The 64,864-nt window shown below is 44.2% G+C and overlaps 1 protein-coding gene across 2 annotated transcripts; it reads left to right on the forward strand.

Annotated features, from left to right (window-relative positions):
* The first annotated feature begins 9,148 nt into the window (after positions 1 to 9,148).
* TRIB2 (tribbles pseudokinase 2) lies at positions 9,149 to 35,113 on the forward strand. 2 transcript variants are annotated; one of them, XM_017854108.1, is made up of 4 exons: positions 9,166 to 10,378; positions 10,572 to 10,827; positions 15,508 to 15,800; positions 32,696 to 35,113. In XM_017854108.1, the coding sequence occupies exons 3-4, from the start codon at positions 15,646 to 15,648 to the stop codon at positions 33,162 to 33,164; spliced, it is 624 nt and encodes a 207-aa protein (XP_017709597.1). In that variant the 5' UTR covers positions 9,166 to 10,378; positions 10,572 to 10,827; positions 15,508 to 15,645; the 3' UTR covers positions 33,165 to 35,113. The 2 variants fall into 2 exon arrangements, with proteins under 2 accessions (XP_017709590.1, XP_017709597.1); XM_017854101.1 differs by having other exon boundaries at positions 9,149 to 10,827.
* The last annotated feature ends 29,751 nt before the right edge of the window (positions 35,114 to 64,864 follow it).

Here is a 64,864-nt window from a genome sequence, read left to right on the forward strand (position 1 = left end):
ATATATTTTTATATATTAATATAAAATATTTATTTGTAAAAATATGGTGTGAAAATATTTGTCTTGATTACTGATGTTTTTTAGCTCTCCCTTTCAATTTTTGTACCTGAAACAAGTGCCTGGCTCTCCATACCCTAGTTGGGATCCTGGATATCTAACTAATCAAGAAAGCCTCCTTTGGTCTGAGTGCAAAGCTAACCAGGATTCTTTTGTAATATCCTTAACTCCAAGAGTCCCTGTATCCCAGATGGTGGCAGACTCTGGATGGAACACTTTGGTCTGTAATGCAGAACCATTTTCTCATCATTTGGGGACTTAGGGCTTTTCTTATAGCATCAGGGTAAAACTTTTTTCTTTTTCTTTTTCTTGTTCTTTCTTTTTTTTTTTTTGTCTGAGATGACCTAGCAAGGGAAGCTGGCAGGAGGGGAGATGAGCTTCCTACAATGGGATGCTTTCCTAGTCTCATGTGTGCTTTGCCTGTGTTTCCCTGAGGAATTTTAGTGAACTTGGAGAAAAGGAACATGTTAGCAGCACGTGGGGCTGGCCTGGGAGAGGCTCTGCCAGCTCCTGATGAATCTCCATTTTCTGGCTGAGAATCCTTGTCATGCCTTCTGTCTGCCATATCTGTATGTTGAGGTTTCTGCCTCTCCCACCAGGCTGACAGCAGCCAGAAGACACGAGATCATAGCAGATCTTTAACTTTCTTGCCTTACACAGGATCCGTGAGGAGAAAGAGGCAAGAGGAGAAAGAGAGAAAAGAGGAGAGGGGAGGTGTTAATTAGGATTCTCCAGAACGACAGAATTATTAATAACAGGATATATGTATATATGAAAGGGAGTTTATTAAGGAGAATTGACTCACACTATCACAAGGTAAAGGAAGTCCCATGACAGGTCATCTGCAAGCTGAGGAGGTAGGAAACCTGTGGTGGCTCAATCTGAGTCCAAAAGCCTCAGAAGTAGGGAAGCCTTCAGTCTGTGGTCAAAGTCCCGAGAGACCCTGGCAAACCACTGGTGAAAGTCCAAGAGTCCAAAGGTTGAAGAACCTGCAGTCTGATGTCCAAGGACAGGAAGCATCTAGCATGAGAGAATGATGAAGGATGGAAGACTCAGAAAGCCAGCTTATTCCACCTTCTTTTGTCTGCTTTGTTCTAGCCATGTGGGGCTGGCAGCCAATTGGACGCTGCCCAACTACATTGAGTGTGGGTCTTCCTCTCCCAGTCCACCGACTCAAATGTTAATCTCCTCTGGCAATACCCTCACAGATACACTCAAAGACAATACTTTACCAGTTATCTAGGCATTCTTCAATCTAATCAAGTTGGCATCTAGTATTAACCATCACAGGAGGAGAAAGAGAAGTTTAACTAATGTGTCTATACTAATATTGGCCGTGGTGGTGGTGAGAGCCGACACTCACTGCCAACCAGACAGAAAGTGAGCACTTTACCTGTGTGCCACCTAAACCTCACAATCAACTCTATGAGGTCTGTAGTATTGTTGTGTCATTTTAAAGAAGACAAAAATAAGATCTAAGGGTATTATATAGTTTACCTAAGGCCATTCAACTACTGAACTTCAGAGGAAGTGCTTAGGCAAATGCTTGGCCTATTTAATGATAGTTGGTTGACTTTTGCATTCAGCTTTTTTCTAGATGTGGTTTCTGCAGGGTCTGTCAGAGATTACACCTTGGAGTCACTGAGCAGCTGCGCTATTTAGAAAGCTGTTTACTTCCTGGAGTCAAAATCCTGTCTAACTCACATTTGTTAGTAAGCTCTTTTATTGAATCATGAGAAATTTGAATGATATCAAATTTCATATTGTCCAGAATGTAGCAATTAGATACAGTTTTTAATTGCCTAAATGAAAAAAAAATGAAATCTGTTATTTGTCTACATTTTTGTATTTTATTAACCACAAAAGCAGGTGTAAATATTTGTAATGAGAATGTGGAGATATGGGTGAGCTATATTATTTATTCCATCCATAGTCTACTGAGTAGATTACATGGAGCTGAGACTCCATGCTACACTTGCTGTACTACAGTCCACGTGAGGATCCAGGACTCATAATCAGAAACCACTATTCTGTAGATGTCACCTTTTTGTTCAGACATGCTTTCCTGTTTTGCAATGGTTAATGTTGTATTCACATGAAATTTCAGGCACAGGGCCCTGGTGCATGATCCAAAAATTGTCTTAGATTTAGAATGCTATTTGGACACAGAAGGTAATAAAAGTGGAGGAAAGGGGCAAAAGGAGAAAGTGCAGGGGAAGAGAACAGGGAGTGCCGGGAAGGAGAACCGTATGATACAAAGATCGCAGGATTTTCCACTAGAATGACCAGGTTCGTGTTCATGGGCCAGTAAATTTCTTGAGGCTCAGGTTTCTTCTACTGAGGCTAATAATAAAACCTCTTTTAAGGAATTGTTGTTTGGATTAAAGAAGACAAAATGCATAAGGGTTCTTGTTAAATTGGCAAGCCTGGTACACATATTAATTCTTAACCTTAATCTGAGTTCTCAGGGTCATCCAAAGCCAAGCTGATGATTGATTTGGTGCCCAAATGGGATGGAATCTCAATGTGTTGGTGTTCAGATATTGGTCTACTTGTTACATGCCTGATTTTCCCACACTAAAGGTTATATTGTAAAAGCTGAAGGGAATTTTAAGTGATAATTTGATTTTGCCTGTTTTCTTCATAAGGAAGGTATTATTATCTTCATTCCACCCAAGAGCAATGATGGTCAGGGAAGTTAAATACCATTCAAGACCTCTGAAGTTTGTGAAACCAGGGGTGATCTGGACCCAGGTCTGTCTGCGCCTTTGAGGTCTGTGTGCTAGGTGTGGGAACATGCACCAGACTTACCAGAACACCCTTCAAATGGAATCATTTACAGTAACCTAGCACTCTATATAATATGTAAATTTGTAGCACTTCCTGGACTAGCTGCTTCATTTTACCTGTTTTTACTTTTCTTGATTAGCTGCTCAGCAATACTTAACAGGATGGTAGGCAATTTGCGACACTCAGAAAATTCCCATATGTTGGATTTCCCACCCTACTCTAATTTAAGAACAACAACAAAATTTTCTTGTATCTCATTTCACTTGTGAGCACGCAACAGCTATTTTCCTATATAAGAGGAAGAGTTACGAAACCAGGGCCTAGAAGGAAGTGGTGCTAATATTGCTATTTCTTCTGTATTTATACACTGGTCACTTCCCAGTGGACAATTTATCCAGAGACAAAAACACATCCCCAGCCTACCCATGGTAAAGTAAGCAAGCAAGCAAACAAGCAAAAAGGCATAGGTCACTCAAGTGGAAAATCCTGTGATCTTTGTATGATACAGTTCTCCTTCCTGCCACTCCCTATTGTCTCCCCTGCACTTTCTCCTTGTGTCTCTTTTCCTCCTCTATTGCCTACTGTGTCCAAATAGCATTCTAAATCGAAGACAATTTTTGGATCATGCATTGTGGCCCTGTGCACAGAATTTCATGTAAATACAACATCAACCACTGCCAAACAGGAAAGTATATCTGCACAAAAAGGTGGCATCTAAAAGGTGACCTTTTAACAGGTACTACTAAAAAGCACCTTGTAAATAAGCAGCTGCTTCTCCAACATGAGCTGTTAAAAAAATTGAGAATGGAAATCACCATTATGGAAGGATTTTACGTGGGCCATTCAATCCAAAGGTTCAGACAACTCTAGAAAGCCTAGTGACAAGCAACGTGATATAGTAAAAAATAATCACATAGTTTCAGAATAAACCTATTCTCCTGCCCCCTTTCTTCTCAATACACATATACACAAACACACACATGCACATACACATGACCCCCAGGGCCACTGAGTAATGGGCTACCATGGAATAAATTAATTAGTCTCTCTGGGTCCTGTTTCCTCAATCCGTAAAGTGGAGTAATAATTCGAAGAGTTGTATAAGAACTAGAGAGAAACAAAGTGGCTGGTCTAGCATTCAAAAGGGATAATTAAAGTACAACTATTATTAAAGTTAGTAACAGAGAATATTCTCAAAGTAATGGGGCAATTTATGACAAGGAGTTAATATAGTCAACACGAGTCAAAGCATAGAAGCAAGCCACTGACCTCATTATCACCGAATGCAGCTAGGCAGCATGACTATCTGCAAAGGATCATGTGGATCATGTGGACCAGTGGCTGCATCTATGAAGGTGTGCACCCTCTTCCCTGAACCTCTTCCTTCTTCTCTACCTACACAAATGGATGACAGAACCTCTTCATAAGTTAGCAGAACATTCAAGGAAGGCAGCAAGGGAGTATAAAGTTAATGCAAAGTAATGTATCACTAACAGTAGAACTCAGGCAATGGTGAAGGACTCAGCTTAAGATATGGTACCTCCTAAAACATTATAGAGCAGGATGTATCCTGATTGGGTTTCCCATACATGGATTGGTTAAACCTTGCATGAAGCAGTAAGTGGGAGCACTTATCTTCTTGGCTACCTTTACTGACTCTGACACTAGGCAATCTGCAGATTCCACCATCAGGAGTATCTAGATGGGAGCTCAGGCATTAACACCACAAACCTCCTCATTATTGGCCAAGCATAACCATGTCACCTGGATTTTGAACATGTCATTTAAAACCTGAGACATCCACATAGCCAAATAAGAGAACGGGGGAATGTAACCTTGAGCTGAGGGAGTGCAGCAAGGTGAAGGGAATGTCCTGGAAACGATTCCAGGGAAACATGGAGGCACCAAAGACGGAGGAGGAAATGATCCAAGTCATAAGCACAAAAGTAGGAGCCTGGAGTCCATGGGGTGATGAGCAGCTGTTCAGTATGTAACCAGGAGTGAGAGATGAAGTTGTTGGGAAGTTCTTGAATTTCAGGCCAATGGGTTTACGACTAAGGCTCTAACAGCTGCTTGGTCAGAATGTTTGTGTCCCCCCAAATTCACGATGAAACAATCACCAATGTGATCGTGTAAGCACATGAGGTCTTTGTGAGGTGACAAGGTTATGAGGGCAGAGACCACAAGAATAAGATTAGTGTCCTTATAAAAGATACCCCAGAGAGTTGTCCTGCCCCTTCCACCACATGAGGACAGTATGAAGGTGCCATCTGTGAACCAGGACTCTGGCCCTTACCAGACACAAAACGGGCCGATGCCTTGACTTGGACTTTCCAGCCTCTAGAACTTTGAGAAATACATCTCTGTTGTTTATGTGACACCAACATATATTTTATTATAGTAGCCCAAACAGACCAGGACAACTGCATTTTGCACAACCTCAGGGTTTCGTTCACAGAGCTGTCAATGAGAATGGAATGTTCTGGAGTTCAGCAGGCCACAGTCTGCATGCACATCAGCATTAGATGGAACTCTCTACAACTTAACCTAGAAGTTTGTCACAGAGTTTTGAGTCTACACATGACTTGCTGCCAGAGTTAAAACAGGGGAAATGTCGTCACATATGGTAAAGGTCTTAAAGTGATATAATAGTCTTATGGTTTCTTCTCAAAAACCATTTATTATTATTTGATCAACACACACAGCACTTGGTTTAGGGCTTCACATTTAGCAGAGGCCCACTGTGTGTTTGTAAATGAAGGAACTAATGAGCAGTGAAGTAAATAAGTGAGTGAAGGAGCAGCTAAATATATTTCAGAATAAAGAATGTTCTAGAAAACATGCACAACATGCCACTGACCCAAGACAACTGGATTTGTCCTACTGCAGAGTAGACTGGTTTAAATATATCACCTTGTAATTATATGATTCTTTTTTAATTGCCACATATTTTATTATTGCTGCATACTGTATAGAACCATTCCCGTAACTGTGTTTAACAACTCCCACACACCTTGCCGATACTGTAAACATGTTATCTGTTACTATTATTCCATGCTGAATTGCTTTCTGTGAATGCATTCCAACAACAACAATAATAATAACGGCTGCCTTTTTTTTTTTTTTTTTTTTGGGGGGATGGAGTCTTACTTTGTCGCCAGGCTGGAGTGCAGTGGCACGATCTTGGCTCACTGCAACCTTCGCCTCCCAAGTTCAAGAGATTCTCCTGCCTCAGCCTCCCGAGTAAGTGGCACGATAGGCACGCGCCTCCATGCTCAGCTAATTTTTGTACTTTTAGTAGTGACGGGGTTTCACAGTGTTGGCCAGGATGGTCTCGATCTCTTGACCTCGTGATCAGCTCGCCTTGGCCTCCCAAAGTGCTGGGATTACAGGCGTGGGCCACTGCACTCAGCCTTTAGTTTTTATTATAGGCAAGACATTGTGCCAGCTGCTTTATACACATCTTCCATAACTGCTATGCATTAAGGCAAAATTTCTACTTGTAATTTCACTTTATAGATTAAGATATTCTAAATTTGACCAAAGTCATATGGCTAAAAAGTGAATGAATAAAGATCCCCACCCAGATCTTCCTACTACATTTTTTTTAAAATTTTATTTTCCAATTTGCTAAGAATTACTGAGTTAACAGACATAAAAAATATTTAAGGCACTTGGTATAAATTATCTAATTTATCCTGCACTGTAATAGCTCCATGAATTTAATCAACAAACATAGCACTGAGCCATGAATTTGGCCTTCAAGGACAGGCAGGAGAATGGCCACTGTGTAATTTCATCAGAAGTCATAAATTCACTATTAATCATGTACAGCATCACTAGAGGTTTACACTATTTCTGCTCTCTCTTTCCTTGGAAGCCCACTAGTATCTGCTCCCTGTGATCTGCAGCAGGATCTAAATCCCACAACCAACCATGTCACTTTCCAATGTCAGCCTTGCTTCACCATCTCCTCTACTGGGAAGACCACTGTTGCTAGCTGTGTCTATCAACCCCTTCCCGACCTAATCCCAATCAGTCTACTTTACCAGCCACATACCTGGACACTGCTCCCAGCTGCCACTGCTGGAACATGGTGCATTACTAGAAATTTCAGAACATCCCACTCCTTTGCTTTTCCACATTCCTTCCTTCTGCCTGAAATGCCAACAACAATCTCTTATTCATTTTATTCTATGACTCATAGGGCTATTTCAAGGTTCATGAAGACAGGAAATATATTTTTTAAATCACTGTATCTTCATATCCAATGTCTGGCACATAGTAGGTTTCAATAAATATTTGCTCTGGATTAGTTCAAGGTAATAAAAATCACATTTTCTGGGAAAACTCCCTGAGGTTCAGGAAAAGTCATTCCTTCCTCCATACTCCCTTGAGGCCTTGATATTCTAATTGCCACATTGTTACACAATGAAATTATTTGTTTCCCAGTCTTTCTGTGGGGCTAGACCCTGCGCTCTGGGGTGGCAGAGACCAGATCTTACTCATATTGGATCCCTAACACTCAGCACAGAGCCCGGCTTATAGTAAGCCTTCACAGATTTCCTGGAATTGAAAATATAATTCTAAAGCAACCACATGAGGTGAGCAGGGCGGGTACTGTGCTTCTCATCTTACAGATGAAGAAACAGGGACCTAGGGAGAAAAAACAATGTCTTCACCCAATTTCCATTTGAAATCAGAGGCCCAGCCAGGGCTAGCATAAAGGTCTCCCAACCCCTAATTATTACAAAGCTCTCTTGGCCACTGCATAGAGGCTAGGCACCTCTCTTTCTGACTCAACAGCAGAGGTTGCTTCCTAACACAGGCACAGAGTCTGTTCCTAACACAGGCCACGTGACTTCCTGGGGTAAGACTGGATTGGGGACCCTGCTCGGCCAGTGGTCCTGGTGATCGCCTAGGGAAATAGATCTATTCTCCTGGGATCTGGGATTGACTCCTAGGCAGGTTTGTGGAGAGTAGGATACTGAGATGGGCTGGAAGGCGCGGGGCCACTTCTTAACCTTCCTTTTAACTCTGTGCTTGATAGTCAGTGGCCTTTCCATCTCTGGCCACATTCCCAGGACTCCTGATCGTTAGAGTGACTGTTGTCCCAAGTGGACATAATTATAAATAGCTCCCTTCTTTTACTGAAACTGTCCTACAGTGGGCAATAAATAATTTAGTTCCCTCCTCCAGTGGAAAATATACTACACGCATGCAAAAGCTCAGAGGGCTCTAGGAGTCGTTCCAACTCCCCTTTCTCAGTTCCTTGAGATTTTTTTTTTTTTTTAAGTTTGTCCTCTACTAGATTGCTTCTCATTCACCAGGATATCTTAGATCAAGGCTGGCGTTTGAAGCCTCTGCCTGAGTTCAAGCCCCTTTCCTCCTGTGTTCCTGTCCAAGCCCGCGGACTGGAATCTCCCAAGGAAGTTAAGAATAATTCGGGGGGTGGCGAAGGAGGGGTGGCGAAGGGCGGTGGTGGTGGCGGGGGGTGGCGTGGGGAGGAACTGCAGCCTTCACCTGGCTAACACAAGAGGACTCAGGATGCCCAGCACCCTGGATGGGACCCAACAGCGCTCCCTGGAGGTGTGGGTGCAAGGTTTTGTCTAGCTTGGCCTCCAAGGTCCTCCGGGCAATGCCTTGGGAAGGGAAAAATTCGTGATTAAATTTGACCTGAGTCAAAAGATGCCTTCAGTTCCTCTTCTGCTGAAAATATTAGAAATACAAGCCCAAGGTGTGGGGATCGGGGGCAAGCGGTGACACCAACTAAAAGGAAGCAATGGATTTCCTTTTAAATGGAGAGGAGGATGTCGGAGAGATACCATGAAACGAATTCTCGAAACTCCAGGCAGCAATACCGATGCAAGCACATTCCTCCAAAACAAAGCTCCTCGTTCAGGGCCACATCTGAGCCTGGGGGCCCAATGCTCAGAGCGTGCCTGGCTTTCTGGGGAAAAGCGCCAGGAGTATGAACGAGCTACGGAGTCGGCGCTGCGGGAGCAGCTTGTGGGGGGACAGCTTCGGAGTCGCTGCCGTTGCGGGGCGCGCAGCCGAGACCCAGCGTGCTGCGCCCGGGGCCCCGGACCGCGGAAGGATATTTCACTTTGTTTACCTCCCCGGCCGGGTGAGGGAGCTGCGAGGACGGTGCTGGCGCCCCCGGCACGGAGCTGCAATGGCAGCGGCGCGGGGAGCCGCCCGAGGACTGGCAGCGGCCGGGCTGATTGATGGGCGCCCGGCGCAATGAGGGGGGCCCGGGCGGGGGCGGGGCGGGGCCGGCTCTGGGCTGAGCCAGTCGCGGGGGCGGCGGAGGCTCCGTGGAAATGTGTCGGTGACATTGAATGGGGAGACCGAGCGCGAGCGAGGCGCGCGCGCGCACACGCGCACACACGGCCCCGCTCGCTCCGAGATCCCCGGCCACGTAAGTAACTATTAATACCGCCTCGCCAGGGGATGCGGGCGTGCTGAGCGCGGGGATTGGCCTCGGGCACCGTCGGCCGTCCCCTTTAATTTTTAAATACACGGTCCCCTTTTTTCTCTGGGGGGGCAAGCAAGAAATCAAAGAAGGAGGAGACAAGCCGTCAATTTTCTCCAAAACAAACCCCACCGGGCAATTTGGGCTCGGGGTAGTGGGAGACGGAGTGGTTGCAAATTATTCCAAGACAAGATCCAGTTCTCCAGCGGGAGAGGGGCAAAGGAACGCTGCGCGTTGGAAGGGCCGGGGACGCAGCTCCCATTGCAGCGCCCGCAGGACCCCCGCAAGCTCGTGCCGGCGAAATCGGAGACCGCCTATCTGTCCTCATTCTCTCTTGCACGTCTGGCTGCATTCGGAGGAAGACCCAGGGCGCGAGCGAGCGGCGACAGCATGAGCCTGTGCTGACCTCCGCGCGGCGGGCCGAGCCCAGGGCTTTGTCGCGGTACCTGCGCCCAGCCCGCGCCGCAACTCTGTGCCCGGCTTTTGCAATCTTTTGTTGGCAGCGCTGACCGCTCCAAGTTAAATGCTCCCTTGCTATTTTTTTTGTTTGTTTGTTTAATTTTTGGAGAGCTCGCGATCTTGGAAAAGCCTCAGACGCCATCTACAGTTAAAACGTAGGTAACTGCCCTCTCTCGCACCCCCCCTTCCACGCCCCCCACCCTTTCCACCAAAAAAAGGGGGTGCAGCGCGGATTCTGGCTGCCGTGCGTCGCCAGCCGGTAGACCAGGGCTTGTTTCCTTTCTCTTTTTGTTTGACTTCTAACGCGTTGGGACTGAGCCGCCGCCGTGAGCGCCCCGAAGACTGCACAAACTACCGCGGGCTCCTCAGCCCCGTCTGCGATTCGGAAGCCGGCCTGGGGGTCGCGTCGGGAGCCCTGGCGCTGCAGCTCCGCACCCTAGCAGCCGGGGTACTCATCCAGATCCACGCTGGGGACACACACACAGAGTAACTAAAAGTGCGGCGATTCTGCACATCGCCGACTGCTTTGGGGTAACAAAAGGACCCGAGTTGCCTGCCGACCGAGGACCCCCGGGAGCCGGGCTCGGAGCAGACAAGGTATCCGGCGGCGCCCATTTGGGGGCTTCTAACTCTTTCTCCACGCAGTCCCTCTCCTGTCCCCTCCCCTCTCGCTCCCTTTTAAAATCAGTGGCACCGAGGCGCCTGCAGCCGCACTCGCCAGCGACTCATCTCTCCGGCGGGTTTTTTTTTGTTTGTCGTGTGCGATCCTCACACTCATGAACATACACAGGTCTACCCCCATCACAATAGCGAGATATGGGAGATCGCGGAACAAAACCCAGGATTTTGAAGAGTTGTCGTCTATAAGGTCCGCGGAGCCCAGCCAGAGTTTCAGCCCGAACCTCGGCTCCCCGAGCCCGCCCGAGACTCCGAACTTGTCGCATTGCGTTTCTTGCATCGGGAAATACTTATTGTTGGAACCTCTGGAGGGAGACCACGTTTTTCGTGCCGTGCATCTGCATAGCGGAGAGGAGCTGGTGTGCAAGGTAAAGGGCCAGGGGCTTGCTTTTTGTCTTTGGAAGGGGCCCGAGGGAGCGGGAGGGCGCCAGGCCCTCGAGTCTGGGAGAGGGAGATTCACGGGATAATTACCGTGGCCTTATTAAATGGGTTTATTTATTTATTTGCTCAGGTTCGATAAGTTGCGAAGTTTTTAGACCGTTTCAGACAATGGGGCGGGCTGCAGTGGGGGCGTTTTGGGGAGAGCCCGGGGAGGGGAGGGCGGCGGGACTGCGCGGGGGCCACGGACACGCGTGCACCGAAGGCTCCGGGAGCTCTCTGCGCGAGGCCGGGTCCCGCTGCCCGGGGGGATTTCTTCCTGTGTCTAGCACCCTCCCCTTCCAAAGAGGATTAGGGAATCCCCGGGTAGTTTTAAGACTGATGACTCCGTTCCTTTCGCAGCCATTGTTCCTAGCGGCGGGCAGGTGTTAAACCTTTGTTCCGAAGGTGCCCTTTAAAACAGACACACAAAGGTGCCCCCTCTGGCCAAGCCCAGGGGCCCAGCGCAGGGAAGGAGTTTACAAAGACCTTTCTTCTGCCTGGAGCCTTGAGAGGAGGGTTGGGGTGGAAATCAAAGCCGGAGCACTTTCTGGTGAATAGTGAATGCTTTGGGTCTTTTTCTCTGGTCTTGGTCTCTCTCCCCATCTCTAGACTTCCCTGCCTGCTCATCCCCCCTTTTCCGTTCCCCTCTGAACACACACCTTTGCCTGTAAGGTTAAGGAGCTCCCATTTGCAGCCCCAGGGATCCGCAGTGGTAATACCACTGCGATGGACACTTAGGTTTCCTTTTTTGTCTTTAACCCTGAACAGTGACTGGTTTATGTATATGTGCGTCTGTGTATCTTTGTGTGCACCCACCCGGCCCCAGACAAGTGGATGAGGGGCGAAATAGTTTCCAAAAAAGAAAATAACTACAATAGAGCATACTGCTACCCAGAATTGGACATAGATCAAGGATTCGTTGTCACCTGATTTTAGATTTGCGGACTTTTTTTTTTTTTTTTTGGAGGGGGTAAGGGGAGAGTGAGGTACCCATTCTGCCTTTGAAATGGTCACTGGGCACGGTTGTGCTGCAAATAACACATCGCACTTTCGCCATTCACCGCAGACTGCTTTCCTTATTTCATAGTGGACTGGAGTATTTCATTGCAAAATTTGGGTTTAGTGGAGATCTCCAGTCAGTTTTGCGATTGTTTAGTTCAGACCTTACGGGGAAATCGGAGACTCTTAAATGTTGCCCTTTGCTTGCACTGAGCATTTGGTATTTTGCATCTTCTCTAAGTTATTGAGACCCAGAGCAACTGTGCCTGGTTAACCAAAATTCAGTAGCTGGATTGAATTCTCAGAAGTCTGCAAGGTTGCACAATAGGATAGTCATCCTTTGAAATGAATGAATTCCACAGAACTGCCACTCTTGTATGAAATATGCACAATCACCCAGCAGTGAATATTTTCATTCCTTTTGCTCAACTTCAGTACAGCATTTTAATATTTTTCAAAGGCTGGAGATGCTTTTAAGTATAGGGACTCTGCAGCCAAATTCTGCAGGGGCATCTGGCTGTTACTTCTTTGTTTAAAATCAGAGGTGACTCTGGCCTCTGCTCTTTCTTTCTCCAGATTTTTCAAGACATATTTCACTTTGGGCTGACCTTACAGTGTCATTTGCAGACTTGCGCTCTGGCCTCAAATTGGACTTAATCTGCTGGTTTAGTTATTGCAAAGATTGAATCAGTCCCTCACCAATTATAGTGTGGCTGCAAGTGGATTTAAGTGCAGTATCATTGTTCTGCTTGACAGAGGTCATCCCTTTAAGACACAGCAGCTTCTGTTTTCCTGACTTTTTACCAAAGATGATGTGGGTGACTTCTTATGCAAGCATAGTTGTGTATCTCCTAAGAAGCTCCAAGAGAGTTTTCTAAGGCTGCTTCTCTGAACTGCCCTGAGAGATATATATGCTGTGGTCTCTTAGCTTACTTTAAGGCTCAGTGAAATCTACACATTGAATCCAGTTCCTTTTGATGTCTTAGAATAGAAGGTTCTTGTTTCCTAGCTGTGTGTTGACCAATGAAAAAATTCTTTGCAAATACAGATCAAATGTAAAGATGCTATTTATTATAGAGGACTGCATAGAGAATTCCCTAGGACACTATTTGGAGGAATAAAGATTCCAGAGTCATTTAAACAAAATAATCAAGGCTGCTTATTGTCTCCATGTGCCTACTTTTGCTAGATAAATGAATGAAGGCATTTTAAGGAATCTTTAACTGTATGTTTTCATGGAAATACTGGTAGCTACTGTGCAGATTGACATAATTACTATCTTGGCAGAATGGGTACTTTTTTTTTTTGCAAATGTTATTAATGATGGTCTAATCTTACTGCCTTATCTGAACTGTCACATTACATAACCAAGGCTTCAAATTAAACATGTAAAGAGGCTGGCACCAGGCTTGTGGCTTGATTTTGCACGTGAAGATGATGGTTTAAATACCATTCCAAGCCCCTAAATGCCCCTGATAGCTACTAATAAAAGTTTGACTCCTTCCCATGTGCGAAAACATACATACTTATTTTATTTTTCATACTCTGTCCACCATCTTGGAATTTGGTCTCTTCTACAAAAGGTATGGCTACATTTGAAGCTGCCACAAATATGTTAGTTTTTTAAAAAAATTCTGTCTCCATTCAGGTTTTCAGCAGTGGAGCAGGATAACAGGCTAAAAGTGCTGAGCAAAAGTCACCTTTTATGTTTTTGTAAATGCACCTGGAAACAGGAAGTAGATTATAAATAATCATAACTCTGAGCAGTGGCGACAGAAGCTGCAACCCGGTATTTCAGAACACATCATCTTCATTATATAATGCAGTGTTTACGTTAGCCACTGCAAAGCTTATTACTCCTTGAAATTTTTGAGCCTTTCCTGGGTTTCTGTTGCCTGCAGTCAGGGTGTTAAAGTTGATTCAAGCATTTCAGATTCCTAATTGAACAGGCCTCTTAGGTCACTGCTCTTAGGTCATCATTTGACGGTATCAGTGTGTGATTTGTGGTCTCTGGAGATGTTGAAGTATTCTTTCTTAAATTCTAGGTTATAGTGGCAGCAGCTGTGCCGCTTTTCTGAGATGCCTCATTATGGTTCATTCACAACATTACTGTTAACTTTGCTTCCTTGGCCGGGTTAGCACCAACTCTCTTGAGGTTTTACATCCCTGTTTGACTTACAGATTTTGTTTCAATTTTTTGAAGCTTAGAGCAACTTAACTCATGGATTCTTAAATAGCAGTCAGTGGCCTTGGGTGGGCTTCAGAAAGCCCGTGAATCCCCTTAAAATGAATCCGATATTGTGCATGCATTTGAGAATGGGCATTGCCAGCTAAGAGGGAACAGAGCTTTTATCAGATTTTATGTGACATCAGGACCCAAAAAAGATTCACACTGTTCTAAATCAACATCTTCATTTTATGAAGCGGAGGGAGGTCCAGCAACCCTAAGCTCTTTATCCATCTCATCCAGATTACTGGTGGCAGGGCCCGGATTAGTGCCTCAAGGTTGCCGATTTCCAGTCCAGCATTTTTCCCACCGCACTGCAATATGATGATCAAAGAAAGTATGCTCTAACTAGTGAAAAAGCGATTTAGGCAGCTAAATGATTGTGAACTGATAGCATGCAGTGTATTGTTAGGGCGTTCCTGTCTTAGATGCTTTCCAGCGAAGCTCACCCACGCATGCCCCTGGCTCACGCACACACTGAATAGATTCATCTTACCCACATCCCAGGCAGATAGAAAAACCACATTCCAGACCCAGGGACTTGTATTCCTGATTTAGTGGAGGTCTTGAAATGAATGAAAGCGCTTTTTTTTATAACCTCAAAATTCTCTGTGGTGTTCATTTCTGTTAGGTCTGTTTCAAAAGGTATTGATGGTGCCTTTTCTTTTTAAGCAACCCCACAATGAGTTGGCATTTCACAGGCTAATTTTGATTCATAGAAAATCATTGCATAACTGGTTCATTGAGTTAGATATCTGTGGAGGGAAGAGAGGAAGAAGAAAGGCTGCTTCCCTATTAAGAAGGATTGTATTGTATTCCTACCTCTGCCACTGGGGGCTTGAGTTTTGGCTCATTCTCTGAGCCTCAGTTTCCATATCTGTAAAATGAAAGTGTTGAATTAGAGACCATTAGGCAACAGCTAGCGATTTAATCTCTTAACTGCACATGTGTCGTATAACACGTGTTTATGTGCATTTCTTTTCCTTTTTTTTTGTTTTTGAAGGTAAATAAAGTGTTGTTGATGTCATTTGAGGTGGATCACTTTCTGTTTTTGCCTTAGTTCTATAAACACGCAATTGGGCTAGAGACAAAAATAATGAAAATTATTATTTGTGTACTGTATTACATTTTGCAAAGCACTATCACCTTCATTTTCTCATATAATCTTCCTAACACTGTAAGTCAAGTATCAGTTTCCCGTGTTATACATAAAGATTTGGAGGTTAAGTGACTTGTTCAGTGCCACACAGCTGGTAGGAGGCAGGGCCAATATGGTCTGGGTCCAAGTTCAGCATATTTTCTGTCATCTCAAAAGCCCATGCCTGCGGGAGGTGCAGTGTTCTGTGTTTTGGTTGTACAAGAGGCACCTCTGACTTTGGTCCTACTGTTAATCCTGTCATAGGTGTTTGATATCAGCTGCTACCAGGAATCCTTGGCACCGTGCTTTTGCCTGTCTGCTCATAGTAACATCAACCAAATCACTGAAATTATCCTGGGTGAGACCAAAGCCTATGTGTTCTTTGAGCGAAGCTATGGGGACATGCATTCCTTCGTCCGCACCTGCAAGAAGCTGAGAGAGGAGGAGGCAGCCAGACTGTTCTACCAGATTGCCTCGGCAGTGGCCCACTGCCATGACGGGGGGCTGGTGCTGCGAGACCTCAAGCTGCGGAAGTTCATCTTTAAGGACGAAGAGAGGTAGGTCTCATTCCTATCCAGACCTGGGTTCTGTGATGGACTGCTTCTAACAACAGCTTCCTAGAAAAGTCTTGAATGGACTTTTTTTTTTTTTTTACTGTCTGTGGTCCAGATGAGGGGAAGGAATCTTAGGAGGGCAAAAGAAAGTGAATATTGCAATGTTCAAGTGTTTCGGGAAAGCAAATAGCTACTATTTTAAAGGTGTCATCTGGTGCTTAAAGGACAGGTAGCAGGATATTCTGCAACCCAATGAATACGTATGATTGGTGTCTTGAATTCTGAAGGTGGCTGCAAACCTCTGTGACATTTTCAATGCTAGTAAAGGCAGGGCCTTGAAAATTCTACCTGCAGAACACTCAGCACCCAGAATCAGTCATTTATAATTCATTCATCCATGCACTCATTCAGTAGCTCTTACCTAAGCTTACATTAGCTATTAGTCACAATTCTCAGTACTATTAATATCTAGATGAATTAGATAGTCAACTGACCAATGAAGGAAATGCTACCAGCTCAGAATAGAGGTCCATGCTGGGTGGGATGAGAACTGGGTTGGTGGGGACATGTCAGTTCTCCCTAGGACATGGAGAGTCAAGGAAGGTTTTATAGGAGGGGTGATTTTGGAGCCAAGACTCGAAAGATGACTGTATTTCAGGAAATGTGGGAAAGACCACATTCCAGGTGAGGAAACTGCTGATGCAAATGCATGGCACTGCAGAGGTCTTGGTTATTTGAGGAGACAGCTGGACAGGATGCAGGCAACTGGGTTATGCCATTAACTCATTACCTTCTATTTAGCAGATGCTGCTTTCTCTCCCAGCTGATTTTGACTATAAGAACTCCTTCAAGCACTTTTTTTTTCTTTTTAAGAATATGAGTTTGGAGGGACAGAGGCAACAAATCTATATTCGTTGCTCACCGTAGTTCCTGAATGAGGCGCCACATAACGTGGAGACCAGCTCGTATCTTGATCTTTGCTTGTGAATGCCTTTACCTTTATTAACAAACTGAGAAGGGGCAGCTGTTGGAAGATCTAGAGTGTGGAACCACACTTACCTTTTCTCTTCCGCTCAGATGCCTCTGCCCGTGGAGCCTGGAGATGTTTCCCCTGGTTTTGCCTTTGATACCGTCTGTGATCTTGGACTGGTCCTTCGTCTGTTTCCACCCTCCCTCTACCAGCATCATATTTCTCCTTCTGTTACCTTCTGTACGCTAGATTGCCTCTAAGGTCTTTTCAATTAATAATAAATTGGCATATGTGCTTCTTTGAATATTCTCATTTGGAAGATGAATATATATGGACTCTCAACAGAATACTGACAAAGGTATTCTCTTTACCCTTCTATGTTCCACCTTTCTTGGAGATTTAATAACTGCATCTACAAAAATAAGAGGTCATATTTGTTTACCTCTTACCATAAGGTTACAGTTTAACTTAATTACCTCTCCCTGTTGGAGAAGTGAGTATTATCATGTCCATTGCATAGATGAGAGCTCCAAAGTGCAACGTGGTGAAGTCTCAAAGTTACGGACAGGAAAGAGTCAAAGTAAGACCACATTCACTAGTAAGTCAGCTGTCAAGAAATTCATTTGTCTGCCAGAGGGCATGAGGACAGCAAATGCCCTCTCTCGCAGGGATCTGTGTTTTTAAGTGTCGTCTTTGATTGTGTTTCCATAGGAAGGAACGCTCGGGCACCAATGGGTAGAAGGAATGGCCTGTTCAGGGATAGGACCCCCATAGTGAATACATATTTGTGCAGATGAGTAGAGCAGGGTGGAGGTCCCCAAGTCATAGAACATGGGAACAAAAGTGGACCCGGACGTTGCAGAGTCTGTGTGGTACTCTCTTGTTTTGCTGCCAGGAGGCAGAACTCCAGAGGTGAAAGCATGCCCCAGTGCACACAGCTAGCTAGGAGCCAATGAAGCCAGGCCTCACCGGGGCTGTGGAGGGCTTTTACTACCAGCCTCTGCTTTTCCTTTATGAGTGTGTCATGGCACAGCCAAAATCCTTGATGTCCCAGGACCCAGGGAAGAAGCTTCCCACCTCAGGAGTGTGTACCTCTGACATTCCATCTGAAGTTATGTTTGACTTTTGTGAAAGAACGTGACCCTGTCCAGAGATAACCAGCAAGGAGTATCCAATATGAATGGGAAACCAAAACAATTCCCTGGAGTAAACATGTCACAGCAAAATCCTTTTTCATTTTAAAGAGCATTTTCCAAGGTAAAAAGAAAATGTAAGGGACTGTAGGGAGCTGGCCTATATAGTCCCTACAGTATGGTGGCATGTGTGATAGCTCCTTTGGCCATGCAGCCCTGTTGCCCCATGGGCCAGCCTCGAGGCTTATGCCCTGTGGGACCTTGGAGAAAATGATAACTCCTCCATCTGATCAGTGAGGTTCCTTGGCCTCATGGCAGGGTCACCTTGCTTGCTGAGTTTCGCACAGCCAGTCTGAGGGTGCAACTAGCCTAGAAATCCTGTCATTTCATCCAGAGTTCTTCCTCCAGCCCAAGTCACGTGGAGGTCCCAGTGGGCTGGCCTTTCAGGAGCATGACAAGTGTCTGTCTGGGCAGCTGTGAGAAGGTCGCTTCTGTTTTCAAGGACATTTTGAACGTTCTCAACGGTAGCTGATTGATTGATAAGAGCTTTTTTGTCTTTCTAAAATCCAACTATCAACTTTCTGTGAAAGGGGAATCATGCCTAGTCACCTTTTTCTTCTTGCTGTTTTGTATTTTAACCTCTTGATTCCAGAATGTGAAACTTCTGCTTTTTGTCCCACAATGTATTTCTCTTTCTCTGCCTCCTGGCAGCACTGAGTTTCATGGCAGATTCTCTTATTTGGCCTGCATGGTAGCCTACATGGAGCCCATCGCCAGCACTTCCTGAGGGAAGAGTGTGAGGCCAAGTGTCAAGGGCCCAGGACCTCATTGGCTCCATGCTTGCTGCTGGGAACTCTCATCTTCCATCCTAATTGCATCACTTTTAGTGGAGCTAAAGCTTCCTTCTCCCTCAAGAACATCGAAAGTGTAAGGAAGCAATGGGTTAAATTTTAAAGGCTTTTGGAAAGCTAAACCGTGGAGTCAGTGTCTGTTTCCAACCTTTTGAGCATTGGTCCCATGGTGAAAAAGCACAGAAGCAAATTTGGGAAGTGCCGCTTTATTCATCTTCTGACCATTACACACCTCTTTTGTGCATCAGTCTTCTCCCTCCCAGTGATGTGCTTCTTGAACTCTGGTGATCTGGAAAGTGATTGAAAGTGCACGCTTTACGTATGAAACTGGCTGAGGCCCACCTGGTGCAGAACAAGACCTGCCTATGGGCTGACTCCTTGTGCCTAAAGTTTCAATTGTGTGCCATCTGGGACTCTGCATCCATGGCCATCCATGGAAACGTTCTTAGTGGAACTGCCAGCGCCTTCACTTCGGTCCCCCACTGGTAGCTTTGCAGGCAGACACAGATGACTCCTAGTGTTGTGTTTGGACCTGATGCCAGCGTGCCTTGTGCTGCTAGGTAGAAAGGCAGCAGCTCAGAGTCTTCTGTTTCCATTTTACTTTGATTTGAGTTTTAGGTGTAACTTCTGGCTCTTCTTAGCTACCTGATCTTGGATAAGTCATTGAATGTTTCTAAGCTGCGGTTTCCTCAAAGCAGAAATAATAATGGCATTCCTGTCGGGCAGTTGTGAGGGTTAAATGAGATGATTCTGTGACTCACTGGGCAGGGCAGGCACTCATGATGGGACATCTGTTCCTAGAGTCATTGATGAAATAGTACCATTATAGGAGAGCAGTTCCCAGGACTCAGTGGGTTCTTGAAGAATTAAGTCGGTCTCTTGGGCAGCGTATTCTGAGAAGAGTGGCATAGGGGTTCAGATTTAGGCCACATCCTCCTCTCTGTTTCGTTTAATTGTAATCATTAAATTAGTGCCAAGGTCAAGTGCATCTGGCCTGGAACCTGAGGCTCAGAAAGGCCAGATTGACCATATGTGCGCTGGAGTACGCGGCCACAGGCACATGTAGGGGTTGAAGGATCGCACCCCACCATGCCTGCATCAGCTTCTGTGTTACTGGCATTGGACTTCTGCTTCTCCTTTGTTCCCAGAGATGTTTGTGCAGGGCAGAGCTTGGTTCTTTTTGTTTATGCTGCTGAAAAGGAAAACCTCAGGGCCCACAGGCATTGAGCAGCATTTTAAGGAAGTTAATCTCCAACTCCAGTTGAACTCACCTGGCCACACCCTGTGCATCCACAGTTCCTGTAGTAAAATCTCAGATGGTCTGTGTGTAGTAGTGACCACCCTGCCGGCTGGGGCTCAGAATCTGATAGAAGGCAGTACCCACATCCCCAAAGTGCATGCCCTGTGCACTCTGCCTCCCCCTCTCTGCTGTGGCATTGGGGTGACCTGCTTGATCGGTCTGTTCTTAGAAGCCCCATGTTTCAAGCCCCTCTAATTCCATTTTAATTCACGGGAAGGCCTAAGCTTGGGAGAAGTCCTGTTACTTCTATGTAGAGTCAGAGCTGCTGTCTGGATTCCAGTCCCTGCTCTTGCGCTTGTTAGGAAAGGACCTTGAGAAGTTACCTAAGCTTTGTGCCCAGACTGCCTCATCTGCAAAGTGGAAATAACAACAAGACTTCCCTCATGGAATTAAATGTATTAACACAAGAGAACCCAATGGCTAGCGCACAGCCAGCCATCAGCGGACGGGAGCTCCTGCCTAGCGCACAGTCAGCCATCAGCGGACGGGAGCTCCTGCCTAGCGCACAGTCAGCCATCAGCGGACGGGAGCTCCTGCCTAGTGCACAGTCAGCCATCAGTGGATGGGAGCTCCTGCTGACGGAAGCCTCGTCTGCACTCAGTGTCGCTCTGTGCTCATAGGGCCAGTTCCCTGACTCCCTCAGGATGCGAAGAGCCCTTTGAGCAGGTGCACCCTTATGCTGCTCAAGGAAGGTGGCTAGGGCCTTGTTCCCACAGCACTTCCTGTTTGCTTTTGCCCATTGGATTTCTCTCTGGGTTCAAGGCTTCCTGCCATCCGCCTGCCACTCTCTGGCTCCAGTCTCAGTTCAGTGTTGACATTTCCTTGCACAGAAGGACCCCATGTGAACTGAGAAACATGCTTCTTTACATGTTTCTTCTTTGGGTAGAAGATCTTTATCTCTTGATGTGACAGGTTTCATTTCCTCTTCTTTGTGGAAGCCAATCAGTACCTGCTTCTGCAGGGTGGAAGCTGCGACTCTTTGCAGGAACTCAGTGGCCTGAGGGCTTTTGGTATAATAAACGCCACCTGCCCAGATTCACAGACCTGTGCCTCCCCGTGGGGTGGAGGCCTTTCTCCTTCCCCCACCAACAGAGGTCAAGGCACTCTTTCTCAGCTCATAGTATCTTTATTGGCTCTTCCTTTAGATCTTCAAGTTGCGCCCGCCTCCATTGAGGTCGCAATATCTAACAAAGTACAGAGGGCAGGCATCAGAGCCCTGGAGACCAGACTCAGCTTTTCTTTCATTAAAAGCTGTATACATTTTTTCAAGTTGTAGGCGCTTTGTGTTTTGGGAAAATACCTTTCGTTTTTGCTTTGAAGGAAACAGAGCTCCTGGAATTCCCTTATTTATAAGGAACCCCTTTATGTACTTTAGGTATTGCCAACCTTTGGGGAGGGCTGGCGAGCCTCCTGTTCCCCAGGGTGGATCAGTGATCTCTCTCCCATAGCACTCCCTTTCCTCATCAGAGCTCCTCTCCTCCTGTATTGTGATGGCCTGTATGTGCATCTGTAGACGGTCCTTGTGCCTTGCTGGGAGCTTCCTGGGGACAAAGGCTGTCTCATGTTCACTGCTCCTAGAACAGGTTGGGCCTTGCTATTTGTTGACGGAATGTCTCCTTTTTTGAGTGGGAGCAGCTCAGGTTGGATTCTAATGACAGAGAGAGAGAGGCAGGGGTAAGTAGAGCCTTGGTGTCCAGGTCATTGCCTGGAATCAATGGGAGCCCAGGAAACTTAAACATCCCCTATGGAGATACCTTTTCATAGAGAGCTATTTTCAAAGTTTCCCATCAAGTGAGAAATTTACCCATCATTTCCCTTTTAATTTAATGATTTATGCAAAAGTGACATTTATTGAAGACATTGTTTTCAGTGTCTATGGCAGGCTGTAATTTTATTCATGAAGGGCTTTTCTAATCACAGTTAGAGAGGGGAGAGCTTCCTCCAGGTTCCACGCTTCTAAGTAGACTAAATAGTAGATATTTTTCAGCAGGATTTCTTGCTGGGATGCTTACTACTTGTACTTTGTAACTAGTTGATGGGCTAGTGTGTGTCCCCAAGCAAACCAAGCAGAGGCACAATGGTCAGATTTTTTTATTACTCCATTTAGCCCTATGATCTTAGGCTGCCTTCTCTGAAATCATGAGAAGAGACATTGTATTAACATGTTAAGTGTCCAGCACAGTGTCTGGTGCCCTGCAGCTACTTGAATACATAGCCATCATTATTGCTCTTGGGCATCCTCTGATGTCGTTGAGCCTTATAACCCAGCAACCTGGAGATTCAATTACTTATTTAACAAATATTTATTGAGCACCTATTATGTGCCAGGCACTATTCTTGGTGTTGGGGATACTACGGAGCCCAATGAGACAGAAACCCTGTTCTCATGAGACCTACATTTCGATGAAATTATATCTAGGGCCCACCATGTGTTTTACCCATAATGTGATTCACAAATTTAATTCTAATTACCTACCGTATTTAAATTAATCAGTTTAAACCCAATGAGTAAGATACTCTTATTTTCACCGTTTTACAGATAAGAAAATTGATTCTCAGAGTCTAATGGCCAACCAGTGGCAGACCTGGGGTTGGTACCCAGGTCCCTGGCTCCAGAGCCCAGGCTCTCAAATACTAGGTTGTCTCCAGGAAATAGACAACAGGTAAACTACCGTCTCTTATGCCCAACCCTGAGAAAGAATTTTCTCATGCAGTTAGGCAACATGTGTGCACCAGGAGGACCTGACTAGCCAGGGTCAAAACTAGGCTTACGACTCGGTTTTCCTGAGCAGTCATGGACTTGGCCACCAATGAGCCAAGCCCACGGGCAGTCCTAGGTCCTGTTTTCCCATTCTGTGGGTTTTTTTTTTTTTTTTAATCCCAGGGAACTATACAGTGGGCTTCATTTCTTTTTCTGTCGCCCATGCCTAGCACTGGACTTAGCAGTACTTAGGAAAGTGTAACTGTTGATGCCGTGGATATACAAATAGCCCCTTATGTCCCAGTGGCATGAATGTCATAAGAAAAATCCACTAGCCATATTGACAGTGGAAGGCAGTAAATGGAAACTCATTTTCAATGTTTTTTTTTTACTCAATACTCTTGGGAGTTTCTCGAAATCATGGAACAGAGTCCAGTCTATTTGAAATTTCTTTGGACTCTAGCCATTGCACTGCTTAAGCAGAGTCTTGCCTAGATGCCCTGAACTCCAGATAGAATGTTGGAGTTGGGGGATCTTAGATATGGGGGTCATTCTATCTCACAAACATTTATTAAGCACCTACTCTGTCCTCCAGTGCTAGGTGTTGATGGTACAGGAATCAGTACAAGAGAGTCCTTGCCTAATGGACGTAATCATTATTCAGTAGCTACTTAGCTGTAAGCATTATTTAACAGTTCCAACAGTGGAGTACGGTGTGGAGAATGGTCACCTCTGGGAGGTGATGAGCTCCTGCGCGAGGTTGGCCTGAGTGCTGTAGTACGGCTGGGGAGGTGCCAGAAGGCATGAGTCAAGCCAGAGGCACAGAGAACCATGTGTAGGGAGGGCTGTGCTGCTGGAGGGTCACCTGTGCTAGGACAGAGATGAGGCTGAGTCCAGGGCCTGAAAGACACACCCCTCACCTCCAGCTTGACCTGAAGCCCAGAAGGAACCACTGAAAGGTTTTTCGGGAATGCAGGGACAGGTTTGTGATTCTGGAAGTATATGTGAAGGATGGACTGGGTAATAGCAGCCGGGCATGGGTTCCAGGAAGAAGTGGCTCAAACCGAGATTGTGGCAGTGGGATTGAAGAGGTGGGGCCAATAAGTGGGGCTTTAAAACTGACCCTTTTATCTTTAAAAAAATGAGGAGGAGAGTGTGCGTACCCAAGGTCCCAGATGTGTTAGTGGCACAGCCAAGAGCAGGACCGAGGTTTTTCGACTCGATCTCATTCATTACGTGCCTAAGCGCACAGTTCCAGAAGCCTGTGTGGGGCTCTCTGTCGAGGGCAGCATCCCCATCTGGCCCTGTGAGTGGGTGCAGAGATGCACTTGCAGGCCTCCCTGAGCTCTGTGAGCTCCCACCCCACACCTGGAACGAGACTGGGAAAATTCTGGACCCTGAAGCACTCCTAAGCCACCGGGCAGGGCAGCAGCACCACCACTGGGTGTCCCTGGCCAGCACTGAGCCTGCAGAAGCTTTGTGGAGAGGTCAATCCGTTATATAGGGGAGGAGGGATTCTTCAGGAGCCGTGGCTGAATGTCTCAATGCAGGGAGTGAGTGGAGTATTGATGAGGAATTCCTGTCAGCACGGCATCCTCTTTCTTGGGTTTCCCTTTCTGTTCCTATGGCGACAGGATGGACTTCCTCCGTGAAGCCCTAACGGCCTGCAGGCTGTGCTGTGTGGTGTCTGCGTGGGGGCGTGGGAAGGTGTTCGGGTACAGGGAGACTCCCCTGCTCATCCAGGCACCACGGATGGGAGTCAGGGGCAGGAACATGCCCCTGCATGCGGACAGGGCAGGGGTTCTGTCGTGGCTGGGTAGATGGCACTGCAGAAGACACCTGAGTATTTGAGCCAGATTGGGTTTCTTATCCCAACTGTGCTATTTCCAAGCAAGTTCCTTCATCTGTCTAAGCTGCTGTCGTCTCCTGCATCAAATCGGTGTGGGCACACCCACCTTCCAGATTGTGTGGTGTTGTAAAGTAACAAGAGGCATATTCTCTCCCTGTAGACATCTCTCCCTCCACTACGATGCCCTGAGATGCTTCCCCTGTGGCTCACCTGTTGCTCTCCCTGAAAATTTATGGGCCACTTGAGGTAGGAGTTGGGGTGGTTCACTGACTCTACAAGACCTGGTGCAGAGGTGGCTCTCAGAGGTGACTGTTGGAAAAGTCTGTGCATACGGGAACCGGAATTAAATGCACGACAATTTATTTGGAATCACTTAGCGGCCTGTGAAGTTCTAATGAGGCTGCCAGGCTGGCATAATGGTGCCTGTGGTGCCAGGTGGTCCTTCCCAGGCCCTTGGTAGCAGTCGTCCCGGGCGGGACCCTGGCTTTCACAACTGGACTGGCTGCCCAGAGTACTTTTTCAGTAACAGTCAGGGCAAGGTCAGATCTGGCAGCAGCTGACCTTTTCACTTGACCCTTAAGCCTATCGGGACCGCCTGACCGGACGGCCTTCAGTGACTTCTCTGGATTTCACTGACCTTAGGCCACCGGACTTCCCATCCCTGCCAGGCCCACTTTGTCTGGCTGAACTCCCAGCTCAGCCCCACCCTGGCCCACCCTGTCCTGATCTCTTCCTGCCAAGAGCCCAGGGTGCTGATTAAAGATTTAAAAGCACAGCATGATTTGCTTGTGGAGACTATTTTTTGATCTTGTGGATCGAGCACTAAACTTGGAGTTAAAAACCGGGGTTTGAATCCCAGCTCTGCCACTGGCTTGCGAGGTGGCCTTGGACAAGTCAGATCTGCTTTCTGTTCCCTCAGTTTCTTCATCCGGTAAATGGGCAGGTCTAAGCACCTGTATCGACCTCATGAGCTATAGCAGTTAGCTGTGAATGGGGTGGTTTTGTACCGGATCTAGTGCTGAATAAACTGGGCCACCAGTGAGCCAACAGATGGAGACAGATTTGTCTCCATCATCTCAGGGTCTCCCTTTAAAAGTTTTTCTTTCGTTGGCCCTAAGTAAATGGGTGATTTTAGTACCAGAATGTATTTTGGAAAGGGCAATGGCAGTAGAGCCCAGATGTAGATTTCAGAGCTCAGCTTCCTCAGCTTCTTTGTGTATGGCCTGGGGCATTTAATTCCCTGTGCCTCAGCTTCCTTATTTATTAGGAAACATGCGTATATCATACTTGTCTTTTACTTTGTTATGAGAAATAAGGATGCAGGCTGTTAATAATCTTAGCATCTTGTAGATGCTTCACACATAGTTTCCATTATTGTTACTATAATTATTATTAGGATATCATACAGTGTGTTGTAATCACTAGAGCTTAAGAATTAAAGGAAACTTTAAAATCTGGAATTCTGAATCTAGAAGAGCCCTTTTCAGGCCCTGCAGCTATTTGTTCTTATTTTACAGAAGGGAAATTGAGGCCAAAAGAACCAGGGGCCACACTGGTAGTTCAACTTACTGGCCCAAGGGAGCTCTGGAGCCTGTGCTGAGAGTGGATGGGGGTGCGGGGAGAATATTGGGGCTTTCAGGGCCGATCTGTGCTGCTCCACAGATGCTGGGAGAGGAACCACACCCTGCTGGTTTTGGCTTCCTCACCTGGCACCGGGATCCGGTGACACAAGGCCTGGCACGGGGCTGGGCCGCCATTGAGTACACAGGCTGCCCACGTGTGAGCCTTGTTCATTCAGCAGGTTGAGAGCAAAGCAGGCTGTTCTCTTCCTATGCCAGGCACAGTTTGCAAAAGGCCTGCGGGGATCCAGCTTCTCTGGCCAAACCAATCCTACCCCAGGCTGGTGGCTGGCAGGGAGATGTCTCTTCCCCTGAGAAGTTACTGGAGATAACCATTGGCATTTACAGCGTTTTAGTCACAAAAATTACCACACACACACACACACCCCGCCCCACCCCTTATCACTTTGGAAAATGTTTGTTCTTCTCGGACTATCTCTGGTATCACCACTTCCAGGAAGCATATCCTGATCGCCGTAGTCATAACTGAATAAAGTGAGGGGACTGGGCTGGGCACAGAGCTGGGGAGAAGCATTCCAGCCCACGGGAGGAACAAGTGCAAAAGACCCAGGAAGGAACGAAAATTCACATCTACTGCCATGTGCTGGGGACTTGCATTTCATGCTTCCTCACCTGTCTTCTCCACGAGGCTTTTGGGTTGAGGGTAGGTGCAAAGGTTCATCTTAATAATAAGATCAATAATTATGGTTGCCACCAGTTTTTTGCAGATCTACCATGCTGGGCTCCTCGGTAGATACCGTACCTGCATTATTACAGTTAATTCTCACAGAAACTGAAAAGATGGGTGTTACTTGTCATGTCTGTCTCCCCAGTGTCTCCTCAGTGCCTCCCCAGTGCCTTGAGTTGCCTGGTTGGGCAACTCAAGCAGAGTAAATGCTTGGTAAATGTCTTTTAAATGCCTGCATGACTAGTGGGACATTTGAATTACTAGGTCCACAGATGCTTCTGTTGTTTTTTATGGAAATCAACTTCTTTGCCTGGAAAATTCATAATGCCCAGACTGTGAGGGGACGTGAGCCATTGCAAGACTGTTCATTCATTTCTGCTCCCATTTCTGACATGTGCTAGAGCCCCACCAGGGACTCCCCATACACATTCTTGAGACTCGTGACTGGCAGCCCTGTTTCCCAGAGAAGGGAGCCAAGGTCCAAAGACCTTCAGCAGCCTCCCTGCAGTTCCACAGCAAGTCCACAGTGACCAGAGCTGACACTCACCCCCACCTGTCGGACCTCCCTCCGTTCCTCTCACGTGGTATACATCCTGAAAGGTCCTTGTCGAAAGACGTAATCCAGACCAGTTGCCTCAACCCTTGCCTAGAAGTGATGTAAACAAGTTCACAGTGTTCTGAGAAGGAAGCAAGGTCAAAAGAATGACCTACCAAGGCCAGCAAGGCTGCATCTCCTCCCCATCCTCTCTCTCGGCTTCTTTTTTCTTCTGCCCCTCTCCTGCCTGGGATGCAGATTCTCCCCTAGAGAAAGAGCAGGCTCCTGTCCCAAGGACTGGCTGTCCCCTGACACTGGGGAGGCACATGTGCTGCACGCCTTGATGGAACCTAGTGAACTGAGCAACCCTGCTGTGGTCTCCTCCGCCAGCTTCTTGAGTAGGTGGGGTAAGGGACTAAGAAAGGTGAGCACCCAGCCACTGCCTTGCCTTGCCAGCCGTAGGAGCCTATTCAGACTCTGAGCATTAGGCTCATTGTCCATGAGAAAAGGAATCATAGTACCTGCCTTGGAAATGGATCTCCTCAATTTTGAAGAGACTGTATGTGTAAGTGCCTTGCATGCATTGGGTACATAGGTGATAATCTGACATTTGTTACTTTGTAACTTTCAAGGCCTGATCTTGAACCCAGGTCTCTGTGCCTTAGGACACTGCTTTGCTCTCTGACCTGGGCTGGTTTCTGTGGTTGTCCTTCTGCAGCATGTGCTGAACCAAATGTGACACGCAGACCTGGGCCCTCCCCACTAAAATTTCATCCTCTGAGGCAAAGGAGCATGAAGTGTTAGCTAGATGAGCTTAGGGGCAGCTGGTATTTGGCAGCATGTGGGATGGTCTTTTCATTTTATTCTCAAATTCATGAAGTATCGGGCCTAGATTCTGTGTGCTCATCTTGAGATAGGAAAGGTGAAAGGTAAACTCCAGCTTGGGGGAGGGCCAGTGTGAGTGGACAGAGTGGAGGCCTTAACCATTTTCTGAGGCTTCCAGAAAGAGGGGTTAGGATGCTTTGAATGTGGGGACACCTGGTAGGAGGAGGTGAAGGAGAAAGTCAGAATCTAAAATTGTGACCTGGAAAGGGATAGGAATGGAAGAGGGCCTCAGATTTGGTCAGAGATGGGACAAAAGTGAGCTGACACAGTCGGGGAAGCATAATCCGGGCGGGGGGACACTGTGGCAAAGGCCTCAGAAGGACTGGGGTCAAGCAGGGCATGTGAGGAACAGCAAACAGGCTGGGAGGGAGTGAGAGAAAGTGGCCCAGGAGATGGTCGAGAGTCCCTTGCATAAAAAGCTTGAGGTGGTGAGCTCTGCACCCTGCCAAGGCTGAGCCAGGAGAAGTTCAAGTCCCTGTAGTCATATCTCCCTCCCACCGTTACTGACAGATGCCTGATATCCCCACCCCCTTATCACCATGGGAGATGCCTCAGTGCTGTCATTTACAAAGCCCATCTTCTGTAGAGCTCTCATTGACTGCCACTAAACCCTGGCCAGGTAGGCAGAGCACCGGCCCTTGTTCCTTTCCCGGTGAGCGCACTGAAGTTCCCCCTGGGGTTGACAGCAGGACTGTCCCTGTCGTTGATGGATTGCGTATCTGCTGTGTGCCGAGTACTCATCTAGGTGCTCAAGGTACAGCAGCAAACTTAAGTGCTGTTCTCTACGTACAAAATGACATCAGCCACATGCCCATGGGCTCTTGGAGGTGGGAAGTGAGGTGATCATCCCGAAATGATGACCATAATGATACACAGTAAATCATGAAATGTAAATGTACACTATATCCCATGCTGAAAAGAGGAGGAGGGCTACGTAATGTAGGATGGACAGGATGAAGTTTAATAAACTTCATTCGAGCAGAGACAAGACAAAAGTGAGCTGTCACACAGTTGGGGAAGCACAGTTAGGGCGAGGGGACACTGTGGCAAAGGCCTCAGAAGGACTGGGGCCAAGCAGGGCGTGTGAGGAACAGCAAACAGGCTGGGATGGACAGAGAAGGGAATGTAGCCCAAGAGATGGTCGAGAGTCCCTGGGGGTCACCCTGCAGCCGTGGCCAAAGATGAGCTGCATCACCACTGCAGGTTTGGGGCAGGGGAACCTGGGCAAAACCTGGGCCCTCTGATACCAAGATCCATGCTTGTTCCACTGGACCACCCCTTGTCCCACAGATGGAAGAGCTTGTTTTTCTTCTTACTATGATTTCCACAGTTGTAATTCTTTCCATAGCTATTCTGCTGCTAGAACAGTGAAATTGGAGGTGAGGAGTCTGGCTTGCGCTGGGTGAGAATGGGGTAGAGGAAGCTGTGGGGAAAACCCACCGTGCCTGTGGTTCGAGATCCTGGCCTTCTTCCTCCCTTCCTCTGCCCCTTGGGTTTCACCTTTTCACCTCCATCGCATCTTGACAGCTAGTAAGTCTCATGGGCCAGCTCCACCTGCCACCTTAGATTAGGAAAAACAAAAGGACAAAAGATACTGGTTTTTAATCAGCTCCATTCCAGATTAGCACATGTAGATCCTTCCTGTTTTTGTAGAACATTAGCTATAGGTGCAGAAGAGTATGTATTCTATAGATTATAATAGAGTGTGGGTGAGCACATAAAAAAGGGAGAGATGGGTGTTACAGAATCCCAGAATGATCAAACTGGCAGAGACTTTAAGACTACCTTGTCCAGATGTTTGCATGACAGTGTAAATGTACTTAATGCCAATGAAATACACTTAAGTGTACTTCATTGGTCTTGTGTTGTGTCTATTTTACCACATGATTTTTTTTAAAAGACTTCCTTGTCCAGTGCTCCTCTTTAGGTCTGAAAAACAGAGAGGTTGAGTGACTCAGCCATAGCCACACAGCAGGTGAGAGACAAAACCTTGCCTGGAAACTGCTTTCCTAGCTCTTATCCCAGTGCCTTTTCCCATGACCACAACTATTGTTTGTTTGTTGGTGGAAATTAATACGGGAAGTAGTTACTCCTTGAGCTTTGAACTCCTGTAATCCAAATATGAGGTCTTAGAGTCAACCCAGGATTTCACCAAACCTTTTGCTATCGAGAACTCCTAGCAGCAATCTTTTGGTTAATTTGAACCTTGCCCCCTCCCTTCTATGACTCTTAGTGGCTGTGGTGATCACGCTGAAAGGCTAAGACCTTCAGGCAGATGGAGGAAGAGAAACAGCGGGAGATGGACTTGAGTCACAAGCTCTGACTTATGACCCAGTGTGGTTTTTCCAAGCTCTTTCTTATTCTTTGCTTACTTGAGCTTTTTTTGCACTTAGGGGCAAACAGGGCAGATGCTTGCATGTGTGCCTGCATGTGCGCTTTTGAGATGAGGGAAATACGAGATGCGAGTGAGACAGCCCTTGTAGATGCTATCTTAATCCTAACTCCAACACCTCCCCATCCCTCCTCACCTTCTCTGCAAGCCCCCAGGGGTGTGATAATGGGATAGATTAACTCAGTTTATGAGACCCAAGGACTCCCTACAACTCTGTGAGGCAGTGCCCCAGCCAGGAGAGTAGGAGGAAGATTTCAATTTCAAGTATGGGAAGGTAGCATTTCCTAGCTTTCCACGCAAAGAACAGTGGGGCAGGAAAACAGGAATTCCTAGGAGGCCCCTGAGCTAAGGAGAGGAGGCTGGTTTAGGACTTGGGGCGCTGGGTGGAGGAAGCTCTCAGTGACTTTCCCCGTAGCCTTGAACAAGTCACTGCCATCCCGGCCCTCACAGTAGATTAGGTATGGTCAATGATAAGAATTCAACTCACTTCCGAAAAGTATTTCCTGAGCACTTAATTTATGTCATACACAACAATGACATCAGATCTTACTGTGTAAGGATGCGTGCTGGATTCCAGGGAGTTTAATGCAGGATTTCTTTACCTCTATTCTTGAGCATACCCTGGAGAGTCCCACTTTCCTGTCAGCAACCACGATGGACCTTAAATGGCAGGGAAAGACTGAGGGTAGGATGCCTAGTTTGAGTTGGATCTTGGGCTCATGGTTCTGTTCACACACACCCCACGCACACAGACATGTGGAAAATTGGAATCACAGATGTGCACAAGCAGAAGATGTGGATGACCTTAGTCAGATGTTAGAACCTGGTCAAGGACAAGGTCTTGGGAGTATGAGGGACAGGACTGAAGATAAAGGCAGCAGGAAATCTGGGAAAGAAGACAGTTTTGTTTTTCTTTTTTGAGACAGAGTCTCACTCTGTCATCCAGGCTGGAATGCAGTAGTGCGATCTCAGCTCACTGCAATCTCTTGCCTCCCGGCTTCAAATGATTCTCCTGCCTCCGCCTCCTGAGTAGCTGGGATTACAGGTGTGCACCACCACGCCTGGCTAATTTTTATGTTTTTAGTAGAGACAAGGTTTCACCATGTTGGCCAGGCTGGTCTCAAACTCCCAACCTCAGGTGATCCGCTGGCCTTGGCCTCCCAAAGTGCTGGGATTACAGGTTTGAGACACTGGGCCTGGCCAGGGAAAGAAGATGGTCTTGATATGAGGGTGTCAGCCTCAGAAGGACCAGGTGATGGGAGTCCACTCCTGCTTGAACATTCCCTGCTTCCTTTCTGGTCCTAAAGAGAGGCAGCTGGTATAGAAGAAAGAGCAGCAGCATCAACTTAGGAAGATGTGGGATCAAGTCTTCTCCATTTCCCAGCTAACAGGTTTGGGGAAGTTACTCAAAATCTCTGAGTCTCCATATTCTCATCTGTAAAATGGGATATTAATATCCTACATGTCTAATACAAAGGGCTGTAGTGAGGCCAAAATGCAAGTAAGGTGAAAGCTCTTCGTGGACTGTGTTCTGTCACGTTAGTTACAAGTCTGCTAAAAGTTGTAGACAAAGCTGTGGTCTTCCCGATTGATTAGATCTCGGTTTGAATTCTGTGGTGCCCTAGCATTATGCAAATGTGACATTGAGAAAGCTACTTAATCTCTTGTTCCCTCTTCACAAGGGTGATGATAATGTGATTCATGGTTCGCTAAGGTGCTCAAGGTTTGAGCTCCCCAGTGGATTGTCAGCTGCATGAAAAGACCTTGTCAGTCTTGTTCACCCATGTGGGTGTCGTCAGCCCTGAAATAGTAGCTGGCAGCTAGAGGGTGCTCAGTGAGTAATGTTTGGCTGGTCAGATGAATGAATGAATGTGAATGAGGAGTCTTCGGAAACACTATAGTCGGGTGTTATGATGCTGGTGGTAACGTGTCTCCGAGCACCCTCAGGAGCTTATGTTTTCCTCCCTTCTTGCAGGACTCGGGTCAAGCTGGAAAGCCTGGAAGACGCCTACATTCTGCGGGGAGACGATGATTCCCTCTCCGACAAGCATGGCTGCCCGGCTTACGTAAGCCCAGAGATCTTGAACACCAGTGGCAGCTACTCGGGCAAAGCAGCCGACGTGTGGAGCCTAGGGGTGATGCTGTACACCATGTTGGTGGGGCGGTACCCTTTCCATGACATTGAACCCAGCTCCCTCTTCAGCAAGATCCGGCGTGGTCAGTTCAACATTCCAGAGACTCTGTCACCCAAGGCCAAGTGCCTCATCCGAAGCATTCTGCGGCGGGAGCCCTCGGAGCGGCTGACCTCGCAGGAAATTCTGGACCATCCTTGGTTTTCTACAGATTTTAGCGTCTCGAATTCAGGATATGGTGCTAAGGAAGTGTCTGACCAGCTGGTGCCGGACGTCAACATGGAAGAGAACTTGGACCCTTTCTTTAACTGAGCTCATGCCCCACAGAGACTTAGCAGGTACCAGGAGTGAGCGAGGGCAGCGGAAAGGAGTTCTTCCAGGGGACACGAATTGCCTGGCTGAGTAGCAAAAACAGACACTCACACTCTTAAGTTTCTTGGTTCAGAGAAGGAAAACCTTCAAGGAGCTGACTGACCATGTAGCATGGGGGCAAGAGGCGTGGGATGGGGGTTGGGGTGAGATGGATGGGAGCCCCCCTGGAGCTTGTCTTCCCTAACATAGCCTGGGAGACCACCCCTTGCCACTTGGGCCACTTCCACCTACCCCACTTTTCATTTTGTTCCAAAATAGTTGCAGATCCTCACAGAATCAAAACTCTCTGCCTCAAACACACATCCTGGCATCGCACTGTTAGCATTTAACTTCTTGTTAGGATTCAGGGAAGGAACAGTTGGCCAATAATTTTTTTTCTTTTAAACAAGCCAACCACCTAGCTGGTAATTAATGAGGTTCACTTAAAAAAAAAAATTCGGTGCACACAGACTGACATGAAACCTGGGTGCTACACTAAAAGAAAACAAAAGTCCAGTTTGTGTCTCTTAATCGCTCACTTCAACTCATTTCTTCTAAATAAACTATTTAATATCCTGGTCAGGAAATGACATGTTAATGCTTTGCTCCCTGAAGGGGAAAAAAAAAAAATCTGTCCTTTAACAAGCTATTCTGTTTTGTGTCAATTGGTTCGTGGCAGGAAGCTATTAGAAGTCAAACGTCCAGATGCATTACTGCTATCTTAGTTTAAAGGGGGAAAGAAAAGGGAAGAAGAAAGGAAAAGAGAAATGCAACTCCTTTTTCATGTTTTGCTTTTGAACGATGAGGGTTTGTGTGACAGGCATTCCTCTTTCTGAGATGATAGCAATGGCCTGAGATTTTAGCAAGCTCCTGGAGTCTGACGCTTTTGCAGCACTCTGATCGCAACTAAACATTTGTCTTTGTTTTATTAGAAACTAGTGAAACAAAGCAGGTTGTCCCACGTGTATAAAATACAGGGCAGCTATTTCGTTTTCTTTACGGAGAATGATCCTTTTGGCTTGTAAGGCCCTCTGGTTTGGACAAAAAACCCCAGTAGAGACAAGCGGGAAGGATAATTAGCTGAAAGCTATGATGATATAAAGAAAAACAGCTCTCTATCCCAATACGCACCTTTGTATTTTCAAGAACTCTTCTATTTATTAAGGAAAATGTCACATTGTGATGTATTAAGCCAGTACTTCAATTACGGGTTGACTTGGGATGACATATTACATGCTGTAGTTAACATTTATGATTTTTTTTCCTTGTTTGAGTATTTCTGTCTCTGAAATAACCTTTTACTTGGCTTTTCTAGATAGCTTTATTTGATTTCGAGTGGCAAAATGTTTTTTATTATGGCTTTTCTATTGCTGTATGATACAGAACTCTTTTGGCATAAATATTTGTGTTCCCAGTACCTCACTTGTTTGGATTTGACTGCCTGTATATGTTTTGTGAAATGGTCCTGTTTTTGGGTAGGTGACACGTGGACTGTAGTATGTAAATGTTACTTGAATCTGTGCTTCATTATAGTGTGTGGCATGTATGTGCAGACTCTTGGATGCTTTATGCCTGCGCAGCAGGAGCCCTGTCCTCACGTTCCCAGGAGGGCGGCTTCACCCTTCGTAACCAGGAGACAAGGCGGCCATGGATTTGCCCTTGATTCTATTTTGCTAATGGAAGATACAAAGGAGAGAAGGTTTTTTTTTTTCTAACATTCTGAAGATGGTGCTGTGTCAAGAAGGACCTTTTTTTCTTCCCTCTCCCCTATTTTTTAAGTACCTTGGAGGAGGAGAGATTGGTGACATGCATGGTGGGGATCTATGGCCTCTGGTGCTTTGTCCTGTATTTGGTTTAATGTTTTTGTCCTAATCTCTTCAATCAATAAAATTGTGCGTATTTAACTAAAATGTTGAAGTCTAGAAAATGATGATTTTTTTTTTTTTTGCCACCTGTGCTTTGTGATCACCACACACCAAGCAGAAGCTCACATCTTCTTACAGGCATTTGCTCTTTCAGGGTGAGCCACTGCTACTAATTTGAGACATGGAATCTCCCTTTCATCATATTGGGGCATATGCTGTCCAATCTGGATGCAATAGCTCACATTGAATCGTTACAACAACTGTAGGTGACCTGACTTACGTTCCTAATACAGATTAGGAAATCAACCCAGAAATGTGCATGCCTTGTCCAAGGTTAAACAACTTGCAAGTGATAGGCCCAAGACTGGACCCCATGTCTGGTTAGCCACCAAGCTTGTTTACTCTTGCTACAATGTTAAGAGTCCATATGTTCTTAGGGAGAGAGTAACAATAGCTCTGGAGTAACCAGGATTACATAGGGCACAAGTAATCCAGGCTTACACATGGTTTCCCTAGGAAAAGCCGTGTGCTGCAAACTTGATTGAACCCTCCTAGGAGACCACCCAACTCCCAGCAACAACATCTGCCCGGCAGCCCTTACTTGAGTCTGAGATCTGCGAATATCAAGGTTGCTGGGGCTTGATAGACAGTCGCATCTATAGTGCACCTTACTTAGCAGAAGTAACTACAGCCCAGAGCAGCTCATTTCTCTCCTAAATGTTTGCTAAGCACCTCTGTAATTTCAGTGTGTGCTGTGAAGAGACATGAAAACAGACCAATGCAATGAGTAGAATGGAGTGGTGGGGGTACACCCAGGATTGATGGCAGCCCATCAGATGGGCAACTCCTGTCTAGGTCTGTCAGGAGGTGTCCTGGAATGGGTAGCACCTGAAGCAGAGTCCAGAAAGAAAAGAATTTAGACAGTAAGAGAGACAGTAGCAGCACTCTACGCAGAGAGGATGGTGTGAGAAGTATTTAGAGACTTGTCCAAGTTAACACCGTGAATGCCAAGCCCTGGATAGAGTTCATAAAAGATCTTGCAAAGACTGGATTTTGTGGTGTACAAGAGGATGTGGCCGAAGCAGAGGCTTCCTGGCCAACTGGACCAGTCTTCTAAATGCACAAAGTGCTTATTATTCAGTGACATCCCCTCTGTGTACTTAGCGCCTGGCTCAGCAGCAGGCACCTGACCCAGTGCCTGGCACATGGAGGTGTTCAGTAAATAACTTCGTAGGTATAATTTGTGCCAGGGGAGGTGGCCTCTATATGCTCCAAAATTTCCTTCCAACCCCAGGTGTCTTAAGATGCACATTATTATAATAAGAGCAGCCTTTTGCAAGTATTGACGCCTATCATTGACTTTTGCTAGGGCACATATAGGCTGATCCAATATTTTTGCTCTTCTCCCTGCCTGTGATTAAGCAGACATGGGTCTGTTGCCTAATGAATGCCCGTCTGAATTGTGCACTGTCAAACATTCACCTGTGTGGTTGCTGGGGGCGGGGGGTGGTGGGTTGCTGGCACGCACACCCCAAGCCACTATATAATGAGCTTCCACCTCGGTGGAAACCCGGACCCAGGAAGCTCCTGCCCCCTTTCCCTCTGAAGACTTAGCCAGTAGAAACCTTTCATTTTCTAACCCCTTTGGGGATAGACACTTTATCCTTTTTCTACCAATCTGGACCTGGGACAGGGCAAGGGGCCTAGGCCACAGAAGTGAGGACAGAGGCGTGGGGAGGTAGCAGGCCTGGGCTCTGAGTTTCTATGCTGCTATGAAATACTTACCTATTGTGAGGACCAAGGCTGTTGGGAGGGTTGACTGAGCTAAAGTGTGTGAAGGGCTTAGCCCTGCCTAGGCTGGAATAGTGACTGTTACTATTATCAGTCACAAGGATTCTAAGGCAGAGTTCTTTTGACTGGGCAGTGGTACCGGAATGGAGACTCTATTAGGATCCATTAAACAGAGGTTAGAGAGACCCTCCCCTGCTGCAACCGAAGCAGCTCCACTTTTATCATTTTTACTTATCAGTTGTTATGTAGACTTCCAGGGAGGAAAATGAAAAGTTTGGCTTGTATATATGTGCTATGGTCTGAATGTTTGTGTCCCTCCAAAGTTCATATGCTGGAAACTAACACCAAATGTGATAGCATTAAAAGGCAGGGCCTTTTGGAAGTAAGTCATGAGAGTTCTGTCCTCATGATTAAGATTAGTGGCCTTATCCTTGTCCCTTCCACCGTGTGAGGACACAGCAAGAGGTACTATCTTGAAGCAGAGAGTAACCCTCAACAGACTGAACCTGCTGCCACCTTGATCTTGGACTTCCCAGCCTCCAGAACTGGGAGAAATACATTTCTATTATTTATAAATTACATAGTCTAAGGTACTTTGTTATAACAGTCTGAATGGACTGAGATGATACGTTTGAAAACCACTATCAAGTCCGAGTCTTACAACTTTTGATAGAGCAACTAAGGTCTAGAGAGGTAACAAAGGCTGAGAGTCACCCAGATAATGGAGTGTGACCTGAAGGACCAAAGTGAGCAAGAGCTTTGTAAACGATGGCCCTGTACAAACTCTAGGGGTTCTTATTAACCCACCTCTTTTCACTGTACTCCTAGGTCCCTTTCATTGTGGCCTTCTCCCCTGACCCAGCCCACCCTCGTCAGTGATTAGCTCAGTGACCAATATCTTGTAGACGTGATCTTTCACAGGTATCAGATAATATCTGTAATAATTATGAATTATCAATCACACATCAGATGTCTTAAAAAGTGTGCCTATTCATCATCTGTGGCTCTTAGATGTATACAAGTTGGATAATTGTCCAGTGTCCTAACAGCAAACAAGGGCCAAAAAATTCAACTTTGGAGCCTGCATCCCTCACTGAGCCATAAATGCCCCTTGCCAGGTAGATGTCATTTCTGTGCACTTGAATCCTCAGCCATATATATGACCCCACTGTAGGAACCAAACTCTGAAACAAAGACCTTTCCTAAGAAATGAAGGGAAAGACAAAATAGGAACCAACATTCATTTAATCCACAGATCAGTCTTTCAAGAAAGGTAGCAAGCTTCACAAATGAGTAAAGTGAGTGTGAGAGAGGTTAAATGAATTCGAGGGCATACAGCTAATAAATGGTGAATCCTTTATTGAAACCCAGTTGTCACCATCCCCAAAGCTGTTCCATGCTGATACCGCTCGGCAAAGAGACACAAACACTAAAACCTGGGAGCTATTAACAGAACCCCTCCTGTCTCTTCTTCCCACCCATTCTGGGAATGCTATCTGGAGCTCCCAGACCCAAGGGAATAGAGAGGAGATGAAAATATCATTGAAACTGAATGAATTTTTCACCTTTCCCTGAACTTGATCACAATTCAACCAGATTTGGACAGAAGCCTTTGAACACCTATATCTTCTTCCTTCTTCAAGGAGAAACTTCTCTTCACCAGACTGTTATCGTTTTTAAAGGATGAGCATGATTTTAGCCTGCTCGGGTGGTGTAACAAAACATCGTAGATGGGGTGGCTTAAACTACAGGCGTTGGTTTCTCCCAGTTCAGGAGCCACAAAGTCCAAGATCAGAAGGAGGGCAGATTTGGTGTTTTTTGAGGACCAGCTTCCTGGTGGGCGGACAGCCATTTTCCTGCTGTGTCATCACATGGAAGAGAGAGGAGAGGGGAAGCAATCTCTCTCCTGTATCTTCCTGAGAGACACTAATCCCATTCATGAGGGTTACACTTTCTTGACCAATTACCCCCCAAGGCCCCACTTCCAAATCCCATCATCTTGGGGATTAGGGTTTCAACATATGAATTTTGAGGGGACACACAGATTTATTCCATAGCAAACATCTGATGTAAGGAAAAGAGAACAGGATTTGGAATTGGAAGACCTTAGCTCCATTTCCTGTTCTGCCCATTTATTTACTATGAGATCCCCCGGCAAGTCACTTCACTTGTTGAATCTCTGTTTTCTCATATGTGAAATAGAAACGAAGGGTTGTTGTGAAGATAACTAACTTCTTGTAAATTACCATGCTCATAAACTGTAAAGTGGTCTACAAATGTAATTACAAGGACAGATGGCCTCAGCAATATGGCAGCTTTTAGGTATTAAAATTAAAAATCTAAGTTGGATTTCAGGGTGAAGGTAAACTGGGACTTGACTGGAGGTGAGTCAACAGCAGCAGGAGATGACCCCTGGGGTTTCCCATCCAGCGAGCATAGGTATCCCCACAGCCCCTAATCTGCAAACCTAGGCTCTGAAGACCCATATGAGATTGATAGGGAGAGGTTGAGGAAGGGCCTCACAGAAAGGAGCCTGATCCATCATGCTACACCTCCCAGACTGTACTGTTCATGATATTAACCTCAGAGCCCTCTAACCCAGACCGTGCCTGCAAGAACTTCCAAGAAACCGTCCCAGCCCTTCATTCATTCTTGTGTTCTAGGCACTCCTATCTGCATGTAGACAGACAAAAGGTGGAGTACCTTTAACTTTTATTCTCTATTTTTTAATTAACTCATAATATTTCCTGGTATTATGGATTGAAGTGTTTCCACCCAAAATATATGCTCATATCTTAACCCTGATACCTATAAATGTGACCTTATTTGAAAACAGGGTCTTTGCAGTTATGATCAAGTTAAGATAAGGTCATAATTAGGGTGAGCTTTAATCCAATATGACTGGTGTCCTTGTAAGAAACGGTGAAGAAATAGAGATACATCTAGAGAGGAAATAGCCATGCAAACATGGAAACAGGGATTGGAGTGAGGCTGCCATAAGCCAAGGAAGGCCTGGGACTACCAGAAGCTTGAAGATGCAAGGAAGCATCCTCCCCTAGAGGCTCTGGATGGAGCACAGTCCTGTCAATACCTTGGTTTCAAACTTCCAGCCTCCAATACTGTGAGTGGACAAATTTCTGTTGTTTTAGCTGCTCCATGTGTGATACACTAAGAACAAACACACTGGGGATTCTCCTGGAATTCCAGCATATTGCTGAACTATAGGGCTATGAAGAAAAATACAACATGATTCCTCCCGTAAAAACTTGCATTTCATACTAGTTATAGTATTCACAAGTAGCATAGCCTTGACTGGTTTAGTGCTCCTGTGGAATAATGGAGAGTACTCTAAATATCAGGCTGCTACCATTGCTTGGGAATCAAGCTGGAAGACACAGACCATAAGGAAAGTAAACATCTTCATTTTTCAGTCAGATAATATTCACGGAAAGTGATACTGGCAGGTAAAACAGGAGCTGCTACATGGCTATGCAACTATGGGTGCATACCAACGTCCCAGGTATGTTTCACATCCAGAAGTGCAGTGAACACAAGTTAGCCCATTTATAAGAATTCTTTTCCTCAAGACCTCACCCTTTGTTTCTGGCAGAAAACTCTCCTGTACTCTCATACGTTTTCCCAAGACCATGTGGGGCCCTACCCTTAATTACTATTTCCTAAATATTCATGAAGTGTTTCTCATTATGATATTTTCAGAGTAGAGGTCCCGTTTTATAGGCACGTGTGTGTGCATACTTGAACTTCAATTATCGCATTCTCTGCTGCATTCGTTCAATCTTCAACTGATTTCTTGGTGTACCTCATTTTGTAATTTAAAAGTCTAACTCACTCCACAGTTCTGCCAGCTATTCCTCCCTTTCATATTTGCCTCTTCTTAATGTCTTTCAAAAACATTTTTTGAGGTACCATTGACACATGGTAAAGTGTACATACTTGTATACAACTTGATAAGTCTGGCATATGTCTAGACTCACAAGACCATTAAATTTTGTATTTGACGTGGCATTCTGCGGTTTTTGTTAAACTTACTTGTATTAGTTGCTTTGGGGGAGTTTTCTACACAGATGATCATGTGGTCTGCAAATGGATAGTTTTGTTTCTTTCCAATCTTGATGCTTTTAATTAATTATTATTACTATTTTTGCCTGTTGCACTGGCTCAAGCTGCCAGAACAATGTTGAATAGACATAATGAGAGCAGAGATCATCTATACATTTCCTAAATTTCAGTCCACTTGTTCTACCAATTATCGAGAAATGAAGTATTAAAATCCCTGACTATAGTTGTCGGTTTTGCTCTTTCTCTTTGCAATTCTATCGGTATTTGCTTTATGTGTTTTGTAGCACTGTTATTAGGTGCAAAAATGTTTTGTACTGTTGTGTTATTTTAATGAATTGACCACTTTATGAAATCACCTCATTGAATTTTGATAACACTCTTTGCTCTGAAATTTATATTGTTTTATATCAGTATAGCCACTCCGGCTTTCTTTTATTTTTTTATTTTATTTTTTTAATTTTTTTATTTTGAGATAGAGTCTCGCTCTGTCACCCAGGCTGAAGTGCAGTGGTGTGATTTTGGCTCACGGCAAGCTCCACCTTCTGGGTTCATGCCATTCTTCTGCCTCAGCCTCCTTAGTGGCTGGGACTACAGGCACCCACCACCATGCCCCGCTAATTTTTTTGTATTTTGTTTGTTTGTTTGTTTTTAGCAGAGACGGGGTTTTACCATGTTAGCCAGGATGGTCTCAATCTCCTGACCTCATGATCCACCCGCCTCGGCCTCCCAAAGTGCTGGGATTATAGGTGTGAGCCACCATGCCCAGCCGCCACTCTAGCTTTCTTTTGGTTAGTATCATCATGATATATCTTGTTTTCCATTTACTTACTTTTAACCTATTTATATATTCATATTTATGGTAATTTTCTTATCAGCAGTTTATAGTTTTCTCTTGCATTTTTATCCAATCTGACAATCTCTGCCTTTTGGTAACATTTAATGCAATTATTGGTATGATTGGTCTTGAATCAACCAATTTGCTATTTGTCTGCTATTTGTGCCATTTATTCTTTTGTTTTCCTTTTCGCTTTCTTATTATGTTTTTAAAAAATTAATTGAGCACATAATTCCATTGTCTCTCCTTTGCTGGTTTATTAGCTATAGCTGTGTTTTGTTATTTCAGTGGTTGCTGTCAGATTTTCACTATACTTCCTTAACTTGCAACAGTCCATATTCAAGTGATATTGTGCCACTTTACATATTGCATAAGAACCTTATAACAATAAGAAGTACACTTCTAATATTTCTTTTCATATCTTGGGCTCTTTTTGACATGCATTTTATTTCTTCAGGTTACAAACCCACAATATGTTGTTATTGTTTTTACTTAAAACCAACGATTATTTTTAGTGTATTTAAAATAATACAAACAAACATCTTTATATTTACCTGTGCCATTACCATTTTTTATTTCTTTGTGTACCTAAAGAGGCCTGGTAGACCTTGTGCTTCTTTTGAAGTAGGAGATGAAAAATGCAGCCGTTTATATTTTATTCTGAAAAGAACATCCTTGACGATTGGATCTTTAAAACTTTGCTGAAGTGGCAGGCCCTGAATTGTCTTAAGGTTTATCTCCCACCCTCTGAATGATAGGTATCTTAATAAGGCTAGCCCATCCATCTTGATCAGTATAATGTCATCAGTGTAATGGAATAATGTGATGATCTGTGAGATGTTCAGATGGTTTTATCTTTTCAGACTACGTTGTGAAAGAAAGCAGCAGACTTAACACAGTCCTGGGAAAATTGGTGACTATATATTGTTGTCCATTCCATGTCAGGGCAAACCGTTTTTGATCTTCTTTTGTGAGTTTGATAGAAAATAATACAGTTACAAAATCAGTGGCCTCTTATCCTGTGCCTGAGGTCATTTAATCTTCTCTAGCAATGACGTTACATCTGGCAAAACATTTTTGATTGAGGCTAATGATTGGTTGAGCTTGTGGTCATCTGCAGCCATTGCCCAGGATCTATCTGGTTTCTGCAGGAAGCCAATTACTCTATCAAATGGAAATGTGACAGAGGCCATCGCTCCTTCATTCTTTAGACACTTTGGGGTAGCATTGATTACCATCATCTGTCTGAAAATGCAATGCTATTTTTTATTTGCTTTATTGACTCAGGGAGGAGTGAGTGGGTAACCAATTTCAGAACCCTTTATTTGGCCATCTCTACTGTGCTGGCCACAGGCCAAAGAGCCAGTTTGGGGCTTATTACAACTGCTTAATATGTCAAATCCAATTATACATTTTGGTAATGGAGAAATGACCATCAAGTATGTCTACAGAGCTGGTGGCTCCAATTTGAGCTGGACTTCGGCAAGGACTCATGATTCTTTGGCTCCAATGTCTCCACTTTAATAAGGACTCATGATCGCACTTTGGGTTTCTGAGTATCAGTGTTAATCCTGCCCTGAGTTCAGAGGTCCTTGAAGTGTTTCAATATTCCTCTTTCCTCAGTGATAGTCACCCAAATGAATGGCTTTAGTTCCATTTGGAAAGAGACTTAGGAATCATTATAGTATTTACAGTATATAGGAATCATTTATAGTATTATACAAGACATATAGTATATACTTCTTGTGGTATTCATGGCCCTTTCTCCTGAGGATCCAGCTGCCTTTAATGGTAATGGGTCTGGGTCTAAAACTTTACTGAAATATGGAAGCTTGGCAAAATTTTGTGACATTCTATTGAAGTCATTTTATTGCCCTGAGTCTCTCGTGCTCATCATTCTTATTTTCTTTGTAATGTCTAACAGACATCATGGTAACTGTGGCTTCTTAACGTTTTGGCAATTCATTGTCAACAACTTACCTCTACTGATTCAGGCGCCATCCTCCCTATCACTATCTGAAAGTTAGCTCCATAGCAGCCTCTTTTCCACCCTCAGCTGAGACCTCTAAAAAAATGCTACCAAGGATCTCCTTAGTGATGCCTCTCATCAGCACATTTCAGTACCAAATAGCCCTATTACAATACAGTACACTCTTGATAATCTTGATAGACTTTTGAGCCACCATAAATCATAATCCTCTGGTGACTTTTCTGGCCTCACATAATACATCCACTCCAGCAGCCTCTCTTCCCTGAGGCTTTAGCCCCTTTTCTATTGTGCCGTAATAATTCAGGCATTTTAAAATGGCTCATTCTTGGCCATTACCTTCTCCAGGTTTCCAGGAACCTCCCTCTCAGCATGTTTTCACCATCCCCAAGGATCCTTGCTGGGTGTGTTTTAACTTTCTACTGCTGCTATGCTGAATGATCACAAACTTAGGTAGATTACAAGTCAAACACAGGTCTCACGGGGTTACAATCAGGGTGTTGGAAGGGCTGTCATTTTTATTGTAGGTTCTACAGGAGAATCCAAAATCAAGTTGTTGGTAGGGCTGTCTTTTTTTCTTAGGCTCTAGAGGACAATTCATTTCCTTTCCTTTTCCAGCTTTTAGAGGTCAACTGCATTCATTTGCTCTCCTTCTCCAGAAACGCAGCATCTCTGACCCTGCTTTCATAATCACATCTCTTTCTCTGACCCTTCTTTTGCCTCTCTCTTCAACTTTTAAGGACCTTTGTGATTAGATTGGGACCACCTGGATAATCCAGGCCAATCTCCCTATTTTAAGGTCAGCTGATTAGCAACATTAATTCCGTCTGCAACTTTGATTTTTTTAGTATATAACCAAACATATTTACAGATTCTGGGGATTAGTACTTAGACATCTTTGAGGGGTCATTGTTTTTTCATTCACAGGTAGCAAATTCTCTATTCAAAGGAAGTGTCACCAAATCAGTAAACTCTTCCCTATCAACTTTTATATCCTAATCACCTTGATCCAAGAATCTTTAAAATCCAGGATCACAAATATTTGCTGGTCTTCACTAACATACGGTGGCTAATTATTGTACCTGGTTTTGGATGGTACAGACAACCTTCAACTTACATATTTCAACTTACAATTTTCCAACTTTATGATGGTGCATTCAGTGGAAATCATACTTTGAGTACCTATACAACCATTCTGTTTTTCACTTTCAGTATAGAATTTAATAAATTTAATAAATTACACAATATATTCAATACTTTATTATAAAATAAGCTTTGCGTTAGATGATTCTGCCCAACTGTACACTAACGTAAGTGTTCCAAGCACAGTTAAGGTAGGCTAGGTTAACCTATGATGTTTGGGAGGTTAGGTGTGTTAGATACATTTTTGACTTATGATATTTTCAACTTACAATGGGTAGTAAGTAAGGATATCACTCACCATAATTCAAGAAAAAAAGAAGTCCCTTTCCTCCCTGATCAGATGCTGTAAGGAGCCACGATGGCACTCTGGGTTTCTTGGTATCAGTGTCAGTCCTACCTTGTGTCCAAAGGTCCTTGAAATGTGTAGATATTCCTCTTTCCCTAGTGTACAATTGCCCACGTAAATGACTGGAGTTCCCTGGGTGGAAGGAGTGAGAAGTCATTAAAGTGTATATGTATATAGATTATATATTTGGGTTATGCAGCTAGTAACATAAACTATTGACCTGACATCCAAAAGAGGAGGTTTTGAAAGGAGACATGTTGTCTTGCAAGGGAAATGCCTTTGCAAATGTCTGTTAGGTTGGGAAAAAAGTAATTGCAGTTTTTGCCGTCAAAACTACACATGAGGAATGCTAGTTCTTAATGGGCAGAGGAGAAGCACCTCTTTGGGCTTTGAGGCTCCAGGATTCCCGGGAGCTAAAGTCATCAGGGAAAATGCACCAAGATGTATCAGGAATGCAGATTTTCCCCAGTAGGGTGAGGAGTTTGGCAAAATAGACCTGCATTGGCTGAATGTTCAGTTGCCACTGAAGCTCTGCACTAAGTATTAAATCCTGAGTTTGAACTCCCGCATTTTGTGTTTTCCCACCATAAAAAAATGAACACTGATGTCACTCCAAAATGCACATGTTGAAATCTTAACCCTTAAGTTGATGGTATTAGGAGGTGAGGCCTTTGGGTTATGATTAGGTCATGGGCGCAGAGCTCTCATGCCCTTATAAGAGGAGGCCAGAGAGCTAGTTTACCTTCTCTTCCTCAGGTGAGGATACCCTTAGACATCTGTCTGCAAACAAGAAGAGAGGCCTCGCCAGAACCTGACCATGCTGACATTCCAATTTTAGACAACTTCTGTTGTTTATAAGCCATTCAGTTAAAGGTATTTTTATTATAGCACCCTGAATGGACTAAGATACCCACTAAACCATTTGAAGAACTTTTCTGTAAGCTACCCAAGAGATCCTCTTAATTTCACACTTTGCTAATGGTCCTCGATTTTTCATTATCCTTTAGTACTGCAATGCAATCCCGTTGTCCTTCTACACATTGTTTTTTCCCACACTTTTAAAATGCTTGAATCAATGTGTTGGTCATATCTCTTCACCAGAACATTTTTCTAAAGTTACCATTAGTGGAAATGTTAGCAGTTGAGCCACCCCTTTATGCTAGGGATTATCTGTACCCCACATACTACCTGGTGTGGGGTCTTCACTACCCACAGACTGGCAAGTGATCCAGTCTCCAAAACCCATCTAACCACGTGCTTTCTTGGACCATCCCACTTTGGTGTCACTGTGTCAGTTGGGTCTTCTCTAGGTAGAAGCTAAGCTGCAATCGTATGTGCAGGTGCTCTACTAGGGAGGAATACCTGTGAATGAAAGCCAGAGGAAACAAGGCTGGGCAGGAGTCATCAGACATTGATGCAGAGCTGAAAAAGGCTCTACCATCCCAGAAGGGAGCTCCACAGCAAATATTGCCCATTAGAGACAGGGTCTTTGTAACATCATCCCTCACTTGGTCATTGGTGGGGCCACTCTGAGAACAGCACAACTTTAGCTCCAGTGCTGAGATGGACCTGAAATAATTAACTGCTAGAGGTTGCTAACTAGTTAAACTCAACCTATCCTTTCTTGAAGTGGAATCTGAGCTTCACCTTCCTGGGTCTGCTGCCTTGATCCACACTATTTGTGGAATATGTCAATGCAGATAATTCTTAGGAAAATGTAATTTCCACCGGGAAGATTTGGTTTTCCAGTTTAAATACGTCCTGCTCATTTCTGTGTGAGGCTGGTGTGAGGGATGGCTCAGGTTCTGAAGGGGCCTAAAAGCTAGTTGGAGAGACACAAGTTTAAGGCATTATGTTTTCAGAGCCAATAGGATTCCAAGGTCTGTGATCATTTCTCATTAAAAAATAATCATAATAAATTAAGACTTCAAAGGGAAGTTGAAGTTCCTTCCTGGAACAACCCGGCCCATAGGAAGGAGAAACAATGGAGTTACATCCTGAGGCTAGCTTTTCCTCTTCTGGGAAGGAAGTGTGAGATCTATGGGCCTGGCAGTAATCTGAGGCTCCAGGTCCTCCCTCTGCCCTGGCTGCAGAGGCAGAGGCTATAAAGGTGGCCTATGGAGAATCTCCTGGGGATGACCCTGGAAGAGGTGTGGGGGGAGAATACCCACCCATGCATGACAATTGCTAAAGTCTATCCTTTTCTGCTAGCACCGCTCCTATCCCCACAGTGCCCTGAAAAGCAGAGACAGGGAGATGAGGAAATTTGCCCTGGGAGGCCAGCATACCTGAGATGTTCTCTCCGCAGAAGTCACAGAGCCATGGTCAGGGGCCAGGTCTTTTGACTTCAAGTATATTGCTCATCTAACAAAACCAGACTAAGGGCATAACAAGAAATTTTAAAATATGATATCCTTAATAACCATAAAAACCACCACTGAACTTAAGTCTTCTATGTGTATTACCACCCAGGTGCTGTCTTTAAATAGTCCCCATCTGGCAAAGGAACTTAAGAGTTATCTAGTATGGACCCGCATTTATAAAGATGAGAACACTGAGGGCCGAGGAAGGGAAGAGACATAGTGACTTGTTCTCACATCATTCTTCCAGACAGCTGTGGAGCTGCCTCCAGAAAATCAGGCTTGCCTTCATCTCTGTATACTCAGAAGTCCACAAGGGTCCTCGCACAGCAGCACTTATCAAAAATATTTTCAAATGCATGAAAAGAAACCAGAGACATCCTTAGTGTCAAACCAGAGAAACAAGTCTAACAGTTAGTTGGAGCATGGGAGCCTGATAAGTATCTCATGGCCAAGCTGGTTATGGCAAGGGCCGGAAGGCAGCAATGGAGGAGGAAAGCAAGAAGCAACTGGTGAGTTGGAGATTGCACACAGCTTTCTTCATTATCTAGGAGACTTTGTCATTTTTAATATATTGGATTCTGCTGGCTGCTGAGATGGTAAACAAAGCTGTAAATACTACAAAGTACAGTCATGATCTGATTGAATGTCTAAGCTCTTTATACCAGTTAAAAGACTGAAATCTAGAATATATGAGCTTCCTAAACAACCACCTGTAACTTTTGTTTCTGAGCTTTCACATAGGTCTGGTCAATGGCTGGCCATCTACAAGTATATGTAGAAAGAGCGAATATTAAGTTTAACAGATTGCTGTACCTTCACAAAGCTGTTGTGGCTTGATACCTTTTTGCCAGGAATAATTTTCAGAAGAATAGTTTAGAAGTTGTCTCAATGTGAGTAAGAAGGGTCCTTTGTATGGTTTTTACGTTGTTAACCAGGGTCAGATTGAAATTTCTAGAGACTTAGAGGACTGGTTCAGGGATGTCCAGCTCAGTGGCTATACGCAACTGCTCCCAGTAGCTAAGCCTCCCATTGGACTGCGTTACTTTAAATAAGTTTAACAATCTCTCGACTCCACCCATCTAGCTGGATTTTCTGATATTTCCCCCAAGAGTTTGTCTTTAGCTTATAGTCATTATAGGGAGAATTTTGTCAAGCTTTGTTTTCTCTAGTTTGCATTTCTTAGGTTGCATATCTCTCCTTTTCCAAATATAAACGTGCAATGTTTTTCTAAATACTTTTTTAAACCACACACATATCCTCCATCTCCAAAGAGATTCTGACTTTACTCCATGGGAAATGTTTCTGTGAGTCTTAACACACCAGAAGGCCAGACCAGACCACTTGACTCAATAACCCATATCACTGAATCCTACAGAGGTGCTCCTTGGCAATTAAAAGGCAGTATGTTGTAGAAAGGTCATGGATTTTAGAATGAGAAAAGCCGTGTCTCATATTTCAATACTGTAATGCTCTCAATATGTGAATTTGGCTGTCATTTAGACTCCCTGAACCCAACTGTCATTTATAAAATTGAAATATTGGTAAGTTTCTCCTTAGTTTTAAAAATAATCTGTTGATAGGATTAGCACGGTAGGTGTGGTGGACAAGAATTACAGAGATCAAGGATTGGGGAAAGGGCCAGGCTGACACATGGCCCTGCCTTGTTCTTTAGTTTGAGCTGTTTAGTTGCAGATTGTCCCAAGAGACAGTCTCAAAGTCTTCAACATTCCTACTGGCTTGCAAATACCTTTCCCAGGGAGAAGGGCCTGGAAATTGTATCTTTGATATTGGACACAGCTTTGCAGTTCTCATCCATGAAGGTTATTGACTCAGCTTCCCTGTGGCCCATTTGCTAACAATAGCTTAACTCCCATAGTGTAGGTGCATAAGCAATTCACTTCCATGTCTGGTTAGTTCTGGGGTTTAGCAAAGTTGTCATTGTATTTATCATGATACCTAAGTCATTTCACGGAGATCTTACACATATTTATAAATATACGTGTTACTTTACCTTTTTCTTTATTAAATAATTATATCTAATTTTAGGAATAGAAATCAAAAGATCAAAAGGATAAAGGGGAAAAGTACATATCTTAAAATCCAAGGTGATAATCTTTAGGACTGAAGATAAATTTAGTTCTTTCTCTTCTCCATCTTCATTTTAAATTTCATCTCCCTCTTTCCTTTTCCTCCCTCCCTTCCTTCCTTTGTGTATTTATTCAGTCAGAAAATCAATCAGCAAATATTCCTGAGAAACTTTTCTGCATCACACATTGCACAGGAAATACAGGCGTCAGAGCTAGAATATCCAGAAAATTCCTGAGCTCAGGCTATAAAGGAGAAGCTGACAAATTACATGACCACTGTGTTCCGTGAGAATTTCTGTTCCGTAGATACACCTGAGGAGTATGGGAAGACTTGATCCAGCCTGCACAGAGATAAAGAAGGACTCACTGGAAAAGATCATGACCAAATTGAGTGCTGCAGAATGAATAAGCATCCATGAGGCAAAATTGAGTATTTTTAGATAAAGATATCAAAGGCCTATAGGTATGAGACTGTGGTATGTTCCAGGCAGCTGCTATCCAAATCCAAAATCAATTGGCTGTAAAATGCACCATGTTTGAGTCAATAAAAATTATTCAATAATCAAAGAAAACACACTTTCTTGTTTTGAAACTGAACAATTCTTTTTCAGGAATTATAAAGCGTGTACAGTGATATCATAAGCAAAGTTCTCAGATAAATTTTGTCATAGACATAGATGTAGATGTTGCCTAATTACATCTTATAGTCTCTTAGGGGCCTTAAAAAGCATGTTCTCAACCTTGAAAAGGGTGATACAACATGCCAGAGAGTATATATGCTTAAGGAAGAGAGATAGTTTCATGGGGACTGGGGCTTTCTAGGAAGACTCTCTGGAAAGATACCTCTATCCTTGAGCATTGATTAATTTCCCAAAATTAAAATATATACCAAAAGGGGTGATAAATGACCCTTTGCTTCTGGGTTTACTGACAGCTGAGCCTGAGCTTTGAATTTTGAGATGTTCATGTTGTAGAGCACCCCAAAAGTCTAGCCCCAACTGGGAAGAATCAATGCAGGCATATTGACAGAGGATTCCATCTGATGTTATCAGCTCAGGGAGTTAAACAGGACTTGGTCCACTTGGGCCGTGTTCCCCCTGGATCCCAGGTCTAATGAAGTGGCTGCTTTCACCAAGATTCATATTTTACACTGTCAGTATTATACCACCTGGAGAAAATTGTTTCTTCCTTATAAAAAAGAATTTCCAGAAGCTTATTCCTTTATACATTCTAAGGAAAACATGGCTTCACATGTCTACAGACATAATAGGGGATGTAATTCATACGTTCATATCCTAACTTCCTAAGTGATGATATTAGGAAGTGAGGTCTTTGGGAGGTGATTAGGTCATGGTGGCGGGGGTGGGGGGGGCAGAACCCTCATTAATGGGATTAATGCCATGATGAAAGAAACCCCATTGCAACATCCGACCCCTTGAGCAATGTGAGGTGACAGTGAGAAGACGGCTGTCTACGAGGAATGGGCCTTCACTGGACACAGAATCTGCCGGTGCCTCCATCTTGGACTTTCCAGCCTCCAGAACCGTGAGAAATAAATTTCTGTTATTTTATATGCTACCTAGTCGATGGTATTTTGTGATAGAAGCCTGAATGGACTAAGAGAGGGGTTGAAAACATAGGAATAGGGTAAAGTGTTCTTGGTCTGAATTTTGGTTTCACCTCTTTGAAGCTGAATAACGTTAGGCAAGTTTTTGAAATTTTCTGTGTTTCAGTTTCTTCATCTGTAACTTGGGGATGATATGTGTGTGTCTAATGTAATGTTTTCCTGGCATAGTGTATACAGAGATGCAATAATGATTTTATTATTATTATTATTATTATTAGATGACCATTTTAGTCTATCTTAATTTGCTTCCTGGGAACCTCTGGGACAGACATTTCCTTAGAGGAGAGAAAAAGAAGGGGTAATTACAAACTGGCTGCCAGTGGACCCACAATCTCCCTGTGAGTCTACTGTAAGGGAGTCCTTATGTTCCATGTACCTAATGGGCCTGATAGGCAGAAACAACAAAATGCAGAAGGTATGCTCAACCGGTGGAGCCAGGGCCAGGGCTAGAAGTGACCTCAGGTGTCCCCATGCATAGCAGTGAAATCGCTCAGGAGAGATCCTATGGAAACTAGGATGGGATGCCAGGAGGTGTTGCAATATTATTTTAGAGGATTCATCTGCTTAGTATTATGCTTCCCCTCATTTAACCCTCAGAGGTTTTGGATTCTGTCTGGTGTGAAAATTTTTTTCTGTTTAGAAAGAGTTCCGCTCATTACTTTAGCAGACGGTACATGGGGAGAACTTGTTTATCCTGCTAAGTGAGTCATCAATATCCTGCTCTATACTAAGCCATGGAATGGCAGACTTGGAAGGGACCTCAGGGCTCATCCAGCTCAGCTCCCTCATGCTACCATTGCAGAAATTTGGGCCCTCTGAAGAGAAGGACTTGCATAAAATGACACCACGATGGAGCTGGCCCTAAAGTACAGGTCTCCTGATTCCACCTCATGTGTATTCTAGTAAATGCAACAGACACCTACTGAATTTTGCGGCGATGAAGGACAAAGGGAACAGTGCTAGACATCATATGCATTGTGTGCCAAATTAACCTTTCAGCAGCTCTTGAAGCAATTCATATTTAAGAAGGGAAACACACCACTCTGTTAAGAATATGTAAATGAAAAAATAGTACCATCATTCACTCTACATACAAAGTATTTGTGCATTTACACCCAGCCACTGTGCTAGGTGCAAGAATATGGCAGAGAATAAAGCGGGTACCAGCTACGGTTTTGCCGTCATTGAGTTTATAATCTGGTGAGCTCCAGAATCTATATACTACTATACCGGTGGTTTTAAAATTGGTTACTTGAAGTACTAGAGTCCCACAGAGATGCCTCAAGGTCTACTGTGAGGCCATTGAAGTCAGAATTCCTTTTTAGTTAATCCACTAAATGAGTTCACGCTTCTTTCCTTGTGTTACTCAGAAAATCTTCAGCTGTAAGTACAAAAAGTTAAATTCTCTTGACAACAACAATAGAAACAATGTAATATATTGGAAATCTTCTATCAAATAAGCCAAGATCCAAGAACTTGAATGAGGACATCAGGATTTTCTCTTTCTCCCTTTCTCTCTGCCTTGCCATTCTGCTTATCTCTACTTGGCTTCATAGTCACACTCTACCTCCAAATGGCAGATAATATGACTGTTGGCAGCCCCAGGTTTACAACCTTCCAGCAGAAAGAAACATTCCCTCTCCCTATATCTATATACCACTCTCAGGGAAGAATCTTGTGGGTTCTGCTTGAGTTGCTTGCTTGTCTCTGGATGAGCCACTGGAGGTAAGCGTATAGGGATGCCCTAACTAGTTCGCAAGTGCTCAGGTGTCAACACCTGTGGAGGGTGTACAGGACACTATTATTGACAGTCCCACCAGGATCAAAAAGAATGGCAGGATAGTCATACAGAAAGACAGAATGAGAACGTGCAGGCCAGTGGGAGACCAAAGGTCTATTACACATTTTCTTTCTCTTTAAGTTGATACAGATATCTATGACCTTATTCTACTTATCGTTTTTTTTTTTTTTTCAAAATTAGTTAGTAGCAAAGATGATTCCAGGCAGCTCAAAATAACACATAGAAAAAACTGAAATCCAAACCCCTGACCTCATGTAAAAGGCAAAAAAGGAGTGATCATTGTGCAATACTAGATATCCTAGCTGGGAAAATAAATGAACATTGAGAACACAATGAGTTTCAACACTTTAGGCAAAAGATAGAAGAGTGGGTACAAGATTCTTATTGTCTTTGTTACACACTTTGCTCATACAACACACTTTTTGCTAATACTGCAATCTTGTTTAGTTTTCCATAGCCACTTTTGTCTATGAGGCATTCATGTATTTTGCTTTTTTTTCTGAACCAGCAGATGGTCCTTCCACCAAATCCCTGCCACCCTTGGTGGCCTTTTTATCAGTCTTTTGTGAAAAATGCACCCATCCATTATCTTTTAAAGATGTTATTCAAATGAGAGAGCCACGCTTTTAAGAGCCAAGAGTGTTGAGGAAAAATGCCTGTGTTGCAAATTAAATAATCAATTTACATGTTATCAGATCCTGAGGAAGATCAGCTACAACCATTTTCCCTTCGGTGCGACTGTTTCCTTCCTGTCTCGTAACAAGATGGAACCATGACGACTCATAAATAAGGTCAATTTAATTGAGAAAGTCACTGTAAAGAAGTTTTCTTTAGAAAATTTTGACATCAGTGATGGTGATTCTGGATGCATTTCCTGATGTCCTCATTCAAGTTCTTGGATCTTGACTTATTTGATGATAGAAGATTTCCAATATATTATATTATATTGGAAATATATTATCAGAGGCAATCCCTCCACTTTCCAGACAGGAAAATCCATACAAATTTTATAAAAGGCAAAAGAGCTGTCTTGTCTAAAATGAATGATCCTAAGAGGCAAGTAACCTAAATTCTGTTTCTAGTTCAGCTTCTTATTTGCTATGTGGCCCTGTCAAAATGCTTTCCTTATTTGGACTTTGTTTTCAAAATCTGTAAAAGATTTTGAAATTATACAAACCAAGTCCTGGTTTGTATAATTAATTACTAGGATTTCTTCTGGCTTTACATGGTCATATATGGATCATATTTTAAGAGTATTGGTCTTAGAACACTAGGCCTATTTGATTGTTACATGACAATATTGTTTTCACATGCAGTTTTTGGAAATTAGTCTTAATAACAAAGTCTCATATTTCTAAAAATATATTCCTTTTATCCTGTTTTTCTTAATAAAACTTACATTTTGCTGAGAAGGATGTTGAATATTCCTCACTCCTAATAATTTGCTTTATATGATTAATCATCTTCCTTAATATACAAGAAATAACAAGAGATTTAAAGTTTCCTTAAAGCGATTTTTCTCTAGTTTGTCTTTATGACATGCGCTTAGGCCTGTCAATGGTCAAAGAGACTTGTTCTACCCCATCCACCTTATAAGAGTGGATTCCAAAGTCAAGGTTGCCTTTCCCTGCCTCCAGAGAAGGGGCCAGAGATCCCTACATGAGAAGAGGATTTACTTTGTACATTTGGTTCTTCTACCTTCATGAAGGTGGTATGTTGAAAATGGGAAATGGAGGATTCATCTAAGAAGGCTAAGATTCGTCTTCCAGTTCTGCCAATAAACTAGCTAAACATGTAAGAATTATTAATACCAGTAAACCATTTTGTGGTTTATAATACCCTTCTATACAAAATATTTCAAATGACCTTCACAAACAACCAGGCAAATAGGCAGTATTTGCTGTACTTCTTAGATGAGGCAATGGAGCCCCAGGTGGTTTGACTGTAGTGCTAAGACAGCTAGTAAGAGGGGAACCAGGCCTGGGTCCCGCTCTCACAAACCTACTGCAGGAGCCTGGGCTAGCTCTGTGTAACCTGAGGCTCAGTAGCCCCACAGGTACACCAGAAACCATAATCCCGGTCTAACTCATTCACAGGTATGAGTGTCTTCTGAGAAAACAAAAATGCCATTCATTTATTATTGACGAAAACCCAAGTCTATTTCAATAGCTCTGAAACATGGTCAAATATCAAAGACCTGAATTTAGCAACTCTTAAAGTCAAAACAAACCAAGCGCCACACAAACTCTGCCTTCTCCTCGTAACAAGGTAGTAGTATTAAGCTTAGAGCCTACCTAGGATTCTGTCCAGTGGGGCCTGAGAGGGGTGAAATGAACTTTACATTTGCAAGTTTGGTGAGGCTTGAGACTCCATTTGCAAGAAGAAGTTCCTTTCAATGGAGGAGAGACATTCCTGTGGACACAAAAGCTGGAGACAAAACAGGAAAAAAAAAATCATAGATTTGAAACTCTTACAAAAATAACAAATGAATAATTTACACTTTCCCTTGGTTTATTGAAAAACATTGGAACATTTTCTTACTCAATGCAACTCTTGAATTCTCTTCCCGCAGCTATTACTCACTTAGTCATCTCCATTTTTTAAAGACATTTATTTGGAGTCTGTTGCTCCTGGCTTTTTGTAAGACACCATCAGGCAAAGTGTGGATCTGAGCATCCGCCTCCAGACTCCTGCCAGCCAAGGCTGAAGCCTTCAGAGACAGTGTCTTCTTGTCTCTGTCATCTCTCAGGCTCCCCTTCTGGTGTCTCTAGCCCACCACGCAAAGCTTACATCCATCCCTAGCCTTAGATCAGTATGAATTCCCTTTACATCCTTCCTGCTCTTCTAAAGTTCCCAGGTCTTATTCCTGTGCCCCAGACTGCCTGGCATATTACATTTGCTGATCCCTTTAGTTTACATAGAGTTGCTAGATTTAGCAAATAAAAGTGCAGGATTTCCAGTTACACTTGAATAAGAGAAATCATTTTTCAAGTTAGTACATCTTCTACCTATTTGTGATCCCGCACTTGCAAGAGAAACAGAGAAGGAATTAGTTTTCTTGTTGCAGAGTGAAAACTGAGATCCGGGAGAGTTAAAGGAGTGGTCCTACCTCCCACAGCTGGGGAGTGGTATCTTGGAATTAGAACTAAGTCTGGCTGACCCCAAAGCCGGTGCTTTTCCATGGCAATGCACTCCCTCTATTAAATATCACAGAGTATCTACAGCACTTAACAGTTTTCGAAACACTTTCAGATGCATGATCTTAATTAATCTTCACAGGAACCCTCTGAGGTAGGGGTCATGTTTCATTTGTTCTTAGACTTTTTTGTTTCTTTTTTAAACACTTTAACATCTCTGATCGTAGGATGTATTTTATTGTCGATAGTGTTTCCATCTAACTGGCAGCATTGCTTTTTTTTTTCTTAGGCAGCATAAAATAACGGCATCTTGGATTTAAGTAATGCAACAGTATTATGTACTTTCTACAGCTGGGGAAACAAGCTGAGGGAAGCTGGTCTCTAATCTAAGGTGGTATACACTGTAGTTAAACCTATGTCTTTCTGACCTTCTACTACTCCAAGGCTGAAAGGAAATTACACAGACTTTCCCCCCAAGACACACAATGGAGCCAGTGGGTTCAGTGAACTATGCCAGAAATCAAATTCTGCTTCTAGCAGGAGGGGAGCATTGTGTATCCCCTCCCCATGTTTCTGTGTAAGCTTAGATAGCTTAAAGACTTGGTAGGTAAAGAAACTGGCAAGGGAGGGCTTCCCCCTATACTGCTCTAAATCTTCCAGGGAAACTTTACAGAAGAAACCACAGCCAGCTAGCTGCAGTGTCACACAAATGAAGGATTCAAAGAAATGAGAGGTGGAAGTCCACCTTGATAAAATCATCCTGTGCTGGACCCCTCCAGCTACAGACCACTCCTGACAATGTGCAAGCTGGTTGCTCTAAGCCTGGGTTCTGGCACAGCTGCCTAATGACTCAGGCAGCACTGCTACCACCACTTCCCCTTGGAGGCTGGCTCTACAGTCTAGACTGTGCTGGAGGCGATCATTTTTGATATTGGGCCCACATTTTCCAGCATGTATTCACAGAACCTCATTCCAAGTGCTGAATTTTTGGGCCCCAAACAGCTATCAGCAGGGAATCTTCATTAGAAAAGAAAACACATTTTGCAGGAAAAGAGGAAGAAAACTAGGCACCGATTGCAAGCAATTGATTGAATCAATTGCAAGCATTGATTCATTCTGCAGCTGAATTGATATACACTTCCGGAGCCTATGGACAAGGGGCATCTGCCTGAAAGATGATCGTTGCAAAAAAAAATGATTTAAGACCTATAGGATTAAAGGCATTCAACATGGTCCTTCCTTTAAAGAAAATGAGAGCCCTCCAGATCAAAACCATACCTGCAGATTGCACTGTATGTTAGTAACAACGGGATGCCTTACACTTGACTTAGCTATCACTAATAAATCATATCACTTGAGCCTCACATCATGCATACAGGGGTCAATGTTAATGTTCTCATTTTAGAGACAAAGAAACCAAGGCTCAAAGACCTCAGTAACCTTGTTCAAGTTGACAGACTATTAATGGCAGAGTTGGGAGCAGAATCCAGGTCTCTGACTCTGTGAGCTGTTCTTTTCACTCCTCCAACCCTCAGATAGTGAACTTCAGGAAAATAAGAATGGAGAGCAAGTTTCGTTGTGTGAATTTGGGTGAAAGTTGAAGGCCAGTGAGGTAGAACAGAGAGAACAGAGTAGAGCCTAGAAGTGGCTTACAAGTTTATATCACTTTCCTGCAGGCACTGACCTGATGAAGTCTGTACAATGTCTACGAGGAGGAAAGATGAGCACTAGCATCAGGAATGCCATAGTCTTCATCTAAGAAGCTAAAGGCTTAGCCTGGGGACAAGGCCTTAGAATAAAGAGCCTCTCAATGTGAATTAGGATATAATGAGGATTATTACCTCCTCACTCCAATAACCTTGATATAGAATTTTCTTTTAACAGCATCATGCTTCCTCCCATAAAGCCAGCTTTGCTCAAAATGGTAGAATGGAAAGAGAAGAAACTTTGGGTAGAATACAATTGGGTACAGGCTACACCACTTCTTGATTTTTGACCTTAGGCAAATCATCCAACCTTCCTGAGCATCAGTTTCCTCACCTGTAAAATAGAGTTAATATTACCTTTCTCAGGAGACTTCCATTAGCTCCTTTACCTAAAGCTGATTAGTTGCTCTCTCCCTGGGCTTTCTGAATCCTGCACTTGCTCGGAGATAGCCTCACACACCATGTTTGAGTTCCCTTTTTGTTTTTGCCTCCCTTTTACACTTTTGGTTCATTGAAGATTTCACATCATTGTGTCTCTAGCACCTGCATCAGTGTCTGGCAAAGCAATGCTCAGAGTCTCTGCTAGGAGGAGCGCTGGGAGAGTAGGGAGCAGGAAAGATGGGAAAGAAAGGGTTTAGTTTAGCAAACTCCAGAAACCTAGAATCTGTCCCCTGTTTACTCTGACCTTTAGCTTCCTCTCTCCTTCTAATCTCTCGAGCCCTTGTCCCAACCCGTGCCTCCAACCCATATTCAGGTGACATCTAAAAGGAGCAGTTTTAGGAAAAAAGGAAATATCTTCATGGGGGTTAGTAAGCTATAATCACTAAGCACTGGTGTTTTACAGTTGACAAAGCTCTTTCACAGTCATTATTCTCTCTTTTGAGTCTAGAAACAACATTCGATGGCAAGATGAGCAGGCCGTACTGTTGTCATTGCACGAATGAGGACCATGAGCCTCAAAGAGGTAAAAACAAATGTCCAAGGTCACACAGTTACAAGCGAGCAAGTCAAAACCCGAAGCCAAGCTGCCTGACTGCCTCTCTCTACGCCTTCTTTGTGCTTCATCTCTCAAAAACAATGCAAAACTAATGAGGCTAAAAATAATGACAGAAGAAAAATTCCACCGACATCTCAGATGTGACTTGGCTCTCTGGGAGTCTCAGCTGGGAGGACTGCACAGCCTACACTTCCTGCTCACTCATTAGACAGGCCTTCCAGTCCTTTGGAGGAGAGTGGGTCCTGCAGAACTGGAATGGAAGCTGAATCACGGCAAGTCCGACTGTTTGATCAGAAGAGAATGGTGTGGGTGGTCGCGTCCCAGACAGAAGATGCTTGGCCAGATGGAGACGCGCCTGCACACTTGGATTCGGATCCGCCGGTGCTGCTCTCTTTTGACTGAATAGACTGCTGCAGCCAGGGAGCCACTTGCAGCTCATGGAATCCCCAGAATCCTCATGTAGGGATGCGTACCCCAGGGTGACCAGGGGCCACAGCCAGTCAGGGCGAGAGACTGGGGTACCCACAAGTGCAGACGCAACCTAGTTCTTGGTAAGGAAGTTTGGGCAGTAGCAGTAGTGTGGCAAAGACACTATTTATACAACACCCATCTGGTGAGTATTCTGTGTGCTTCCCGTCAGGCACACAACTCAAAGACAGCAGGTTCTCAGGCTGCAGTGCAGGACTCACTCTGCCCATGCCCAGTGGCCTGCAAGAGTTTCCACTCCAAAATCCTCCCACTTAAATGAAGGACTACAGAAATGGCCCTCCCTTGTCCCTCTGTGTAATAACCATTCTGTACTCCATGCTAATAATTTCTGATCTTCATAACAATCCTGCTAAGTAGATAGGTATCATCCGACCCTTTATATATGTGAGGAGATGAGGATTTGCAAAAATTAAGTAGCTTACCCAAGGTCCATCTGACTTGGGTGGACCTGAGACAATAAGGCCAGCCAACCTACCGATTGCCTCTGCTGCAGTCATTCAGGTAGTGGGTGCCAGAGCTGGAGTTCACATCAGGTCTCTGGTTTCATGGCCCAGGCTACGTTGGACCTATGTTTCATACCCTGCCTTCCCCTATTTGCCCTCCTCTTCACTTCCTTGAAGAGAAGAACCCCTGAAATTCATCTCCAGGGCAAGGCAAGATGATGGTTGCTCTCATTGGCCCAGCACTGAGATTTTTATATGGCTTCAATCCACTGGAATTTGTAGGCAAATGTTACCCTTTTGTCTTTGGCAAACCCAACCGCACATTGCATATTCACAAAGCCAGACTGAGACACTGAGAACTGGGAACTCCTCCTCCTACCACCTCCATCTTCCTCAGCTCTTTCTCTGCCTATCCTGTTCTTTCTCCTGAGTGCACCCTGGCAGTGCCAGCAGTGTGGTGTCTTCAGCATGCCAGGAGCATGTCTGGCTCCTTGGTGTTCCTTCCAGATTCCTGTGGAAGTTTATGCAGGGTTTGAATATTATCTGGGAAGTCATTTGTTTAGCTTTGCCCCCACTCTGTGTAGAATGGGAAGAAAAGAAGGTCAGAGAAAAGACCTCAGAAGCCCTTTGAGTACATTTATAGACATGAATGAAAGGAGAAAAATATAGATCTATAAATCTAACCAAAGTTGGAAAAATCCCAGGCAAACAAACATTGAGTGCTTATAGCTCACTTTAATCTGAGGAGAAAAAAGGAAAAGCGAGCAAAAGGAGGGAGGAAAGGGAAAATGAATGAAGAAACCAGCATTTACTGACTTCTGTGTCTCTCACCCAATGGTTGGTGTTTTGAGACCGGAACAAGAAGAGACAGACTTTGTTTTCAGTTTAGATTCATCACTAAATGATGTGCGACTTTTGGCAAGTTATTTCCTTCTCTAGGCTTTGTTTTACATTCCAAAAATGTTGGGGTAGATATCTCTAAACTCCCATCTAGGCTGATGCATGTAGAGATATAGAATCTTTAGAGACCAATACTTCCTCCTGCAATAACTCAGTGAAAAAGAGCAGTCCCCCATACCTCATGATTGCACACAAAGGCAGATGGGGTCCCGTGACGAATGTTTGCTCTGGCGCTCGGTGCTAGTACTGATGGGGTTGCCTCTTGTCTTTTCACTCTAGCATGATATTCTTTCCTCCTATTCAGGACAAAGATCTGGCTAGGTGTTGATGACCAGTAGACTAGGAACGCCACCATATGTCACTGGCAGGTCTAAGCCATCAGCTAGGATAAGGGAAGACTAAGTCAGTGAAGAGGAGATCAGGTAGGAGAAGAGGCAGAGAGGGAAAAAAAAGGAGACACGAGTGTGAGGTGGCAGAGGAGGATAGTTGCGGAGCTGCGTTTGTGTGGAAGGTCTTCAGCAAGTATTTTGGTAAGACCAACTTGCTTTATTTAGAGATGAATATTTAGCTGAGTGCAATGGAATAAGGTAATAATAACTATTAAAGGGCTTGAATTCTTGTCTTGGTTCTTGCACTAACTGACACATACATTTCCCTTTCTCTGGTCATCTACAAAATAAAGACAGTGCATGGCCTTTTCAATGGTCTTTCTCCACAACAGCATCTCACTCGCTTGTCCTGGCACCCTAGTGAAAACCTAGGACCACTTAATTCGCCCAGGTCACTTTGCCACGCCAATTTTGAAGCCTGTCAGCTTTTCTACAGATCCAAGTGACTGTCGAGAAAGAGTGTTCAGCTTAGAGCTGGCTGCCTTCTCTAGGGCCTCCACTCTTCAGGGGGACATGGGTGCTATGCTGAGCTGCCTGGCCCTCGTCTCTCCTCCTCAGACTCTCCTCTGCCACATCTGCATCCATTTGACCACTATCTGGAGAACACCTGTTGAGGGTGTTGTCAAGGTGATTCCTGCACCAGCTGGGAATTTAACTAGGTGTTCTTTGGAGCTCCCTTTAATTCTGAGATGAAGACTTAAATCATTTTTAGAATCAGAAGGAAGAGATACAGAAGAGAGAGAGCACGACATGGCTTCTGATTTTTTTAAAATTATAGTTGTCTTCTCTTTCTTTTCTTTTCTTCTTTTTTTTTTTTTTTTTTGTAAAACTGGGCAAAGTGTTGTGCAGAACATCTTAGTTGTGGACTTCAGAAAGCAAGCAAGCAAGCAAAAGACAGAAAAAGAGAAAGAAAGGAAAGAGAAGGAGGGAGAAAAGGAAGAAAAGTTAAAGGAAGAAAGAAATGAAAGAAGGCAAGAAAAAAAGGAAGAAGGAAAGGAGAAAAGGAAGGAGGAAGAAAAGAAAGGAAGGAAGAATGAAGAGTAACTTGTAGCAAAGGATGTAGGGAGGCTGAACAGAAGAGACATTAAGGGGAGAAAGGGAACAAAAGAGAGAAGAGAAAGAGAAAAAAGAAGAGAAGAGAGTGAAAAAAGAAATCAGAGAGACAAATGTGGACGGGTTTCCAGGCAGCTGCAGTCCTGCCCGCCCCCACGCGAGGCGATGACTTTCTCCAAGGAAGAACTTGTGCAACTGTGGAGCTGATCAGGCCGCCCGGGCTGCCTTTCAGCTCAGTCACTGCTGTCTCTGAACGATGCTAGAAGTGGAAAACTTCACACTTGCTCCCTTGCCAGTGCTGTACCAGGAGAAACAGGCAGTTGGAGAACACTGTTGGAGTGATGGTTTTCTGACCTCTTGTGCTGCCCCATGGCTTGTTTGTGCATCCGAACTTCTCAGCAAGCATGGAGATAATGCAGGAGGAGGAGGATGCAAGTGAGCACTCCAAGCCCACACTTCACATTTCTGTAAAGAGTCCAAAAAGACTAAGGGAGGCAATGAAATGAAGTAGAGAAAATTTTGAGAAGAAAGATAGCAAAGCGCTGTGCAACCTTCTTTCAGAATCATCTTGACTAATTTTGTTAAAATTACTTTGAGGAACCTTTAAAAAAAAATTAAAGCAGTTTTCTTCAGCACCACACAAACCCGGATGCAAATGCTATTGTGTTTTATTCTGAGCAGGTCATTTAATCCTTCAGAGTCTCAGTCTTCTTACTTCAACTATGGGATAACACTACCAGTTTTGTAGAAATTGTTGCAAGAATGAGAGACTTAGGTTTTCTTGACTAACACAGATCTGTTTCTGGAGGGTCTGATTGCTCTTGGTGTGCTGTTTGGCATTTGGCTGGTGCTCAGCAACCGTCAGTTCTAAGCTCTTTAAGCTTCTGATTCCACTCCTTTCTTCATATTACCATTCAATGAAGTGCACCAAAGCATATGCATTACTAGAAAATGATAACTCATTTTCAAAAGCAAACGAAAAAGGTTTCATGTGGCAAATACATTCAGAAGGAAGTAGAGATAATTAGCCACCACAGAGGCTCCATGGCGTTCATTCACTTGCAAAGAAGTTGGTGGTATCTCAATGGCATCTATTTTCTGCCAACTCTGTGTACTTAGCTTTGGTGTTAGCTCCACTGAAGTGCATTGCTTTTACCTGGAGGGATGCTTTTCATCCATGTCCAGACTACCTACAGCATTGCCATTTATAGCCTTCTCTGTATTAATGTTTTCCCCTTCAAGTTGAACCCCTAAAACTGGTTTACTTAATGTGTCTTTTTTATTCTCGTCTGCACAATTTTTGTTTTCTGCCCTGAAACTTTGGAAAGTATTTTTGTATTCTTCTATTTCCTGCCGTTTCTTACTAATTTTTCTAAGGAGAATCAGCTGTTCATGCCATCTGGTCACAGAATTCTCAAGAATTAGAGAAGAGTTTTTAGTGATAAGAAATGTCATCGTTACTTGCTTCAGGTATGCAGGCAGGAGTCAGGAGATTTAGGGAGGTCTCATGCTTCATCCTGTCGGATTAAGCTGTGGTTTAATACAGGAGCATTGTTTGGAGATGGTGTTGTACAATCACCCACAGAGAGGTAGACACGCTCACACACAAATATACATACATAAGGGCAGAGAATACACAGCAGAGTAGGAACGTGGGAGATCAGCCCTCTAATTCCACTTCTGTCACTAACTTTCAATGTGACACTAGAATGATGACATCATCCTATAAAGCAGATTATATGTTCCAATTTTATAGATGAGAGTACTGAGGTGCAGGGTTGTTATATTTTGCTCTCAATACCACATTTCTATTATATAGACCAAGAAACATTCAAGTTTAGTTTTCCTAGTTCCTGAACTAAATGTTTAAAGTTTAGATCTGAAGGGAGAACCACCACATGGCTGTGTCTTTAACTCAATGCGTACACTCTTGTGACTCTTTTGGGTCATACTCTCTGGTCCCTCTGCTTAGTGCATGGTCCTCAAGAAAGAGAAGCCTGGCATAGCTATTCCATTCATAACTCCTGCTGTAGGTACTCAGTTCACCTTTCATACATGCTATTTGATCACATTTATTTAGGGCCGACTCCATGCCAGATATAATTGAGACACTTGGGATAAAGAAGAAAAAAAGACAAAATTATCTCATATTATGAATGTACACTGTAGTGGGAGTTTGGGGAAAACAGAATATAAACAAATCATTAAAGGAGATAAATTCAGATGATCATATCAAGAATATAAATGGAGAGATATGACTCACAATAATATTGGGGATGCTATCTTAGATGGCCTGCTTAAGAGAAACCTCTCAAAAAGATAGCAACGGCTGAATGCTGTGGCTCACGCCTGTAATCCCAGCAGTTGGAAAGGCTGAGGCAGGTGGATAATTTGAGGTCGAGAGTTCGAGAGCAGCCTGGCCAACACGGTGAAATCCTATCTTTTCTAAAAATTAAAAAATTGACTGGGCATGGTGGTGCATGCCTGTAACCCCAGCTACTAGTGAGGCTGAGGCGGGAGAATTGCTTGAATCCAGGAGGGGGAGGTTGCAGTGAGCTGAGATAGTGCCACTGCACTCTGTCTCTCAAAAAAAAAAAATATATATATATATATATATATATA

The sequence above is a fragment of the Rhinopithecus bieti genome, unplaced genomic scaffold, assembly GCF_001698545.2.
Source record: "Rhinopithecus bieti isolate Rb0 unplaced genomic scaffold, ASM169854v2 scaffold_1530, whole genome shotgun sequence".
NCBI lineage: Eukaryota > Metazoa > Chordata > Mammalia > Primates > Cercopithecidae > Rhinopithecus > Rhinopithecus bieti.

Excerpts from the sequence above, each read along its gene's own strand:
- TRIB2 (XM_017854101.1), top strand. The coding sequence starts at position 10,558 with ATGAACATACACAGGTCTACCCCCATCACAATAGCGAGATATGGGAGA. Across the intron at positions 10,828-15,507 it reads GAGAGGAGCTGGTGTGCAAG|GTGTTTGATATCAGCTGCTA; the intron begins GTAAAGGGCCAG and ends ATCCTGTCATAG. Across the intron at positions 15,801-32,695 it reads ATCTTTAAGGACGAAGAGAG|GACTCGGGTCAAGCTGGAAA; the intron begins GTAGGTCTCATT and ends CCCTTCTTGCAG.